Source organism: Barbus barbus (genome assembly GCF_936440315.1).
Source record: "Barbus barbus genome assembly, chromosome: 4".
Lineage (NCBI taxonomy): Eukaryota > Metazoa > Chordata > Actinopteri > Cypriniformes > Cyprinidae > Barbus > Barbus barbus.
Window position 1 is genome coordinate 9,292,011 of NC_136732.1, and position 72,089 is coordinate 9,364,099.

The window sequence follows — 72,089 nt, forward strand, 5'->3', positions numbered from 1 at the left end:
TCATTGTGTAAATCTGTAGTTCTGTGTTCAAAACATGTTATTTTAGTGTTGTTAATATTGACTGAATGTTATTTGTAATGATTTTTTGTTTGTATGCTTCTTAGTCAGTCCTCCAATAATCCTTATTTAGGCTGAGAATCCTTGGCTAATTTTAGGATGGAATATATTTAGAGCTTTTCTCAAATGGTTTGAACAGAGCTTCCATGAAGCCATCCTGATAGACTTCAGAGCGTTTCACTTTGTGACTTTACAAACTTGTGTTGTTTAATATAATGTATAGGTTGTCAAAAATATATCTAGGTAACCTAGAAATGTGCTTTTCTAAATGAACTAGTTTTATTGTAATTCAACAAAATATATATTTTTTAATTTTACCGAATCATTACTACATTACTGATTTGATTTACAAAGGCAAATGCATTACGAATTCAGTTCAGGTCTCATATAATCTGTCCAGTTTTCACATGCAGCTAAACTCAGAATCAGTAAAAAAAAAAAAGATTTTGAAAGTTGATGTGAAGTCAACTTTATGATGCTGTATACATGGCTTTGATTCATATTCATGTATAATTCCCCCATTGTTTAAGGTCTAACGTCACTGAAACACCACCACCATGGGTATAAGTGACATTATGGTAAGAAACTGTATATTGTATTAAAGCAATTTGAAACTGTTCAAAATTATATGAAAATTCTGTATTTTTCTGTAAAGATTCCATTAAGCAACTGAATTGCATTTGCATTGTTTTTTCTGTTTTAATGTGTTATTCAGAGACTGGATGTGACCTCAGTTTGGCTTGTGCTCTCAGTGGTGGTGGTCGCAGCTGGTGTCTTTTATCTCTACAGTCTGATTCTCAGGCATTTAGCCAAGACAACTGTGAGGAACAAAGTGGTGCTGATTACGGATTCGCTGTCAACACTTGGAAATGGTGCTGCTCAACTGGATCATTGCAGAACCTTTGCAATTCTGTAACCTAAAAATGAATATGCCTACTATAGATTGTAATTTAAGGAATTATAAAAGGGTAAATTAAACCTTTTAGAAATATGATCTTAAATTTAATTATTACAACTTGGCAGGATAAAAATATAGCACAAAGTAACTAAAGTGAGAGTTATGAGAGTGTCAGTAATTCTGTTTTTTAATCCTCTTTTGAAATATTTTCACAACCATTTCCTATAACTATCTTATATCAAATATATTTTCGGTACTTTTTAGTGTTTGAGCTGTTTTTTTCTTGTCGCTTCCTGAAGGGTGATGTCATAAATTTAAAGGGAATTTGCACAAGACTAACAGAATGGAATCTGATTTTAAAAATAATATATAGGATGCATTTCATTATCTCCATTACATCACATTGAGACACACATAGTAAGTGCAGGATAGGAACAGACTGGTTTTCTCTAAAATAGATGCCCTTGTGAGAATATGATGAACAATGGTGATATGTTTGCAGATGGATTGCATTTGTTGTTTAAACTAAGTTGTTTACATTGTGATCATTTTAGAGTGTGCAAAACTCTTCCATACTGGAGGAGCCAGACTGATCCTTTGTGGAAGTAACTGGGAAAAGTTGGAGACTCAAGCTGAGAGGCTGATGAGTGAATCGGATCCAACACTTGTGAGTGGAGTAACAATATGACTGGACATTCTTTGAAACATTTAGAAATGTATTTGTTAAGATTTTGGTTGTAATATGTGTTTCAATTCTGTGCCGCTTAGACATTTCCACCCAAACTAGTGGAGCTGGACTTCAGTGACATGGAGAGCGTTGCTGAGGTGATCTCTGAGATCCTGGAGTGTTACGGCTGTCTGGATGTTCTCATCTTCAATAGCAGCATGAAGGTGAAGGCTCCTGTACAGTGTCTGTCCCTCGAGATGGACAGGATCGTCATGGATGTGAACTACTTTGGGCCGATCACGCTGGTTAAGGGTAAAACACCAGAGTATTTCAATCACGACAATTCTCTGAATAGTTCTAGCATGTTCATTCACTGTAAAAAAAAAGAAACACCAATTTAAAATTTTAAGACAACCAGCTTCAGCAGTTTATACAACAAAAAGTTGAGAATCTCCTACAAAAATAAGTTGAGAGAACTCAAAAATCTGCAAAAGGCTGGTTGCCTTAAAAAGTCGGCTCAACTTTTTTTTCTTTTTTTTTTTACAGTGTTGTTATTTTTGTTTTGGTGGACTGGATTTGCCATGCTGCTGCTGCAGAGCAAGTATTGCTACTTCCAATAGATAAAAATACAGACACACTGCTGTGAGCATGTAAGATATGTTCATGAATAGTCCTTTAGCAGTTGTAGACAGGTGGACCTGGGGGAGGTGGAGGGTTTCAGAAGGACCAGCTTACAATGAACATTGAACCACACTATTTCTATCTCAGTGGCTGAAGATACGAAATGGGCCAATCAGCTTGTGCCATGTAGTAAATTATGTGATTTCTAGCCTGTGCCATCTGGAGTTTCATGACTGAAATATATATTTATCATCACAGGTGTTCTCCCATCACTGATCTCCAGAAGAACAGGTCACATTCTTCTAGTCAACAGCATTCAGGGGAAATTAACAGTGCCTTTCCGCGCCACCTGTGAGTGCCACCTGTGACTAGTTAAGTTTATGTTGCTGAATATAAAATGTTCATAACACTAATCAACAGTAATGAATATATCAAAATATCTTGAATATTTAGTGAAAGATGTTCTGTATTTCTCAGATGCTGCCTCCAAGCACGCCGTTCAGGCTTTCTTTGACTGTCTGCGGGCTGAGGTTCAGGAATATGGGATAACCATCAGCACCGTCAACCACACCTTCATAAAAACTCCCAATACAAACTCAGTGGATGAAATCACAGCAAAATCCAAGTGGACTGGTGAGTCAGCTACACTGATATGTACGGCTGGGTATCGTTCAAAAATTTTCAATATCGATACAGATACCTTGACTTCGATACCAGTTCCTGAACGATACCAATTTTATGAAATCAATTTTAACAAGATTACATTACCTAAAAAAAAAAACTTTGGTTTATTTTTCAGCTTATTGATGTTTATACAGACTCAATCTCTGGAGCCACTGCACAAAGGAACAAAATGTAACAACACAATAAATCAGTGCAAATAGTATTAATAAAGCTCAAATAGTCTTCAGTTTACACATCTGCTAGGCTGCATTTACACTAGTGCATGTTAGTTTTAAAACCTATAGCTCAGACAGAATCATAATTTCTATTCATTTTCCATAATTTACTGATGAACATTAGCAGCTTCCAGCGCTGTCTGCCTGTGTTGTTTCTTCCACGATCGCTGCTCTGACAGTAACATATTTAATTTCAGCAACATTACATGGTCAAAACACTTAATAGACGGCAATCAGAAGTTATTACAATCACTCAGTTGTGGTTTAAAGTGAGTTTTGAGTAAAAGCGGAATATAAATCTGATTTATTGTCTTATGTAGCACAATGCAACAGTGTGCATGAATGGTCACGTAACACGCGCTTTCAGTTATGTAATGAACAGACATCTGCATACACTAAAAATAAATGGTGCTATAAAGCACTAAAAGTGGTTCTTGGCTTGTAATCATAGGGGAACCACTTTTGGTGCTATATAGCACCATATCTTCAAAGGTGCTATACAGAACCTTTGTCAAATGGTGCCATGTAGAACCATTAGAGGTGCCATATTGCACTATATTTCTTCAACAAAAATGGTGCTAAACAGCACCAACAGAGGTTCTTTGGCTCGTAACGAATCTTTTAATGAGCTTAACAGGTTCTTTGTACGGCAGTGGTGCTATATAGCACCTTAAATACGCCAAAGAACTGCTGAAGAACCATACAGGAGCTTAACAGGTTCTGCATATGGTAGCGGTGCAATATAGCACCTCAGTCATGCCAAAGAACCGCTGAAGAACCACTGAAGCACCAAGATTTGGTGCTATACAGCACCAAAAGTGGCTCCCCTATGATTACAAGCCAAAGAACCACTTTTAGTGTAATATAGCACCATTTTTGTGTATGATTATGATCAGAACTCCACGCAGCGGTGTAGTGCCGAATTCTGTAAAGTAGTGCCTAAAAAGTATTGAACTCGATACCCAGCCCTACTGATATGATCATAATGCCTTTGCACATGGTTTGTAGCTCATAACATCTTATTTGTTTGTTCACTAAATTGCCCTAGACTTTCTGTTTGGACACTGGCTGGAAACTGCAGACTTCAAACCCAAGTCCCTTGGTGTGACCCCTAAAGAGATGGCTACTGAGCTCCTGAAGACGCTGAGCAGCAAGAAAGAGGAGATTTTGATGGCCCGCTCCATCCCTAAAGCAGCTCTTTATGTCAGATCTCTCTGCCCCAACCTGTTCTTCGCCATCATGGCAGCAGGAGTCAGAAACATTGCAGCTGTGGAGACGCCTGATGACTGAAGGACAATGGGTTTTTACTAGAGCTTATCTGCATTGTATTCAATTAAAGAATGTGTCTCTGTGCTGTAGTGCTCAAATTAGAAGAAAGTTATCAAGTCAGTGGATTTGCTGTGACTGCACTTGTTTGGTGAAAAAGTAACAAATAAACCTGAAATCAATATCTATCTATCTATGTTTATTATTTTATTTAGTAGTGCATTTAAAATTCATAGGTAATATTTAAAAAGGATGAAAGGCTGTAGTTCTGTGGTGTTGGTCAGATGAGACAGATTAATAAACAGCATTACAGCGTCCTCTGCTGTTACTGTTCCGCACTGTGTGGTGACGTCACATCCCAACAAACATGCCCGTTTGGTTCCACTCGGGCCCCACCCGGGCTCCATAGTGTCCACACCCAGCCCACAGTGTGGACATACCTGTGGGCATGTTATGGGCCCACTCTGCTTTGTGAGGGCCAGCCCACACTCAACCCACACTTTGGGCTGTCCCACTCGGCCCATACGTGGAACAGTGGCAGATGCTAAACTACAGTTAATCATATGTGTTATGAAAGGTTCAACCTCATGAACACACGTTAAGCAAAACAGTAGGTGCAGGATCAATCTGGCAGGATGTAGAATTTGACTTCACAATAAGATCTCTTATGGCAGCAGAAGTAGTGAGAGTAAAAGCAGAAAGAGAGTATGTTGAGTGAGTCGAGTCAGCTGACATCAAGTGAACATTTGAGTCAGTTGTATGAGGGGTGTCTTTGGAAATGGATTAAGTGATTGACTTCAATTTGTCAGAAAAGTAATGAGAAAAGTTATCACAAGCTCCTCAGAGCCAGATATAACATGTTGTGGAGGGTTAGTGAGTTTGTTGACATAGCAAACAGAGATTTGGGCCTGCACATGGAAATCTTAATAGTAGAAGAGATATGTGAGGATCTTGCAGCATTGAGGGCTGTACGGTAATTGAGCAATAGTAATAAATTAAGAGTAATACGTTTCAAATAATTTCATTTATTCATGGCCATGTAAAAAATGTAGAAAATACACAGTTCGAAAGCTTAGGATCAGTAAGATTTGTAAAAAAAAATGTCAAAAAAGTCTCTTATGCCCACCAAACATTTATTGATCAGAAATACAGGTAAAGCAGAAACAGTATGAAATATTACATATATTTAAAAAAAAAAACGTTTTTCTATGATGTTTAATTTGAATTTTCAGCAGCCATTACTCCATTCTTCTGTGTCATACAATCCAACAGAACTTATTAAAATATGCTGTTTGGCACAAGAAACATTTCTTATCTCGAAAACAGTTGTGCTGCTTCATTTGTGGAAACAGTGATATATTTGTTTTCATGATACTTTGTATAGAGTCTTTAAAAGAGCAGCATTGTTTAAAATATAATTTTTGTGCAACATTGTAAAAGCTTTTACTGCCGATTTTTTTTTTTGCTGAATTCAAGTCATTTCTTAAAAAAAACAAAAAAAACTTTCTGACCCCAAACTATTGAACAGTAGAATATATCGAATAGTTTTATAAAACAGAACAATGATCAATTATAACTACATCAGAACAGTAAATAGATGTTATAGATAAATCAATCCCCTAATGGGCACCAGTAGAGCTCTGCCTGATCTCTTATCTTCTGGTTCTTCTGCTCCTTCCACCGTCCAAAGTCTGGCAGCTTTTTGTTCCAGCATCTACACGAGAAAGAAAACAACAATTAAAATGTAAATATGTATATTAACCCCCCCACAAAAAAACAAAACTAGTGTTAACCCAAGAGCAAAGCTTATGCTTGTGTTTCCCCTGACTGGTATAGGGCAGTTCTACCTCAGGAAGTCTCCCAGGGCACCAATATTTTTTGTGGAACGTTTTTTAATGTTGAAAATAAATTTATGCTTTATTGATGGCAGAGATACACAGAGAGAGACAAAGACCGCGAATGAACTGCATGACTAAAGGAGACATTGAGAGAGCTGTGGTTGATTGAGATTGAGAGTGAGATGAAGGGAAAGACTAAAATAATTTATATAGAACATTTTCAAATTTCTGTTCTAAACACCTATATTGACTCGTTGTAGGCAAATGTAACGTATCCTATATGTGTGTCTTGTGTTCATTTTTTCCCACTTCAGCAACATTAGGCATTACTGAGACCATAATTAAAGATGCTGTTAACACAAGATTAAGTTATATTCTGGCAATATAACCACTTTTATAAACTTATGTTACGGTGTTTGTTCGGTTTGAGACTATGTCCCAAGAGGATGTCTGAGTCACAGATGAAAATGGCTCATTATTGTAATACAGTAAGTAAGAAGATCTGAAACAACAAGAGAGTGAGTAAATGATGACAGAACTTTCATTTTTGCAAAAACGGGCACTTTAAGAAATTACTAATGACTTTAACTCGATGCATGAATATGCAGTAAATAAATATGTACTTACATGACAAAAGATGCAGCAACCTGTTCCTGGTGGCTCTTTATCTGCAGCTGACACAAACCAAATGGAGAAAGAGGAAAAATCAATCAGCGAAATATTGCATATATCAATACAAATTAAAATGTGTTTTTGATTTGACACCTTTGAGAAGAGATGCAGGATGACTGCTTAGGTTGATCACTTACAACAGTGGTGTCCTGGAGGACCAGCATCCTGCAGAGTGTTTCTGCAGCCTGTCCACACGCCTGCCTGACAGTTTGTGGTAATCCTGAAGACCTTGATCAGCTGCTTCAGCAAGTACAGGATTGGGGCTGGAGCTAAACTCTCAATCAGGACTAGATGGCAATCAATACACTGTAAAAAAAAAAATCCGTAAAATTTTCGGTAAAAAACTGGCAGCTGTGGTTGCCGGAATTCTACCATAAAAATACGGTAACAACATTTTAGGTTTTACGGTTTTAACTTAAATTTACAGTTAAATACCGTAATTTCATTAACTGATATAATGTTAATATACCAACCTACTGAAGTACTGAAATCTGTTTTGTACCTTTGAAATACACTGATAACCACCAAATGCAGGTGGTGATGAGAAAGTCACATGATGAGCCAAAGCCCATCACAAGCCGTTTTTAAATAATAACATATATAAGGTGCACAGTGTCATTCACACAAGCACTAAACAAACACTCACTCATTAAAATGAAATATGCAATAAACATTAATTTAACAACATTAGATGTAACATAAAACCCTAATAAACATAACAGATAAGAAAAAACTAAGAAGAAACAGTTATTTCAAAGAAAAAACATCAAATTCAAACAAAATTTGAAATGCAACGCAGGGAATTCTGGGAATGTCAGTTTACGTTTTTTCCCTGTAAATTTTACAGGCACCAGGTTAACCATTTTTTTTTTTACTGTAGGATTTTCACAGTTTTTTACCGTTAAAATCGCGACAATGTTTTACAGTGTTCTCAAAAGAAGAGAGATTACAAACATAATTGTTTGGTTTCAAACTAAAGTTGAAAAAATTATTTAATATATATGCCCAGACAGCAAGCAGTGTTGGCCCGGATCCAGCCCACATCTGGCCCGTGTGAAATCCATGCAGGCCAGATGTGGGCCGGATCTGGGCCAGCACTATGTTGCTGTCTGGGTGGTATAACATCTGAGAATGGAAAAGGGAGAAAAAAGAAAAAAAAAATGCATCAGTCAAATATTACATAGGTAATGAACATGCTGATTTAATTATACAGTCAAGAGAAATCATAATTACATTAATTAGTAACCTTATTATTTCCTGGGCTGTACCTGAAAATGTGCATCTGCTCCCATCCTACCTGACAGAGTTTGAGAGGTGAACAGGTGAGGTGAAGAATGGCAGATAATTGGCAAATTCTGATGTGCAAAGCTTGTCGCATACTATCGCATACTATAGTACTACTATAGTACTGAGTTAAGGGTTTGAAATACTTATGCAATGTACTTATTTCAGTTTTTATTTTTTTATAAATTTACAAAGTTGTGACAGTTTTGTTTTTGTTTTGCCATTATGGTGTATGGAGTGCAGATTGATGTGGAAAACAGTCATTTAAAACAGTTTAATATAAGGCTGCAATATAAAACGTGAAAAAAAATAAAGGGGTTTGAATACTTTCGCAAGGCACTGTATAATGAATTATATATATATGTATTAGTCAATTATATATATATAAAAAATGTTTTTTTTGTTTTTTTTGTTTCCTATAAGGCCTCTAACACTAGCTTGCTCTATTCTTTTTCCATTTTATCTGTTTTCTTTTTATTTAGTATATAATAATAATAATAATAAAAAAACTTGCTATGTGTACTGCGTTAAACTAATTGAGACTTGTTATAGCACTTGCATATCATTACGCTTTTGTTGATTTTGATTGCCTACATTGTCCTCATTTGTAAGCTGCTTTGGATCAAAGCCTCTGCTAAATAACTAAATGTAAATGTAAACTAAATGTAAATGAGTTAATTGCAAGCATCCAGACTGCGATACATTTAACGTTACCGCCATCTCTCGTGTAAGTTACACGCACTCAGCATCAATCAGCCTTTGTTATTGTTTACGTCCTTGAAATGGTCTATAGAGCATTAAAATCATTAAAAAAATCTTATACATCACTAAATGTTTGGTATATTTTACCCTCTCACTCATAGGATAAGTAATCTTTTAAGCCTGATCCTTTACTGATCAGATCCATTAGCTAGAATGACAAACAAATATATCAAATAAGTTAATACATACTGTGCTGGTAATGTAGTTTTATATAATTATTTCACCAATGCTTACAGATCATTAAAATAATTTAAAAAATCCTTATAAATGTTTTGGTAACACGTACAATAAGGTCTCATTTGTTAACCTTAACTACAAATGTCCCTAGGAAAAATGGAAATAGGACAAAAAGGCCTCAAGCTGCCTCATCCCATGCATCTCATCTCAAAGAAACACCTCCAACCAGTATGTACTTAGAAGGAAACGATGTCACAAACACTTTAAGCGTGCAGAGGGCTGTGCCCCTAGAAAAACACATTCATTTCAAAACTCAGGATGGCCATCGTAGTGCCAATAATCAGCCAGGACTGATGGAATCAGTTTGACTTGTGGAAAAGTAATACAAGCATGTCCTCAGCCACGTATGAACTACAGCATCCTCTCCAAAAAACCCACACCCATACCAGCTCCACAATCTCACAAGTCCTTCATTGCAGATTGCAGTGGACAGGCTGCTAAAGAGACAGATCACTCATGGACAGGCTATGAATACTCTAAGCCTGCAGATGATGAACAGGTTAGTGTTTCTGCCATCTAGGTGTCTGACAGAGGGCAGGGGTGCCCCCTATTGCTCAAGTTCCCCTAGCCATCCTCAGTCACAACATATGACTCGGGCATACCCAGTATGCAGCCCAAAAGGCTATTGTAATTATGCCCCACACCAGTCATGGATGCTTTATCGTTCCCCCTCACCTGTTCCTAGGCTTAGAGAATGGCCAGATTATGTCACAAGGCCTCATTACCCATTCAAAGACTTTGTCCCTGATGGCTGTACACCTCCTATTCAGAGGACCTACACCCTCCATTCCTGACTTTACATCAGAGTCCCATGACAGTTCGCTCAGCTGAAGATATCTCTTGAGAATTTGCTGCCACACGATGCCACAAAATATCAACAAAACAACAGATTCTGATATTTGAGGCCCTTCTAATCACAGACTCCTGTAGTAACACTCATTATACCTATACTTACACCATGCAATCTCTGACTGAGCACTATGGACAGCACCACGACCTGGCATTACAGAGAATTGCAGAACTAATGGATAGCCCTAATATTCAGAGTGGAGATACCATTCAAGAGGTTTGCTCTCGACCATCTGGATGACAAAGGAACCACTTCAGGTTCACATGTAGCTAGACTCACATGTAGCTAGACTAGACTGCCTTCCATCCCAATAAGAGACTCAAGATAAGGGGTACATTCACTGCAGAGCATTTAGCCAAACATTCCTATCCAGTGCCAGCTACATGAGAAATTTAAACCTATTCATGGCTTCTCTCAGCAACCCCTGTTAATGCCGAGACACACCAAGCCAACTTCAAAGAACTAGCGGCGACAAAAGCCAGCGGTGTTGTCACCTTGCATCAGCAGCGTCTGGACCAAAAAGCTGTGCTTGAACACACTGCACAGACCACAGCCGACTGCAAACTAACACGTGTTCTGTGTTCTGTAACATAAGAACAGCCTTCTGTCTGTGCCACCTTCATTTACTTGTTTTAATCACTTCTGCTTTAATTCTCGGGCAATAACTTCCACAATTTTCTTTAGCATTTCAATCATATAATCTGTAGGAGCATTGATATGTTGTTGTTTCTTACTGGTCATTCGCTGTCACAAGGGTGCACTGGTGATCACTTCCATTTCCTTTATTTCATGTGGTGGATTGTTTGTTTGTAGAACTTTCTGTTGGCCCCGTTGCTTCAGTATGATCTGTATCATGTCTCCATATGTTTAATTAAAAAAAAATTTAAGCAAATGAAACTTTTGTAATAGTTCTCTTTGATGATGACCGACAGCGAACGAGTCACGGAGGTTTCCACTGTCTTGCTTTTATGTGGCGATTGGACGCCGCTTCATAATCAATTAGCATTGCATTATTATAGGAATATTTATATTTTCCTCGTATTTGACTAAGGGATCAACAGTAACAGACAAAACAATTGTTTGCATCCTGTCTCCTTTTTGGGTATGTCCACAAAACCTCATCAACATCACAAGTAATATTCTCTGTAGCTAAACAGCAGGGGAAGTAACGTCTGCAGTGCCGTATCCATCCCTGGCATGCTTCCTCGTCTATGTCACCACAGGCCTCCTCCATCGCTTGGAGAAGGGGTATGCATTGGTGGGGCTGGAGATTGTATACCTACCAACGCCACGCCGAAAACAACTCTTCTGTTGGGTTTAAAAATGGAGAATATGGTGGCATGTTAAGCATCAAACGTCGTGGATGGTCATCGGACCAATTATGGACCAGAGCAGTGTGGTGGAAACTTGCGTTGTCTCAGATGACAACAAACCTTGTCTGCTCTGGTCCATACCTATGGTCTGTGGGATCGAGGATATTATGCAGAGTATCAAGAAAAGTGATTAAGTGGGAAGAGTGAAGAGTGGCATGATGATGCCATGCTGTCCATAGATGTTGACAATGGCGCAGTGCCCTATAAGATTTCTTGCCCTGCATCTTGTTTTGCATTGGTTAAAGTCGACCTCATCAACAGATGAAATAATGATGCTCTGCAGCAGCTTCTAGCTCCATAACTCTCTGAAACAGACAAGACAAAACATTGTAAGACAGTACACACATAGAGTGGTCAATAAGGACACTGTAGCTCACTTGTACGTATTCATAAAGTTGTTTCAGAATTTCGTTCAAATGGTATTCTAGAGCTGCTTCGTACGAATCTGATTGTGTTTCAGGAGATTGCTGAGTGTGGATAAACTCACCCTCTTTATGTTAGTGAATGTTGTGTTGTCAGAGATGCTGTGTTGTTGTCATAAACGTGTATTGTTTGCTATGACCATATTTACTATGTGTTGTCCCTGCTCTGCTGTGAACATCCGTCTTGTTCCTCCGATGCAGGGTCGACTATCAATTCTGCAAAAACATTAAGTGAATGGTTAGGGTGCAAGGCTTCTTTCATTTTGGAATGAAAAGTTTAGTGCTCCCAGCAGGCACATAATGGCATAAGATGCCGATATTTGGTTAAATTTCAGTTGCGACGTCGGGTGACCAAAATTCAATGTCAATGTTAATTTGATGTCCAATTCATCTGACATTGTTTTTAGGTTGTGTAACCAAAATCCAACGTTTAGTTGACGTAAAATTGGCCTCAAATACTGACATCAGCCTGATTTTCATTCTCAACCAAAATACAATGTCTGTCTGGTGACAACCTGAAGTTATATTGACGCCCTGTGCCTGCTTGGGCTGTAAGTAAAGTAGTTTGTTACAGGGAGTACGTTTATTTACCTGTTCTCATTTCGAAAGGTCCAGATAAAACTGGCTACATTTCAGCGGCTTAAGTTAGCTTGGACCCTCTACCCAGCCTCCCTAAAACTCAAACCATGGGCAACAAAAGTCGCCTGGATCTCTTTTGTAATTGTTCTCCTCTGTCCTCTTCCTTGTTGTACTCCTCGTCCCGCTCTTACTCTCACTCCTCTTCCTCTAACTCTCTCTCCAAAATTGGCCTCCATTGTTGTCCAAGCACCTATAGTGCTCAGGCTACAATTTCTAAATGAACAAATTAGCTATAAGTATTTTCACACATAAGCACTTGGTGTAGGTCATCAGTAAATTGTCATGAGTCCGGGTCCTGCGCTTCTCCCTCTCACCACAAGAGGTCACCATCTCCCGGACGCCATTCCCCTAAACTACACACACCTGTCACATTATTACACCCTCAGCTGTTCCCCATTGCCACAGACTATATAGTCTCCTCTCTCACCACTCAGCCTGGTTGCATCAAGTGTATTTGTAATTCTAGTGTTTGCTCTGGTCTGGGATACATGCACTGTGTTGCCGTATCCCATCCCATCCCGTTACTGCTTAGTTTTTTTTGCCGTGTTGGCTTTTTGTTTCTGATTAAAAGGATCCTTACCTGCATTTGGACCCAGACTCTGTCACTTCCATGGCGTTCCTGAAGCGGTCCGTGACATAAATGAGTGAGCTGTTTTGAATGTAAGCGTTTTCTCAATGAAACACAAGAGCTCGTATTTTTGAATGTGTCTAATGTAGGGATTGTTTACAGTTTTGCAAAGTTTGTTTTACAACAGCAAACTGAATTTAAAGCATGTAATGTGCCTCAAGTACCACTTTTAGTGTCTAAACACTTAAAAAAAAAACTAGGCCGACTAGGTTTTGTAAACCATTAAAGAATGTGTCACTGTGCTGTAGCCTAGTGCTCGGATTAGACCGGTCAAGTCAATATGTTTGCGGTGACTTTGAGTCTTGAAATAAACAAAGAAATAAACCTGAAATCTAGTTATTTTATTCCTAGTGTATTTAAAATGCATATGTAATATTTAAATGTGGTCATGTGTGGATCAAAGGCAGTAATTCATTGGTGTTGATCAGATGGTGTTGGTGAGAGGAATAAATATAATTTTGACCACTCTCTGCTGTTATTCTTCCGCATGGTTCGGTGACGTTACATCATGGGGCACTGCATACGGTCTCAACTTCATCTATCCGTTCACTCAAAGATATAACAATAACAGTCAGCGACTCTGCAGATACTGTGGATGTATGAACTTCTCGAATACAAATGGGATACACGATAGACCGAATCAGCTTCCTCAGTTCTTCATGTTCTGCTGTTTCCTGTAACTCAGTAATGAACTTCTTTGTCCCCCCCCTTTAGGCTGCTCTGGGTTTTGTTGAAGAAAAGTTGACCGCAAGGATCTCCTGTTGGTACATCAGAAAATATGTAGATGAAAACCCACACCTTGGATACCAGACTTGCATTGCAGATAAATAAAGGCAGGATTAAACAATATAGAAGATTTTTACATCTTGCCTCCTTTACAACCTGACTCCTTGTAGTCTTGTGACAGGATGCACAGAGTAGATGTCAGAGCCTACAAGTACAAAAGAGGTACAAACGATTGAACATAGGAATGACTTAATCCATGCAGTAATCCAGTCCTAACAGCATTGAAATATTAGATGGGCCAGATATTTGATTCTAAACTAGTAACTACTTTATTGCTTAGCAACACCCTAGCAACCACAGAAAATCATGTTACTATTGTCTTTTTTTCACTTAAAAGGCCCACTGAATGTAATTCATGGGTGTTATTCAGTGATTCCATGTGTCTTGGATATTAGGATAATTAAGTGAGACATTATTGAACTCACCGTTTTCATCTGAAACGCAACAAGGTTATTGTTTCAAATCACAATGTTCTACTTTTCAAAAAGCCATGAATAAAAAAGGACTTAAAAAAAAAGTGATTTCAGTTTAAATTCACGCATTATTGCATGAGTACATCAGGTGTCTCACATTGCTCTAATTCACTCTTGTCAATTTATCTGTCAGTTTAAAGAAGTGATTTGTTTTGCTTTAGAGATGAATAAATACTATGGTTGTTATTATTGGTAACTTTTATTAAGTAATTTACACCTACTGTAGCAAGGGCATAGCTTACTAAGTGTATGTATTGAACAATTGACATTCAAAAGTATAACAAAAGAGCAAGCAAAGGCATAGCACGTAGCCTGGATTCAAACGTCATCACGTACAGTACGTAGTGCGGCGCTGAGTGAAGCGGAAGTCACGTGACTTAAAGTGAAACCGAAAGCGATCGACGCGCTTCCGGATGCTTCGAAATCAACGATGTGTTCGCAGGTGACGGTAAGCTCGTTTAAACATTTCATGGGGCTGTTATATCAATAAGGATCTTTTGCGTCTAACTCAAACACGTTAAAGATTATTCTCGTTTATTCTCCTGATAGAGAAGAGAAGAGCAGCGCGGTTAGTTCCCAATTCTAGGCCTGAAGTGTTTTCTGTGCGAGTCTCCCCAATCCTAATCAAACACACCTAAAAGTTAAGCACTGCGGTTAATTAGTTTTATATTAGGAATTTTATATATTAATGTTAAACATACGTTTAACATTAAACGGCTAAAGGCCGTTATATTCTCCGTTTTTATCAAATAGGCCTAACGCCAAGCCAGCTTGGAAATCATGGCCTACACAAATAGAAATAAAGTACTCGAGCAAAGTACTGATACGCTAATAAAACAATACTCAAGTAAAAGTCTTAAGTATTCCTTTTAAATTTGAATCGAGTAAAAGTACAAAAGCATTTGGTTTTTAAAGCACATAAGTATTAAAAATAAAAAGTACTGAATTGTTTATTTTATAATTTGATATGTTATATTATATATAATTTGTGATCAATGTAGTTAGGTAATCACAGCGTGCCGACATACAGCCGTATCTCATGTCTACGAATGTGATATTCCGTTTATACAACAGTTTGACGGCACGAGTGTGTAAATGCATAAAAATGAACAACGGCGTGTCTTTAAAAGCCCTCTTCTATGTGAACTACTTCCTTCCACCACGGATGCAAAGCTAAAGTTAACAGCTGAGCCCAAGCCTACTTACTAATTCCAAAACGTCACTTTAGAAATAATAACAAAGGAACGTTGAGTTGCTTCATTAAAAGCTTATTGTATTGAACATGACTGAATGATAGTGATTACCTGCGTCTGATACAGCATTTTTCAGTTCAATCTCAAATTCACATTAAAACATTAGTTTGAATGTCCGATAGGCTCGTACTATCCTTTCCTCTGTTAAGGGTGATTTCTGAAGACTCCAACAGGGGCTGGCTACGGACTTAAGGGGCGAGTGGAGCTCCACTCAAGAGCTCTTGTTGATTTGGTTTTTTTCTGGTAACAATTCTAATAGTATAACTGTGATATATGCATGTAATATAATCTAATGTATGTGAAATGTAATTACGTTTTTTTGTCTTTAACCTACTGTAGGGATGTCACGATACCAAAAATCTAGTAGTCGGTACCGATACCACTAAAAGTACATGATACTTGATACCAAGTCATTACCACAGGATAAAAATAAGAATAATACTTAAACATTACAAAAACACAACATTAGTGGCACTTGGCCAAATAACACACACACAAGCACGCGCCTATACTCTGAATGCATGCATTAGTTTAAATTCACTGACATACATTAATATAACGTACGGGTGCTTGAATTCCTTGAAAATGCTTGAATTTTAACGTAGTGTTTTCAAGGTTTGAAAAATTCTTGGATTTTGGATAAAGTGTTTGAAAGTGCTTAAATGCAGTTGCAATGGTTTCATAATTAGTTTTCTTACTGAATAGTTAATAATTTTTTACATAGAGCCTGCACGTGTGATCTTTATAGACAGGCGTCCTCTGATGGAAGAGAGCGGGAGATAAATCATGCTGGGAGATTGCTGCTTCAGTCAGCGATGGCTTGAAAACGACAAATACAAATTATGGTTCAAACGAAAACTAAATACTTAAGTAGCCTGTTTTTTTTTCATGGATGAGTCTGCGCTTTCAAGCCATATACAAGGTAAACAAAAATACCCCTGCTCAGTTAAACTAAATCTTTTAAGATTAAAGTGAAATGTGAAAATGAATGAAAAGTGTTTATTGCGGCATACGCTTAGATCTGCTCACAATGCAGATTTCATTATGCACGTTTTTTCCCTCAGCATTGCAATTATAACAATTCGCACACGTTAGTGTTGAGCGCATGGATGCAATGGCCGTTCAGATGTGTTTAGATTAGTCACTGGTGAGGAAAAATCCACAAAACGCTACAGTTGTGTTCAGATCATGCGCTCACAATGCATTCTGCACTGTCTCGAATACTGTCATCATAAACAACAGTGCAAAAATGATGTAGCTTAAACAAGAAATTAATTTTGCTGTTTTGACGGTGAGATTCAGTGAGGTTTTGCTAGACTTGAAATCATCCGATTCAGTGATGGGGAATGTTTGTTGCTCATTTCTGTATGTTTTAATCCCAAATTTAATAACCATTTTGTTTTTCATGCTACTAAAAATGGAATGTCATGAATCTGACGTGTCGTTTCCCCCACACAAAAACGTAATCGACATTAATCATCGTTGTCACTTCAAATTTAACTAAAACTCTGATAACCTAACCTTTAACATAAACTCTGATTGTTTAGCTTGCAACAGCATGTGGTCCAAAGTATAGATGTGAGAAGAAAGAGGCATGGCTTTGAAGTCACGTAGTGATGTCTGGGTTAGCTACATACATCTGATTAATCTAATATAGGATCCATTGGGATAGTAAACTTTATTAACATGCTGAATGCGTTGCTCACCGGTGTTCAGTTTCATGCTCAAATGCAATGCCCGACATAGTTGTTTGAGACGGTCATATTGCTTTTAGATGTTTCTTTTTTGAAAATACTGATGTTATAATAATGCAGCAGTGCTTTTTTTTTTCATCACATTTGTTCAACAGTAGGCATGCTTCAATTAAAATTGTTTTCGTACTTCGTATGACTTCAAAAATAAGCAGGCAAATTCAGGAATCGCTTGATGAAAATATGGCACAAATCTGCCATAAACATTAATGCCATAAGTATTATAATGAGAACTTTATAGAATGTGAAATCTAAAGTCAATTCTCTCTGCTTTTCTTGTCCTTTTGTGTAGATACAAGTTGTAATGTTACGTCTATGTTATGTAAAGTCAGCTTCACTTCAGGCAGCTATTCCTTTTTAGATGCTTCTTTTTTTAATAACATTGCTGCATCATAATCATGATCTAACAGTGTTCTAATCATGTGTTCATGTTTTCATGTCACATTTTTATTTTTAACATTCATTTTCACAACAGTCTTCAGATTTTTGCATTATCTTTATTACGGCTACAACGTGAAGCAGAGATTTTTTTACTTAAAACGAGTAAGAATTCATTTCTTCCGCATCTCATACAACGTCTCTGTTGCTAATTCCAAAACATCATTTTAGACCCAGTAACGAGGCTTGAGCCGTTGATGGCAGACTGCAGTTAATATCTTAGTTATTAGGGTGAGAGTAAAAGAGAGAGGGAGAGCGTGTGAATTACCTCTGTTAGTCTGTGCATTTCTTAAAATTTTTCAGCAGCAGTGTCTCTACTAATAGTGAAATTTAAGTTCATTTTCTTCACGAACAGCACCATAGTTACCTCGCTTGTGATAAGTCATGTAGTTTTTAAGTTGATGTTACTGATAAATTCGTCAGAGTAGCACTAACAACATGTGTTATCTTGTGTGCAAACTATATGTGTGTCTGTGAGGGAGAGAGAGCGGAAGAGACAGAGTATGTGCTTTCCGTACATAATAAAACGTAATTTTGTGGCAAAAACATGAAAATGTTTTTATCCTATTGTTTACTATATTTATTTTTTTGGCCAGTGTCTTTGTGGGTTTTGGTTCTTTTGCTGTTAGGAGTCTAAGGACCTCTGAAATAACTGAAATCATTTGGCAAAGTGATATGGACATGTAATGCAGTCAGGACCTCCCTGGAACTACGATTGCCGAGTGTTTCCCTGAAAATAATTGCACACCTTAGAGCAGCCAATCAGGTTCAAGCATTAAACGGCCCCATAGTATAAATATTTATTAACATTGACTGTTTGGCATTAGGCCAATTAACACGGAAAGACAGGACGTGTCATGTAACACAAAAGCTACGAAAGACCAGTTATGTGAAGGGCCACGTTAGGCCGTGTTATGAGAAGGCCAGGAGTGTTAGATAATTTCATAGTCGGATTCTACCTAGAACTCGATAGGCTGTGTAATGACCATGTACACAGAAGCTTGATAGAGGAGGCTGAACCCCACGTTTGGCTGCATTCGTAGCAGCACCAGTCCAAATGAATGACCTCTGTAAAGATGAGGCGAGAGTTCTCTAAATCTCCAATCAGGTGAGTCTAAACCACTGCATTGTGATGGGATGGCCGTTAAGTTAGTAAAATGATAGAACGTAGTATTTAAGTTCTAACAGAAAACTCAGAAAGAACGTAAATACCGGTGCTGAAATGCATATAAATTTATATAAAAATTCTTGGGCTTGACTCCTGCAAAAGCTCGATAGACTCTGCAGACAGAACTCCATCTAACCATTCAAACCCAATGAGTGAACCGCTTAAAAGAAAAGAATCCAGATCGCATGACACAAGTTAAAGAAATGATAATAACAAATAATGAAGATTGATAAATAAATCTTGTAGAAAAATACCCTTGCGGAAGGATAAGAACACTTTTATTTGACAACAATGCCTTACTAGCTAATTGGACTTTAGCTAGCTATTGAACCCTTCAAAAGCATTGTTTAATGAAAATCCCTACAACAGGATAGCCTAATTGTATCACAACAATATAGCAGTACATCACAAACAGGTATGCTACTGACCAGGACATTAATGATCCACAGAGCACGAAAGTCTAAATTTTAACAAGAAATATATAGCCTCCAAAGTCCGGACACTGATTAAGAATATTCTATGTCTATTGACAGGACAAAAATAAAACGCAACAGAACTATAGAAAGGTCTTTATGTGCACAGGTTTACATTAACTGCTTATCAACTTAAGACACATTATAAGACACATGCCTTTGGTGTGAGAGACCCGGGTTCGAATCCACTGTGAGACACCAATGTGTCCCTGAGCAAGACACTTAACCCCTAGTTGCTCCAGAGGCGTGCGACCTCTGACATATATAGCAATTGTAAGTCGCTTTGGATAAAAGCGTCAGCTAAATGAATAAATGTAAATGTATATAGCATAATATAGCAGTAGAGCTAATACAGTGGCTGGAAATCTGTTTATCCATCGGTTCCTCGTGCTTCATCTTCATAGAGAATGTGGTTCATGGTTGCTCAGAGTGCTTTGGAAAGAAGCTGGAAATGGCGCGGTCACGATTTCCACGCATTTTTAGACGCTGGAAGCAGGGAAATCTATTTAGAGCGCCTTATTGTATTAATGAAAATATCGATGTTTGGCGCCAGATATCGATACTCGTAACGCATGGAGAAGGATCGCGATATATCGCCATATCGATTTATTGTCCCACCCCTAACGTCAACGACTGCAAAAATGAATTCAGTGCTTATATAGTGACGTGCCATTAGAGCCTTTCTAACAGAGCTTATGCTTAACTTCATTTTTCTGTTTCCACACACAGGCCTGAAATCAAGTTTCTTTTCTAGGAAGAAGAGAAGCAGAAGAGCAGCATGTAAAATGAGTGTGTATGCGGAGAGAAAGCAGGAGGCTCCTGTTGACACTCCAGCATCTCTAGGATTCAGCTGTGTGTCTATGAAGAGTAACAGATCTATGCTTGAGCCCCCTTATCTGAGTGACGTTGATGCTCAGAGAGCAGCATCTCCAGGATTCAGCTGTGTGTCTATGAAGAGTAACGGATACATGTTTGAGCCCCCTTATCTGAGTGACGTTGATGCTCAGAGAGCAGCATCTCCAGGATTCAGCTGTGTGTCTATGAAGAGTAACAGATCCATGTTTGAGCCCCCTTATCTGAGTGACGTTGATGCTCAGAGAGCAGCATCTCCAGGATTCAGCTGTGTGTCTATGAAGAGTAACAGATCCATGTTTGAGCCCCCTTATCTGAGTGACGTTGATGCTCAGAGAGCAGCATCTCCAGGATTCAGCTGTGTGTCTATGAAGAGTAACAGATCCATGTTTGAGCCCCCTTATCTGAGTGACGTTGATGCTCAGAGAGCAGCATCTCCAGGATTCAGCTGTGTGTCTATGAAGAGTAACAGATCCATGTTTGAGCCCCCTTATCTGAGTGACGTTGATGCTCAGAGAGCAGCATCTCCAGGATTCAGCTGTGTGTCTATGAAGAGTAACAGATCCATGTTTGAGCCCCCTTATCTGAGTTACGTTGATGCTCAGAGAGCAGCATCTCCAGGATTCAGCTGTGTGTCTATGAAGAGTAACAGATCCATGTTTTTGCCCCCTTATCTGAGTTACGTTGATGCTCAGAGAGCAGCATCTCCAGGATTCAGCTGTGTGTCTATGAAGAGTAACAGATCCATGTTTTTGCCCCCTTATCTGAGTTACGTTGATGCTCAGAGAGCAGCATCTCCAGGATTCAGCTGTGTGTCTATGAAGAGTAACAGATCCATGTTTTTGCCCCCTTATCTGAGTTACGTTGATGCTCAGAGAGCAGCATCTCCAGGATTCAGCTGTGTGTCTATGAAGAGTAACGGATACATGTTTGAGCCCCCTTATCTGAGTGACGTTGATGCTCAGAGAGCAGCATCTCCAGGATTCAGCTGTGTGTCTATGAAGAGTAACAGATCCATGTTTTTGCCCCCTTATCTGAGTTACGTTGATGCTCAGAGAGCAGCATCTCCAGGATTCAGCTGTGTGTCTATGAAGAGTAACAGATCCATGTTTGAGCCCCCTTATCTCAATGATGGACCTGCTGTTGCCTTTGACCCTGCGTGAGTATCACGAGAATGGATGTGATTTTTATTTTTTTATTTTAAATGATGATTTACTCACTGAGGTTCTTCTCTTTTAATATTTTAATAACAATAAAGATTCCTCAGTCATTTAACTAGTTGAGCTCCTGATACACTTGCATGATCACTGAAATGAAAACCATGCTAAGAAATTTATCAGTGGCATCAGCCCCAGGGCCATATGCAAAAATATTTGTATGGGCCCCCCCAAATGTTATAGGTTAATGTGGCCTCCAATGCTCCTTATTGTTGTCTTTTCTGCAGGTAAATAAAACAGCTGTGTATAAATGCTTAGAAATAATTTTAATGCTTTCAAGTCTATTCATTATTTGTAGTGAGCCAGCCACCCAGTAATCGCAATAAATGTGTTTTGTTACTTTTAATATAACACACATCTTAGCCTTTAAATTGTCAATTTCATTACGAAATGCAAACAATAAATGTGTTTTTACGCTCTTTAATGTGGCGTGAGATCACTGTATTCACCTGAAAAAATCATAACTTAATAAAACGAATGTCTCATGTAATCGATCAATCAGTGTTTAAAAAATCGTAAATAAAATAGCTTGTGAATAGTTTATAGCAATCATAGCATAACATTTACCTCAGAAACACCAACAATATAATTTTGATAACCTTGTTTTATTTTCATAATCAGTCAGTTAGCCACAGACATTTTTTTTTGAGTAGGTGGAATTTTCACATTAATTAACTTTATTCACTCAATATAACACAACTCGTAATTTTGACTTTATTCCAAAAATATTATGGCACTAAAATGCCACCATATATACTAAATTAATTGCAAACACACAGCACAAACACACAGTGGTCCAAAACGTCAAAAGACAGAAAATAAAGAAAAAACGGCTCACTTATTTTAGTTGTATTTAATTTAATTCTCTGGGACTTTCTTTTGGCAAATTCATCCACAATGTCCTTGGTGTAAAATTTAAGGCTTCATATTTTTTCAGTGGAAAGAATGGCAACTTTCGATAGTCTTTCAATAAAAGATCATTCAAATGAAAGAAAGAAAAAAGGTACAGGTGTCGCTAAAGCTATAGATGTGATACAGTTGTGATACAGGGCAAATTCCAAACTGAAGTGAGCATCCCTATGCCCTACTCCCTTCGAAGGGCAGTGCCCTTAATGTGTGTTCTTTTAAGGGTGTAGGGCATTACTGTCTGGAATAAGCGATTGGAATTCCCTTGGTGAAGGGAATGACTGACAAGATGTTACCTTGACAATGCAGGTTAAAGACAAATAAACAAATAAAGACAAATATAATTGGCTTATTCTACTTACGTTTGTATGTGAAGTCGAAAATCAACACTAACTTTGCTTTAAAACGCATTGCAAGATCTCCTATCCGAAGAGCACATGATCACAAACGGAAATCACTTCCGTGAAGTGACCATCGCATGTTCCCTTCGCTAACGGACTTCTGGAAGGGCCCTTTGTGAATGGATTCAGTTGTTCACTTTCGTTTAGAGTATCCCTACAAATGGAGTCCCCTTCCCGACGTGCCCTTTAGGGGCGCAAAAAAGTCAACCGTATTCTTGTGCTGTGTGAATATGGCCTATACCTTGAAGTGGAACCTGTTTGTTGAATGGTGCTCTTCTCACTGGGAAGACCCCCGGAGATGCCCGATCAGAGCTGTGCTTTCCTTCCTCCAGGAAGGGTTGGAGCGAAGGCTGTCTCCCTAAAATTGTATGTAGCCACAATTGCCGCACATCACGATCCTGTAGACGGTGAGTCTTTGGGGAAGCACGACCTGATCATCAGGTTCCTGCGAGGTGCGAAGAGACTAAATCCTCCTCGCCCTAACCCAGTACCCTCTTGGGATCTCCCTTTGGTGCTTACAGCATTGCAGAGGGCTCCCTTTGAGCCGTTGCAGTCTGCAGAGCTGAGAACTCTGTAGATAAAGACAGTGCTCTTTAAGTGATAGTTCAACCAAAAATGAAAATTATCATTTTATTTGGCCGTGACAATGCAGTGTTTGCACATAGTTAAAAAAAAAAAACTAAACATTACGCAGTTCTACGGCAGCAGTATAACAAACGCACACAAGAAATTATGTAAATTATATATGGCCATGAATTCATACCCTCATTTTAATTAAAAGGTCCCCCTCGGCGGGCCCCCAGTCAGCCTGGGCCCATATGCACGTGCATACCCAGACGCTACGCCCCTGCTTCTGCTAAAGGGGAAACAACAATAAGGCATGAGATCAGCGAAATAAAATGATAATAATAATAATAATTAAAAAAAGAAAAACTTAAACCACTCCCTATTGTAATGTATTATAAAAAAGAGCATTTGATAATAATAATTTGCAAACATTGCAATACATTATGGCTGTAAATTTCTTTGCTTTCAAACTTTAAACCATAAAGCTTTTATTTTGGCAGAAAACCCAGGAGAACCTAAAGATTGACTGCATCTGAAAGTGCATAAGAATATGTTCTTTGCCGTTTTAATAGCAGAAGTCAGTTTCAACACTCAGCAAGGAGTTCATAGGCTGCTCTGCTTACATCACATAAAGCAGCAATTAGGGCTGTGACGGTCTCCATGACAACCACGTCACCACCGCGATAGTTGATTGCCACCGGAGGTAATGCGTGTGACGTCACACACTCTATAACAAGCATAAAATACAAAGTTTTGTATGCAAGTGCAATAATAATTACAGTTGCAATAGAATTCGGTATTTATAGCATATACCATTTAGCTGTAAACCGTTTTATTTAGACTGTTGGTGCACAAAATTCACGAATTACCTCAAACACCATACATTTCATTTCCATTTCCTTAAGCATTTCCAGCGAAGACCCACTTGCTTGGTGGTAGATTAATGAGGCAAGAGTACCTGGCCACAGTTGCTTAAAATGCATTTGCGCAACAAGCACACCATCTGAACCATCAGTGCGTAACACCAATGAGGGCCTCCCTTAAACCGGACAGTATCAACATCTTTGTATTTCTGTCAAGGAATTTTAAATCTAACATTATATAAAAGCCAAGGTAGGCTTAAGCATTAGTGTTTACATTCTAATTGTTATCAGGCCAACGCAGATTAGCCAGCATGTGAATGAAGTTGTTACGAATTATTTAGGCTACTTTCTTATTTTATTTAACTGTATTATTTCTTTGATAGCCTAGTGTTTTGCAGGCTGCATGTTGCCGTGTTTATGGATGGTAGTGCTACAATAAACACGTATGTTTGTTAATAGATGTTTGAGCTGCGCCCGCATTTATTCATTTTTTTGTTTCAAAATTATATATATATGTATATATATGCATGTATGTATGTATATGTGTCAGCAATAAGCAATAAGGTACGAGAGGCCGTGCTGTATCATGAATAAATAATGGCTGAAGGGCGTTGTTAGGCATGACCGGGTGTGTCTCACTCATGCTTAAAAGTGAAGCTGCAGGCTCTTTGATCGCCCCCTGGTGGCTGGCTGCAGTACAGGTCATAAACCCCGCCCTCTCCATGTTAACGAATGGGACTTAAGTCAAAATAAAAGAATAAAATACACTTCCAATACAATTTTACGAAATATGGTTTTGGTCATTTAAGGTAGTTATCAGGCTGATATGTTTAATTGTTCGTTTTTGTGATAAGTTTGATTTTGATAACGACTCTGGCTCCAAATGACATCATTTACTTAAGATGGCAGCGGCCATACTGAGATGTATTCGCTTCACTTTTCTATAGTGGAAGGAGCGGAGACGCGTCGTCCATGTTTTTTTACTGTCTATGGGCATGACGCGAAGCGGAAAAACCACAAATTTATGTTTTTATGAGAAGTTCGTTAAATGCTGTCCTTCCGCTAAAAAAGTTCCTGACAGCAGCAGTAAACATGCCTCTCATCTGGAGCTTAAATAAAAATAGAGAGGTCTTATCATCTGCTGTCGTTTATTGTTTTAACACCATATATTATATTTTCTCATCAACATCTGCTTATATATCAGCATGAGGAAATGTCTGTTTTCTGTCTTTTAGTTTAAAACAGACCGATTCGCGGCACAGCGCGAGTTTGCAAGCGTCATTACAGTGTAAACTGATGGACATAAAAACATACAGAATCATACCTGAAACAGAAAACTAATAAATACAGTAGTATTCCCTCCTCACTTCGGAAACTGTAGGCTTCCACACAGACGTGCGCCGCACACACATCAACATATCTCTGCATGAGAAGCGTTAATTAGATGGGAAAGGGCGGGGTCTCAATATTAAAGACGAAAGATGCAACAGTTAATTCTGCCAAAATACATTATAAATGACACCGTATTGATGCTATATTAATGATTGTTTGTGTTGCTCAGTGATACACAGAACCATTGGGTGAAGCGGTCATAGCCGCGCTGAATCATGAATAAAACACAGCTGCTGACCAATCAGGATCGAGGAATGGAACTAACCGTTACGTCACATTCTTTTCACTCCGCGCTGCATTTCGGGAAGGCGCCGCCATATTAGCAGGATACGCTGTCCGTTTCCATGGTTACTTCTCATTCTTTATACGAATAACTGCTCATCTTTTGTTTTGTTTTTGCCTTTAAGTTAAACAATTATTCATTCTTCATTGTATGGTTTGCAGAGAAGATAAGCTAATTTATCGCACTGCATGATAATTTGATTTTTTTTTTCTCTCAGGTTTTGTAGAATTTCATAAACAATGTTGATCTGATTTACCGTGAAAACAGTGTCACCCGCTGAACACTTGCTGCTATTTTAACAGGTCTCTAAAACACCTCCCAGAAAGCATCCCTCAGTGCTTAAAGATCTCCAACGTGTGGCGTTTGGCTGCGTAAAAAAAGATAGTCCTACATTTAAAAAAACTTGTTGATATCACGTTCGAGTTCATGAGTTTGCCTAACAATGGTATGAGAGGAACACCGCTTTCACTCTCAACCAAACTAACATTACTAGCCATCAGAAGTTTTTGCTCTTATAAACACGAGACGCACATTAAAGAAGCGGCTGTGCGAGCGACACATTGAAAAAGCTGCGAGGCGCAGTGGTCAAAGATGTCTATCTAGCGCCATATTTAAAAGCAGAAGCGCTTTGTAAACAGCTCAAAATAATCACACCATCTCCATAAGAACTATATATGATTGCCAGAACAAATTTACCTGTAGTTTTGAAAAGTATTTTATTTTACCAGTTAAGATTGTGTGTGTGAAAGGGGCCTGACTCTTCCTCTGCATATTTGGTGAGTTTACGTTCATCTGGGAAAACTGTGCGTTATCGTTATCTCAATAGATTTGTAACGTAAGTCATTTATAAACCTGTGCCTTAAATCATTTATAAACCTTATAAATATTTCTAATAATGCGATTGATTGTACATCGCGATTTCAAAATAAAAGTTTCTGACTTTGCATGTGGCCAAGCATTAAAATGAAATGGATTTAAACGCCGTTGAATCACAGGAAACATCACCAGGCCATTGACGCCCTCTGCAGGTATTTTTTATAATACAGGCATTTTAAATGTATTTAACAGTGAAGCCATGTAATTAACAATAAAACCTTGTAATTACTTGGTTTTGATACTTTATTACCAATTATATATGCCTCACATTAGTTTATATATAAATATAGTCACATTAAAGCCTGTTTTTCAGCTCATAATTTTCCAAGTTTATGATACAGCTTTCTTTCTTCAGGTCAATCATATATTCATGAAAAAAAAATCAGTTTGAATAAGGAAAGCAGTAACTTTGCCATAGTATCCTTTCAAATGTTAAAGTTGCCACAGTCATTGCGTTATTTGCGTGTGCAACACTTTATTTGTACCATTTTGTTTTATTAGTTTATTTATCAGGTAGTTTTAAGGAAAATAATTTCCAAATGTTGTTGGTTTGTTTGTTTATTTGCCAAATATAACCCTGTGTATGTGTCCACCCCTGCAACCCCAACCCTCGGAAAAAAGTTCAGGCTCAGGATTTTTTTTTTTCTCTCCCTTTCTCTGTTATCTTGTAACAAAGACACTAACAGACGCACAGTTTCACCCTCAGTTTTAGGCCTAAAACACTTACTAGGCCAGGTGTCTTTCATAAAAAAAAAAAGAGAGATAAGATGTATTTTTCTCACTGTCCGAGTGTTAGACAACAATCTTTTTTTTTTTCTAGTGCTGAAGTGTAGCGTGTGTGGAAGAGTGAATCCTTTACTGTGAAAGCAGGGTTGAGCCTGGTCAGTATCTGGATGGGAGACCTCCTGGGAAAACTAGGTTGCAGCTGGAAGCGGTGTTAGTGAGGCCAGCAGGGGTCTGTGTGGGTCCTAACGCCCCAGTATAGTGATGTGGACACTGTAAAAAAGCACCTTCCTTCGGATGAGACGTTAAACCGAGGTCCTGACTCTCTGCGGTCATTAAAAATTCCAGGAAGTCCTTCAAAAAAGAGTAGGGGTGTAACCTGTATCCTGGCCAAATTCACCCATTGGCCTCTGACCATCACGGCCCCCTAATCATCCCCATACACTGTTGGCTGCATCACTCCGTCTCCTCTCCACCAATAAGCTGGTGTGTGTTGGGCGTTCTGGCGCAATATGGCTGCCGTCGCATCATCCAGGTGGATGCTGCACACTGGTGGTGGATGAGATTTCCCCCTTCCTTGTAAAGCGCTTCGAGTACCTAGAAAAGCACTATATAAATTAAACTAATTATTATTAATATTATCAAAGGTCACTCACATGATGATGTAGATTAGGCATGGGCCCGTATGAGATTGTCATGGTATGATAACCTTAAGCAAATATATCAGAGTTTCACTGTATCACAGTATTTTGGTTACAGCTCCAAAATGAGTTATTTTTAAATGTCAGGGTAAAAAAAAAAAAAAAAAACAGAAAGAAAGAGAGAGAACTTTTTTCACTTTACACCATATATTTTATTTTTAAGCAACATACAGAATATTTGAAACTAGTATTTGTTTCTTTTTTCTTTGATCTGTTTCTCATTTTGGGCTGTCCTGCAGGCGTTGATTTGCTGCTAGAGTTACTGCTGCCCTACAAAGAAGGAAAAAAAAGACTGACATGTTAATTTAGCCTAAATCTGTAATTACAGTTATTTAATATTAGTTCATTTAATTACAGTACTCTTGCAAAAAGGTTTGTGAAATGATGCTACATAAAACATGCCTGAACGAAAAACAAGTAAAGCAGACGGTCTAAAGGAGAACACCGATTCACTCTCTGACAGGAGACGCTAATGAAACAGCAGCGATAGCAGCATTTCTTGGTTACCACGGTAAAACAAAGCAGCACTGTGCTTATACACTTCTTCAATATTCATTATGCAGAGATGAGATGAAAGAAAATGCCATCTAAACTTTTCTGAGGACAGTCACTTCCCCTCAGAAACACATTCATAAACCCCCAAATCAATAATTAGGCATAAATCCAATATTTAGCGCATCACAAACAGTGAGCTTGCTCTGCCTGCTGCAGTATTTTTCACGTTGTGCCCAACTTCAGCATCTCTGGACTCTCTGAACGGCCATATACAGACTTCATAATATTTCCACATGAATGAGATCTTGACATTTTGGAAAATAATTGCAATGCAGTTTGTCCAGAACAGAGATGGGCTGAAAAAAAAAGTTCATGTTGTAACAGAACAAAAAAATGTGCTTGTGCGACCAACTGAGAAAGTTAGTCGCAAAAGAGCCACCAGTGGGAAGAATGAGTCTGGAGCCCTGTCTTACCGGTGCAGAAACAGATTCAGTGTTCCTCAAAATGAATAAAAACAGTGGCATGCAAACTCAGAATATGCTGCAAACCTGCAGTAATTAAATATTTTAAATATACTTTATGTATTTAACCAGTGTCTTCACTGCTGACCTTCGATGATCCAATTCAACCATACTAATAAGCAAAAATGACTTTAGATAAACATAACATTTGGTTTTCATTTTTTTGAATGCTTAAGATTGTTGGCTTTCAACTGTACAGACGTGCATTTACATTTTCTTCAGTCTGAGGCTTATTCATTTTACTTTTGGTGTAAAAGGGTGTTTACATCTGCCAAAAATATAACTTTATATATTAAAACAAACAAGCAAGCCCTGTCCAGATTTAATAAGTAACGCAAAAGTAACGTAACCTAGGTTACGTTACTTTTATGAACTAGTCTTTTTGGACTTTTTTGTATTATGTTTTAAATTGTCAAATAAAACAAACAAACAAACAAAACTAATTACCTTCCATAAAACTAAGTAATGTAATTAGATACTTTTTATGGAGTAATACAATATTGTAATGCATTACTTGTAAAAGTATCTTTCCCCAACACAGCATCACAGAGCGTCTGGAACAGAAAGCACAGCACTTGCGTGGAGAAAGTACTTAATCCCAGTCTGAAAGACTCATTTTCATGTTTTTCCTAGTTTTCAGCCATGGGTTAACAAGACCTGTTCACACCAGTTTGGATGTAAATTTATTGGAGCAGACGGATAATTTGCAGAAAAACAATATTTCTCTCTTTTTATTTCTCTTTATATTTCTCAGTACCATCAGCAAGAAGAGAAAGAGAGCAGCTTCTCCACTGCAGTCCCCTGATCTCAGTGATGGAGCGTGGACATTTGATCCTGTGTGAGTATATTAGATTAGATTCAACTTTATTGTCATTGCACATGTAAGGTACAGGGCAACGAAATGCAGTTAGCATCTAACCAGAAGTGCAATAAGCAGAGGTACAGGATATACAGTGTCTACAATAGTTACATATGTACAGAATATACAGATAAGGCAGTAGTACTATGGACATAATTTACAAATTTTTAAATACTATCAGTATGATATACAGATGGGTGATATGAACATACTATACAGATGGATTGTACAGTAAATGTATGTACACTATGAGCAAAAACTATGAATATAATTACAAATGGATATGAATAAGCTATACATTAAGATATATAAATACTAGTGCAATGAACATTGAAAGTGCATAGAAATAAAAATTTCCAGTGCATAGTATTCAGTGTGTGGATGTTTTTTTTTGTTTTTGTTTTTTAACCGATTTTAATGATGGGGAGGGGTGAAGAGTTTGTGGTGGTGTGTGAGGGGGGTATCATTGGGCAGAGTTTAGTAGGGAAACAGCTGTAGGGAAAAAGCTGTTCCTGAGTCTGCTTGTCCTTGATCGGAGGCTCCTGAAGCGCCTCCCAGAGGGCAGTAATTTAAACAGTCTATGGTCAGGGTGAGAGGAGTCCTTAAGAATGCCGCGAGCTCGACGTAAACAGCGTTTTCTCTGGACGTCCTCAATGGCAGGAAGTGGTGTCCCTGTGATGCGTTGGGCGGTTTTCACCACCCTCTGCAGTGCCTTGCGGTCAGCAACTGCAAGCTGGAGACACGTTCAACAACCATCCCGTTAATGTGGATGGGGTCATGCGTTCCACTTTTCTTCTTCCTGAAGTCCACAATAAGTTCCTTTGTCTTGCTGGTGTTGAGGAGCAGGCTATTGTCAGCGCACCATGCAGCCAGGTGCTGTACCTCCTCCCTGTAGGCAGTCTCATCGTTGTCTCTGATGAGGCCAATCACTGTGGTGTCGTCAGCAAACTTGATGATGGAGTTGGATCCATGCACAGGCCTGCAGTCATGGGTGTAGAGGGAGTAGAGGAATGGGCTCAGCACACAGCCCTGTGGTACGCCGGTGTTGAGTGTGATGGTGGTGGAGCAGGTGTGGCCTGACCTAACATGCTGAGGTCTGTTGGTCAGAAAGTCCATAATCCAGCTACAGAGGGAGGTGTTAACACCCAAGTCTCCAAGTTTAGTGATCAGCTTGGAGGGAATGACGGTGTTGAATGCTGAGCTGAAATCAACAAACAAAATCCGTGCATAAGTGTTGTTATTATCCAGGTGTGTGAGTACCGAGTGCAGTACTGTGCATACTGCATCCTCAGTGCTCCTATTGCTACGGTAGGCAAATTGGTGTGGGTCCAGTGTGGGTGGGAGGCAGTTCTTGAGGTGTGCCAGGACCAGTCGCTCAAAGCACTTCATTACAATGGGTGTGAGTGCTACGGGGCGGTAGTCATTCAGGCACGTCGGGGAGGAGTGTTTCGGCACTGGCACAATGGATGTGGCCTTAAGGCATGTTGGCACAGTTGCTTGGGTGAGGGACAGGTTGAAAATGTCTGTGAAGACCTCTGCGAGCTGCTCTGCACATATCCTGAGCACATGTCCAGGAATGCCGTCAGGGCCAGCGGCCTTGCATGCATTGATCCGGCTCAATGCTGTGCAGACATCTGTGGAGGTGAGTTTGAGGGTCTGATGGTCTCCTGAGAGTGTGGTCTTGGTGGCTGTCTCCTTGTTGTTATTCTCAAAGCGAGCATAAAAGTCATTTAGCTCATCAAGGAAGGAGACGTCTGTGACCGTTGGAGTGGAGTTGCATGGCTTGTAGTCACTGATGACCTGGATGCCCTGCCACATGCGCCGGGGGTCAGAGTTGGAAAAATGCTCCTCTACCTTTAGCTTGTAGCAGTGCTTGGCCTTCTTGATGCCCCTCTTCAGGTTAGCCCTGGATATGCTGTAGGCCTGAGCGTCATATGATCTGAAAGCAGTGTTGCGGGCTTTCAGCAAGAGCCGCACTTCCTTGTTCATCCATGGCTTCTGATTAGGGTACGTTGTGATCTGTTTCTCTGTTGTAACACTGTCAATGGAGGTATTGATGTAATCCAGTACAGAGGTGGTATAGATGTCAATGTCCGTGTGAGAGCCACTGGCAGCCTGGGAAGCAAACATACTCCAGTCCGTTTGTTGAAATTTGTCCTGAAGTACAGACTCTGCTCCCATTGGCCACACTTTGATGGTCTTCACTGATGGCTTCACACGGTTGATGAGGGGTGAATACTTGGGGGTGAGACATATTCATGTAGAGTGAGACATTAAACACAAGAACACAGTGTACACATAATTAACAAGAGAGAAACGGTTGCATTTTTTATTTCTGCAATAAAGTTCTTTAGACAGAAAAAAATGAATGGAAATTGTTCTCTTTTTTTTAATAGCATACTAAAAAAATGAAAATCATGATATAAAGAAAACTGAAAAGAAAGTTAATAGGCTTAATGCATATACTTTGTTAAAAAGTGCTATTGTGTGCTTTATGTACGGTATATTCCCTTTTTGTCTAATTATGCAAAAATTAAGGGGCAAAGTGGGATTTCTGCATCAGTGTAATATTGACAGTAATAAGAAGAATCTGTTGGCCACAAAAGATTCATTATAATTAAAATGAACTTATCATCGGCGCCAGTGACCTTGTGGCAGCGCACTGACATACAGAATAGCACCGTTGCGCTTTGAGTCCCGGCTCGCAGACCTTTCCCGATCCCGACCCCCTCTCTCTCTCCACTTTGCTTCCTGTCTGAAATATTGTCCTGTCCTAATATGGCAAAAATGCCAAAATAAATCTTTCAAATGAGCCTATCAGTCGAACACTTTCTAAATGTGGTTGTTGTATGATTTTAAATAAGACCATTTGGTATAGAGACATTGAAATATTTTCTTTGTTTTGATAAAGGCCTTTTCTGTTTGTTTTTGTCTGTTCTTAATATCTTTTCAGTGGTGGGAGCGCTGACCAGAACAGATATGAGACCTTTCAGACCTTCACATCTTCTTACTATCAGAACCACATCAGTCATCATGATTCTCACCAACCAGTGCATGGTGATCTGCAGAGAGTCAAAGACCAGCACAAAACCAGCATGAAGAACAAGTATGAGAGCTTATGTGAGGGAATCAAACTACAAGAGAATCAAACCCTCCTGAACCAGATTTACACACAGCTGTACATCATAGAGGGAGAGAGTGAAGGGGTGAATGAAGAACATGAGGTGCTACAGATGGAGAAAAGTTACAGGACACTCCAAGACACTCCAATCAACTGCAATGACATCTTTAATCCTTTATCTGAACCAGGATATGAGGAGATGAGAAGAGAGAAGAAAGACAAAATAAAGACTGTTCTTACTAAAGGCATCGCTGGAATCGGAAAAACTGTCTCCGTGCAGAAGTTCATTCTGGACTGGGCCGAGGGAAAAGCCAATCAGGATGTAGATTTCATGTTTGTGCTTCCATATCGAGAGCTGAACTTGATTAAAGATCATCAGTACAGTCTTCACAGACTTCTGCTTGACTTTCATCCTGAACTTCAACATCTGGACTCAAAGATTTATGATGAATGTAAAGTTGTGTTCATCTTTGATGGTCTGGATGAAAGCAGAATTACACTGATGTTTTCAGACAGTCAGAAGGTTTCTGATGTGACTGAGATTTCATCAGTGGGTCTGTTGATGTCAAACCTCCTGAGACGAGATCTGCTTCCATCTGCTCTCATCTGGATCACCACCAGACCAGCAGCAGCCAATCAGATCCCCTCCAACTACATCAACCGTGTGACAGAAATTCAGGGATTCAATGACCCTCAGAAGGAGGAATATTTCAGGAAGAGAATCAGTGACGAGCATCAAGCCAGCAGAATAATCTCAAACATCAGAAGAGCAAGAAGCCTCCACATCATGTGCCACATACCCGTCTTCTGCTGGATCTCAGCCACTGTGCTTCAAAACATCCTGAAACAAGATCTCAGTGCAGAAATCCCTCAAACGCTGACTGAAATGTACATCTACTTCCTGCTCATTCAAACAAATATGAGGAACCAGAAATATGAGGAGAGATATCCAGAGAAACTCCTGCAGTCCAGCAGAGAAGTGATTGTTAAACTTGCTGAACTGGCTTTCAATCAGCTGATGAAGGGCAATGTGATGTTTTATGAGGAGGACCTGAGAGAGAGCGGCATAGACGTCACTGATGCCTCAGTGTATTCTGGGATTTGCACTGAGATCTTTAGAGAGGAATCTGTGATTTATCACAGGAAGGTTTACAGCTTTGTACATCTGAGCTTTCAGGAGTTTTTTGCAGCACTGTATGTGTTTTTCTGCTATTTACACAAAAACAGTGAGGTTATGAAAATGTTCCTGACAGAAATGTCCAGAACTCAGTGTGAGGATGTTACTCTGGATGTGTTTCTGAAGGGAGCAATGAATAAAGCCTTGAGCAGTAAAAATGGACACCTGGATCTTTTCCTTCGGTTTCTTCATGGCATCTCACTGGAGTGCAATCAGAGACTCTTACAGGATGTACTGATACACACAGAGAACAACCCAGAGAGCATCAAGAAAATGATCCAAAACCTCAAACGAGGTCAAAAAACTGATGTCAGTCCTGAAAGATGGATGAATCTGTCACACTGCTTGATTGAGATGAAGGATAATTCTGTTGTTAAAGAAATGCAGGCATTTTTAAACTCTAAAACAAAAAGAAAAAAATTATCTCTTGCACAATGCTCAACTTTGGCAAACATAATCCTGATGTCAGAGGAGGCGCTGGATGAGTTTGACCTTAAACAGTACAACATCACATCATCAAAAGAGGGCAGAAGGAGACTGTTACCTGCTGTGAGGAACTGCAGAAAAGCTGTGTGAGTGTGAACATCATATTGTAATACAAACATAATTTGAAAGAGGTTGTGATAGAGGTTTGATGAGTATTTTCTGGGTTTGTGTTCACAAGCATAAAACAATCATTTGCAGTTATGGCTCTGCTGGTCAATGTGACTATTGGCCCACTGTGGGGGTACAGCAAAACAAATATGAATATTAGGACACAAATGTTTTACATGTGTTACAGTGTTTTGTTTACAAAATAAATAATTGATTTGCAGCCAATTGTTATATCACGACCATGGAAACATTTGAATTCTTGCTGAATGGGAGAGATTTCTGAGGGCATCAAATTTTATTAAGCCATATGCAGCTTTGTGTTCTGGTTTGAGGGCTGGTCATTCAGATTTTTGCTAATTTAACAGTATCCCATGAGTTATTCCACTAAATAAGGAATCTCTTGTTTCTTTTTCCAAATACTCACTGTCTCATTTGCACATCCTTTATTTGGAGAAAAACACTTTAGACCAGTGTAGAGTTTGTCTTATTAATTTTAGTTAACCCTTGTACATCAATTTTAAAAAGTTACACATAGGTCCTTAAGGACAAAAATGTCTATGTCAGAAAACTGTAATCAAAATACTATATTTATATTTGTCTCCACTTTCACCTTTTTGTTGTTGTTGTTGAATGAAAAATTCATTAATTTTCAGGTTGTTAACACTGATAGAATACAATAAACTGCTTCAGTTAGAGACTAAACGAAGTGCTGTCGAAGCACATATAAACAGTATATACGTTTGGCTTTTGTGCCACGTTTTAGCTTGTAACTAAACATATGAAAACCATAGTAGATTGCATATATTTATTTAGAGCCGGTGGTCTTGATTAAAATGAGCCCAATCACAATGTAAGAGAGCTCGAGATAATCCTCGCAGAGTGACAGGACATGCAGCTTTGCTAAAGCTATAGGTTTTCCAGGATCTTACTTTTTTATGATGATGACACTAGGGTTGGAACAATAGATGATGGCATCGTCTGACAGCCGTTGGCTAACAGACATTACAATGTTGAGCTGGCAACTTTTTAGCTCCCCCCACCCCTCCTCCCGCACCCCGCCGAATCCGAATACTGTGTTTGGAAAGGAAAAGATGTGCACTATTGAACCCCTAAAGGGAATAAGTACGAGATGGCAGGAAACAATATATTTCAGTACTTTCTCTCGCAATTATATAATTGGGTAATTATACTGTATATATATATTGCGGGCATCAGGAGTCGCTATTAATATGTGGGGCATTGAAATCACTTTTGAAAGCACACTCGTTGATGCAGCTAAATTTTCAAAACGTTTTCATTGATATATTTTACTGTTTCTGTTGTCAGACAACTGGATAAATATGAAATAGTGACTAAAACGCGACCCGTTAAGACTACTTAACCAGCTTTCCCTTAAAAGATGTTAGTCTGCACAAACATCCTGATTTATAATCAAGCTGTCGTCCGAAAAAAAAAAAAAAAAAGCTACACATAAGATAAAGACAATAGCTGTGCTGTAATTTCAGCTATACTTGCATGTAAAATTAGAGAAGCAACATAATATCTGTGTTTTAACGATAACATTCAATCAGCATAACATCACAATGTAAAGCTGGCATACTTTTCAAATTTTTAATGCTCTAATCAACATGGGCATGGATAAATATGGATGCTTTATGCAATATGTGTTTATTATTAGTGAAACCATAGTTAACATAGAGCATGAAGAGTAGACATGTTTCGTAGGTCATAGATGTTTTTCAAAGAACTTGTTCATGTCTATTAGACACATGGAAGAAAAATAACAGAAATACCAGGTTCCTATTACTTCTCTTTCTTTTCACTGAGCAATTTTACTTACACAAACCTGTTTACATTTTCGCACGACAGGGCAGCTCACTTCTAAACATGCAGAATGTACATTTATTATTTATTATTAGATTTGTTTGCCTCTCTGTGCCCACATACTGAACTTTTATGCAGCTAAATTCTCAATAAAACTGTTTTCATTGATATATTTTACTGTTTCTGTTGTCAGGAAACGGGATAAATATGAAATACTGAAACGTGACCCATTAAGACTACATAACCAGCTTTTCCTTAAAAGATGTTAGTCTGCACAAAAATCCTGATTTATAATCGAGCTGTCGTCCGATAAAATAAAATAAGCTACACATAAGATAAAGACAATAGCTGTGCTGTGTAATTTCAGCTATACTTGCATGTAAAATTAGAGAAGCAACATAATATCTGTGTTTTAACGGAAAGTGAAGCTCCTCTCAGCCGCTTGTTGAACAGGTCTTGATTTACCATGTGTCATAGAATAGGAGCACATATCTGAAAGCATGTTGGAAGATCACTGACCACTCATCACTCATTGACCAGAATCTTTAATTAATTAAATTATCTTTTCTGACCATTGGGAGAAATTACGAAGATATGAAACAAGAGGTGGGCTCTGTTCAGCTTGTGTCCCACAGCCCTCTTAAAGTGCACAGTGGCATATATGGTGAAACATTTATCTTTGCTGGGTGTTGGATCATGAATGAAGATACAGGGAGTCTGGGGTGGATATGAAGTGTCTTTTATTAATGTCGCTTACTAGTGTCAGCTGAGAAGTGGCCAAGAACATAGAAATCACAACTACATATATGTTCCTCTCTGCCTGCTCAAGCATTGGCATATGTCCCAATTCCCAGGTGCACCATGTACTTGTTTTTCAGTTCAACAGAAACATAGATTGTAGTTCAGCCTTGCATATAAAACTATGACTGTATGTTATACAGTATGAGAACAGTATAGACTGGAAATATTTCAATCATATATGTTCCCACAGGAGAAATATAATCAAGTCAATAGAACTGGTTTATGTAATTAGTTCTATTAGGAAAACATTTTATTGAAAATATTTATAATGACACTTAGCTAATAAGACTATCCACAATAAAGTTCTGTATATAAAAAAAATTATTGAAGCATCATACACACAATGTTCATAAAATATTAGTCACATCTATTTTATTGACTGTACTTTCCTGAGGAGAGAAGACCAGTCAGGGAATGATCAAGAATTAATTTATGGTGAAGTTCTTATGTCATGGAAGTCTTGCAATCTTATGGAAACACCAGCATATTAGCATGTCTTTTAACCAAAGTTTTCCCCTCTTTTCAGTTTAACAGCCTGTAATCTCGCTGATCAGCATTGTGAAATTGTGGCTTTAGCTCTACAATCATCAAACTCCCCACTGAGAGAGCTGGACTTGAGTAGAAACCATCTGCTGGATTCAGGAGTAAAACTGCTCTCTGTTGGATTGATGAGTCCAAACTGTCAACTCAACGTACTGAGGTTTGGCTTTCACATTGATTTGTCCAATATGCTCATTTTCAAGTACAGTTCCCTGTCTAGGGTTTTTTTTTTTTTTTAAATGAGAAAAATGAATTATTACACTTATAAGTGTATATACACATTATAAGTGTCCCACTTTACCAGTATCGCCTGAAAGAATTTGAATCGGAATTTGAATTGTAAAAATTAATCGATAAAGGAGTCATATGATGTTGCTAAAAATAACATTATTTTGTGTATTTGGTGTAATTCAATGTGTACGTGGTTCAAAAAACACATTATTTTTCACATACTGTACATTATTGTTGCTCCTCTATGCCCCGCCTTTCTAAAACGTGTTGATTTTTACAAAGCTCATCGTTCTGAGAAGTGAAGTGTCCTCTGATTGGCCAGCTACCCAGTGCGTTGTGATTGACCTAATACCTCAAGCGTGAGACAGAACTATTACGCCCCTCACTGTATTGTGATGGCATTTCCCGGCAAGACGAGACATCCAGTGGGGACATAATTACTGATTATAATAACTCATAGAGTCTTTTGCATCATGCCGCGTAAACATTACCATGTCTGTATTTGTGATCGGAGATATGACAAACAACAAGCACTACTCTACACTGCTCAAAACTCTCGTTTGAATCATCAGTAGCAGAAACGTACTTACAGGCTGTGAGTCAGAGGCGCCAGACTGTCCTTGCAAAGTTGGAATTGCCCTAATTTATAGAAACAGCCTTTGTGCAAGCCTGCAAGCAAGGCTACTCTCCTGCCAGGTTCAGGAAATAGTCCACACACGCTAATATTTGGGTTGAACTGTTCTGGAACAGTGTTGTAAATGCAACTTAAACACTGATTTCTAGTTGTGTCCTCTTTTGGAAGCACAAAGTAGATTTGCTTTCACAACAAAACACAGTGTCTCCAAGGCATGGCGCTGGCGTCAGCAACAACACCACAGCGAGAATAAAAAAGTGTTTGAACGAGCCGTTTTAGGTGGCCGTGGCTTAACTTTTATAAAGTATATCTCTTTGGTTTTGAGACTTTAGTCTTTTGCAACTTCAGGGATCTTATCTTTGCACAAACAGCTTGTAAGACTCCAAAGAGAAAGGAAAACCGCATCATATGACCCCTTTAAGCGAATCATTTGGGAGTTGTTGAGCAAATAAGGTAAAAATAAAGGCATATTATAAGACAATGAAAGTGTTTTTTGACCTTGCATGCATGTCAACCTGTTGTTGCGGACTCCCAAAACCAAAATATGAACCTTTCAAAACCCATAATGGGGCACATGAATTTATAAATCTAATTCAATTCTAAAACATTCAGATGAAAATTGCAAAAAATAAATGAATAAAAATAAAACAAAATACTATAATAACTCTGTTTAAAGGGGTCATTGGATGCCCATTTTACACAAGTTGATATGATTCTTTAGGGTCTTAATGAAAGGTTTTTAACGTACTGTGGTTAAAATTTCTCAATGGTAGTGTAAAAAAACACCTCCTTTACCCTGACAAAATCAGCTCTGTCTTCATCATGCTGATCTAGTCCATGTTTCTTTAAATCCTAGGGAACTCTGCTAACTCCACCCCTCTCTTCCGTGGTATGACGAGCAGACCATAGATATGTGTAGGTTTCCTATTCGACCGCACCAGATATGTTGAGGCATGAGCCATCTCGCATTCACCATAATAATCAATGAATATTCAAAGATATACAAGCATATAACTTGCTGTTGTAGACGCACACAGTCAATGCGCTCAAAGATTCGCAGACCGATCCAAAAATGGTGCATGGCTTACGTATTGCGGCCCATAGAAACAGTCGATAATGAGGAATCTAGGTATATATATATCTATGTAGCATACTAAACTTCAGCTGCAAAACTGGCTAACTAGCACATTATTAGGAAAGATTCATAAAAACCCTTATACTCACTTCTTCTGTAGATAAATGTAGCATACTAAACTTCAGCTGCAAAACTGGCTAACTAGCACATTATTAGGAAAGATTCATAAAAACCCTTATACTCACTTCTTCTGTAGATAAATGTAGCATACTAAACTTCAGCTGCAAAACTGGCTAACTAGCACATTATTAGGAAAGATTCATAAAAACCCTTATACTCACTTCTTCTGTAGATAAAGCTGGATCACGAATGATTCGCGCGAGCATAGATGCATTTAGGCAGGTCGGGGATCGGCGCATTCCCTTCAAAGTGAAAATTACGTTAATCCTCTGCCTTCAGCGGCTGAGATGTTGGGAGTAACTGACGACTGCTATATTCATTATTACATCCAACAACTAAAAACTTAAATCGCTTAATCGGAGACATCTTTTCTTCCCCTGCACCAGAGGCAGAGAGCTCTCAGCTCACTCAAGGCGGGTCTAAGGTAAGACGGCCTTGTCAATCAACTATCATGAGAGCGGTCTGTACAGAACTACGTCATTCTGACAGGAACCTCAGAACAGCCTGATTTGAGAAAGGGGATTTTAAGATAGGGATTTAAAAATCCACCCAGTGTTTTGTTTTTTTTATCATTATAGGATGGACACACACTTCCAACACACATTTTTGTTCAAACAACTTGTAAAGTGAATTTTGCATCCGATGACCCCTTTAAGTTTATAACTATCAAGGCTTAAAAAAGTCTCAAGACAGTTTTGTTATAGGTTTGCATATAGACTGTCTGTGTAGATTCATAATTAAAACATCCAGATGTTAAAACATTCAAAAAATGTATTTTTTTTATTAAAATCAATGGACTAAGATCAACAAGACATTTCGGTGCCTATTCAAACACATTCATCAGTTGTAAAAAAACAAAACGAGTCAACACGCAATGTAGGTTAAATTTGGGTTAAATCATGCAGCATTATTCAACTAGATTAACCAACAATCACACAACAAGCTTTAACTTCGTATTACCAAGCTCTTTGTCTTAAAGGGGTCATATGATGCAATTTCAAGTTTTCCTTTCTCTTTGGAGTCTTACAAGCTGTTCGTGCATAGATAAGATCCCTATAGTTGCAAAGACTAAAGTCTCAAAACCAAAGAGATATTCTTTATAAAAGTTAAGACTCGACCACGCCCCCCTAAAACGGCTCATTCAAACACACCCCCACATGTATACATCACGGTGTGGGGAGATTGGCAAAACACCGCACCAAACGTACATGCAAAGAAAGGGGGCATAATTTTTATTCTCGCTGTAGTATTGTTGCTGCCGCTGGCTCCATATCCTGGAGACACTGTGTGTTTTGTTGTGAAAGCGACTTTGTTTTTTGTTTCCTTTTGTACTTTGTTTGAGTTTCCAAAAGAGAACACAACTAGAAATCAGTGGTTAAGTTATATTTGCAACACTGTTTCAGAACAGTTCAACGCAAATATTCGAGTGTGTGCAGAACATTTTACGGAGGACTATTTCCTTATCCCGGGAGAGAGTAGCCTACAATGTGAACACTATGAATGGCCGTGAACACTAAATATGGAAACGTAGGCTACTTACAGGCTGTGAGTCAGAAGCACCAGGCTACCCCACTTTATAAAAGATTTGCTACTGACTATTCAAACGTGAGTTTTGAGCAGTGTAGAGTAGTGCTTGTTTGGCGTTTCTACGATCACAAATGCAGACATGGTGTTATGTTTACGTGGTGCAATGCGTAAAAAGACTGAATGAGTCATTATAATCAGTCATTATGTCCTCATTGAATGCAACAAATGCCTCGTTTATAGCGGGTTTTATTGTTTTAGTCTCGTCACGCCGGGAGGCCGGGAAATGGCATCACAAGTTCACAATATGGGAAGGGGCGTAACATTTCCATCAGACGCTTGAGGTATTTGGCCAATCACAACGCACTGGATAGCTGGCCAATTAGAGCACACTTCACTTCTCAGAGCAATGATCTTTGTAAAAATCGACGTGTTTTACAAAGGTGGGGCATAGAGGAGCAACAATAATGTACAGTATGTGGAAAATAATGTGTTTTTTGAACCCCGAAATGCGTAACACATTGCATTACACCAAATAATGTTCTTTTTAGCAACATCATATGACCCCTTCAAAACAGTGAAAAGAATCGCGATATGGCTAGATTCAACTTTGAAAGGCTACATTGAATAAATAAGAGCACTGCATGTTCTAAAGTCCAAATGTGGTGCGGGTGTTTTTATATTAATGGATCTCTAAAGGGAACCTACTGTCTTCAGAAAAGTTTTGATGCCATTTTCATTTCATCTTACTTATAATGCATAAGCATTTATGAGCACAGCACGGCTATGTGTACAGGCATTAACAGGGAAACCGCTAAATTGCTGCCATTTCAAAAAACCCACCTAGTGGCAGAGAATGAATTTACATTTTTAATAAGCCTTCACCTGTTTATGTTCAGATCAATGTGAAAATGAACCCATTGTTTTATGCAGCAAACACACACAGTTGTAAAAGTGAAAAGCTAATGTGCCCTCTAAAAATCTAAACAATTAATACAAATATTTATGTTTTAAATTAATATAATAATGTATGTTTAACTCATCCCATCTCTAAAAAAAAATCTCATCCCCTTTCTTAAAGGCTGAAATGTTTATAATTTTATAAGACTCTTTGTTTTTGTGAGAACCTGTATCTGAACTGTAATATCAATTTTACGGTATAATGTTACCACAGACCACTGGTTCTCAGTTCCAGTCCTAGGGACCCACTGCTCTGCACATTTTGTATGTCTTCCTTATTTAACACACATTATTCATATTATATCAGCTCGTTAGGAGGGAGATCCATGATCTGATCCAAGGATATTATCAGATAAGGGAGCAGTTGGTCCCCTGGACTGGAATTGAGAACCACTGCCATAGACATTGCCCTAACCCACTCATATGGTGCTCATTTTACTTGTGCAGGTCTTAAAAGGGGTCATAAAAAGCATTACATTTATTTAAAAATTATAATTTTTGTTTATAGCAAAATAATAAAGTTTATAAAGGGTATCTACAGAATCTGCAGATACCCTGTAAATAGTGAAATAAAATTCCTTTATTGATATGTTTATATTTGTGTTTATTGATATTTGTTTATAAATGTTGTGATTGACATTTTAACTCGTATCTGATTTTCTGTCTTTTTTTTTTATTTGGACCAGTTCAATTTATGTCGGGCTATCAAAATCTGAAGAGTGCTTGCCCAAAGGGCTACCAGGGATTTAGAAATGTTGTGATTCCTGAATCGGCAGGGACACTTTACCTCAATAGTTCATATCATAATATAATATTGTTGATCATTTCTGATAATCTGTTGACCGCACTAGGGGTCGACCGATATGTGTTTTTCAGGGCCGATGCCGATACCGATTATTGAGACCAAGTAGATCGATAACCGATATATTGAACCGATATATATGTCTGGTGTAAAAATGAAAATGAATGTCAAAATTAAGAATAACAAGGGCTCTGACAAAAACGGCCTTCCCTAGTGTTGGTTGCACTTCTTACTCTTGTCTTCCTCCATGCATCCATCTACAATAAGGGTAATATATAAAGAGAGAGTTAAAAGTGGGGCCACTGTATGCTTCATGATTAAGCCTATGAATACTAAATACCAAAGCTAAACAGCTTGGGAAAATGTAAGTATTTGGCTTCAATAATTTACATGTTAGAAATGTATGTGTAATAGCATAACCTCTCATAATTCTTCATTAATTATTTTCGGTTGACTAAATCATAACCTACAAGAGGTGACTATTCAATTCATCATCTAATGCACATCAGTTGATTAATTTAAAAAGCGCAATGTATATAATACGTGTAAATAATTTAATTGTCTTCATAGCTCCATTGTAGAAGTTGCGAAGAAGACCGCAACTATTTTAATGAAACTATAACACTAATAGCCTGTTATAGGCTCACTTGGTACAATAGCCTATTGAAATGTCCAATTTCCGTCATCCTAATCTTGGCCTATGTGACAGTAACTTAGTCTTGGCCTATGTGACAGTATCGTAGTTTTGGCCTATGTCACAGTATCTTAGTCTTGGCCTATGTGACAGTAATTTCCATTAGTTTTCATTTACAGAGCAGTGCAAATGAAGGCATAAAACATTAATTTAATGTATCTTTTAATCAAATGAGAGTTGAACTCTATTTTTTGGCAAACAAATGGGTTTAGTATTAAAATTAAAACATGTAAGAAATAGCGTATTGTGTGATTGTTCTTTTAAACAAAAGTTGTAATAATTGTAGTAGCATTAGTAAATAAACCGAACTTTTATTTTGACGGGTTGCCGTCAGGACCTCTTAAGTTTCTGTAGCCTATTTATGATATGACGATCGTTTTACTCAAACGAAACAGTCAAATGCTCATGAAGTAACTCTCAGAGCAGTTCTGGGGATGATGTTCATGTATTTATGTCCTCATTTAGTGACATGGCAGATGTCTGTGCCTTTCACATATACAGAGACACGCCGAACATGCATAATTCATATTTAAATAGTCTTTTAGCAGCTTAATGTTTACAGATAGTCCATATCATGAGTCGATTTAAGTGTACTGACCTACTTTTGATTAATTCATCCAAACTTTGACTAATTCCGTGACTCCGCGTTATACAGTAAATTCCATTTATATGACTGGATTCCGCGATTCCCCCTGCGTTTCCCCCATCTCGGAAACCATAAATTGATAATATTGAGGTTTTTACAACTTCAGTGTAGTGGATTGTAATTTATTGCAACTTGAGCAACGTCTGCTGCTGCCTTTGAGAGATAACTGATGCGTGAAGCAGCACCAGTTAGCAAGCGCTTTCGGTGTGAGAGCGCCTTTAGTCTTCCACGTTGATTGGTCGGACTCCTGACTCTCAACAAATCAGATGCGCGGTGGACGGAGACTGCTCTAGGCCACAGAGTGGTGAGTTCCGACAGGCTGCATCAGAGCCAAATAGCCCGTTTCATAATTAAATAATTTTATCGGCACATCGGTTTTAAAAACGACCGATGCCGATTATTATAAAAATGCTTAATATCGGTGCCAATAATCGGCCAGGTCGATAATCGGTCGACCCCTAGACCGCACTGCTCAAACATTATCAGACCATATAAAACTATTTGAATGCGTGGATTTAACCAAATCAATTAAAAGTTAATGTTAAACTTTAAAATATATTGCAATATCTAGAACCTATAATAAAAATACATTTTGACACATCGAGACATTGATCCTGAAACAGACACTTTGCCTAAACCTGCTCTCAGTTTGAAACGCTCATCAGCCATCAGACACTCTTCGTATGAAAGAACAGCAATTCACCGGAAATTAATAGCCAAAAATGGTATTTTCGGTTTTCAGACAAAAAGAAAAACAGCTGAAAATACATGGCTTACCGCACTTCCCAGCAATGTTCAGCACACAGGTTTCACTCTCCCTCTAGCTGTTGTCACTGCGCGGTGTGCTCTCTATGAATGTGCGTTCTGCTGAGCTGCTCATGGCCCATGCGAATGCTCCACTCATACTCACCGGAAAAGTAAAGTCCGCTCAAATATCATGCCAACAAGAAATTTTTATGTAGTTTACTTGTTCCTGTTTCCAATAGCACTACTGTGCCGTAACATGGTGTAGTACAGCTGTACTGGGCAACACTGGTAAAATGACGCTACCCTCTCGTGATGCTCACATGCTCTGATAATAATAGCTTTGTAGGACTATACATTATTTGGATAATTAGTCATTAAGTTATATCGGTTTCTGTTGCATAGAACTGAATGAAAATAATACATTTATTAGTGCTGTCAAACTATTAATCGCAATTAATTGCATCCAAAATAAAAGTTTTTGTTTACATAATGTGTATATTGTGTATATTTATTATGTGTATATATAAGGTAAAAATATGAACTTAACTAAGTAACTAATAGACATTCATCATTCTTGGTGTATTCCTGGAGTGAAGCATAGCACAATGGTAACCTCACAAAACAACAGAAACCCTTCAGATTCCAACAGATCATTTAACACTAACAGATCATGCAAGATCTCAGCAGAGGATGATTAAACACCACAAAAACAGCACGACCAGCTTCACTCATTACTAACCAGGGGTGTGTCTGCCAAAAGCAACTATGGTTGCAAGTTAATGAATTCCAACAATGCGTGGTTGTGAAAACACATTGTGGCTTAGGATGATCATCAAATTGTAAAGGCTTCAATTTAATTATATAAATATTTAGTCTGACATGCTGCTTGTTTCAGACTGAATCTTGAAACTGTGTTCTTGTATATGTTTTCAGTTTCCCAGAGAGTAGCTTGGTTCAGAGTAAATGCTACTCCTCATTAACTCCATCTTTGCAAGAGCTTCAGGCTCACTTATGATGTGCATTTGAAAACGTAACATGCCACAACCATTATCAAATGATGAATGTCACAGATTTGGCCTACAGCGTCACCCGTTGATTGTATTGATTGTTATTTTATTGTATATCTCTTCATAACATGAAGACTTTCTGTTGTTGTAGATTATCTCGTTGTTTGGTAACAGAGGAAGGTTGTGCTGCTCTGGCTTCAGCTCTGAGTTCAAACCCCTCACACCTGAGAGAGCTGGACCTGAGCTACAATCACCCAGGAGAATCAGGAGTGAAGCTGCTCTCTGATACACTCAAACATCTGGACAAACTCAAGTAAGTTGAGCAGAATGTACGTTAAACATAATCCTGTCTGATGTTCATATGTTTTTAATTACTGCACTTTCCTGCTGTAAGACTAACCAAAGTCACATTTTTCAGTCTAACAGGCTGTAATCTCACTGATCAGCATTGTGAAGTTGTGGCTTCAGCTCTACAATCATCAAACTCCCTCCTGAGAGAGATTGACCTGAGTCACAATGATCTTCAGGATACAGGAATAAAGCTGCTGTGTGCTGGACTGAGGAGTTCAAACTGTCAACTCAACATACTGAGGTATTTAATGGGGTTTTTAACTCAGTGCATTCCTGAGTACATACAGTGCCCTCCACAAATATTGTCACCCTTGGTATATATGAGCAAAGGCCGCTCTGGAAATAAATCTGCACTGTGTATCCTTCTCATCTTTCATTAAAAAAATTAACACATCTAAATTTTCTTTGAAGTAAAACAATGGAAAGTGTGGGGAAATGTCATTAACTATTGCTTTAACTAAAAATGGTTTATAATAAACTTTACTTTGAAAAACTGTACTTTACACTTTCTGGTCGGAGGCCAGTAATTGAAGACCACTAAGCGCTTTTTAACTCGCTCATGAGTTTTGCACAGAGAATCTCATATAACAGCTTCATCATTTCATTCAAATCATTTAGAGAGCCTTATAACAATGACTGTTCACAGATTTGCCACATTGGTTGCCAGTTGAAGAACCCTGTTGGCTATATATTGTATATATTTTCATTATTTTAACAACTGGACTGTTGTTGTAGATTATCTGGCTGTATGGTGACAGCAGAAGGTTGTGCTGCTCTGGCATCAGCTCTGAGTTCAAACCCCTCACACCTGAGAGAGCTGGACCTGAGCTACAATCACCCAGGAGATTCAGGAGTGAAGCTGCTCTCTGATACACTCAAACATCTGGACAAACTCAAGTAAGTTAAGCAGTAACAATCATCCCCTCTCGTCTGTGATTGTGAGAGAATCTGTCTTTTTTTTTTTGTCATGCTTCTTTGGTTCTCACGAAAAAGAAAGAAGCCCAGCTTCGTTTAAAATAACATCCATCCAGACAGAACTAAATTATAGACGCAACACTTTTGTTTTTGCCCCCATGAGCTGAATTCAAAGATCTAAGACTTTTTCTATGTACACAAAAGGCCTATTTCTCTCAAACATTTTTTACAAATCTGTCTAAATCTGTGTTAGTGAGCACTTCTCCTTTGCCGAGATAATCCATCCACCTCACAGGTGTGGCATATCAAGATGCTGATTAGACAGATGTGCATTAGGCTGGCCACAATTGCAGCTTTACAATAACTTAAGTCCCCCCCCCAATCCTAACCGCAGCTGCACATAGAGACGTAGAGAGAGGAGGACTATTAACTGTTATTAATTTGCATACTGTCATTTGTAAATATGTAAGGGAAAACCCTTGGCTAGGTGTGCATTATTTTAATGCACAACTTGGATAAAGTGCATTAAAACTAGATAAGGCACATCTAGCCATGATCCAATTTATACCATAAAAGAGAGAGAAACTCTTTGGGCCTCATTTATGAAATGAACATGCAACAGAAAAAAGGCGTACAGTCGTTTCTACACAAAACTTGGTATTTATCAATATGGACGTGAGCGGTGGGTACGATCAAATCTCACGTCAGGTCAAGTTTTTGAGTTATCTGAACTCGTATGCAGCATAGTAAATATGGTGGACTAGCAACAACAGACCATGAGGATTCACACATTGTCGTATCACACACCGGCAGTGCTTCTGTGAACAGAGAAAAACAGAAATTCTATAAAAGAATAAAATGAATACAACTACACACAATGTATTTCTCTTAACAAAAGGGAAAAAAGCTGTGCGACAAGTATAGGCTACGCTCGTTTTTGTGACTCTAATGTATTTTCTTTATATCTTCATTTTATTAAACCCATCTTATCACACAGGCGCCTCACGCACAAACACACACAACATTATTTCTAGCGTTGCTTGACATTTCAGCCATTCATCATCAAACTAAAATGCAGTCAAACAAACAAAATCAAACAAAACAAGTTACAGTGTTTATTTTAAAAGGCCCGCTCTAAAATCAGCGTGCAGCACCCAAACAAACACTTTTGAGGATGTGAAGGACTTTACATGGATATTGGAACATGAGTGCCTTGTTTAGGCTACACAATGAATAATAGTTTAGCAACCAAATCTTATAAATATGGCAAAAATGGAAACGTTCAATGAGAGAGTCTCATGGGCCCAATGCAGTTTCAGTTTTGCTTGACGTTTGTGTGCTGTTTATAATAAATGCCACTAGCCTATAGCTTGATTTTTTTTTCTTTTTTTATATTAGTTTAATTTATAATTTTACAGCTGCTAAGTCATTCTTGTTCTGTAATGCCAATAAATGTACAGGATTTGTTGTGGAGTGAAATTGGCTAAATAATGTTTGTTTGTAAAGGTTTCCTTATATTTATCAGTACTTCATATACATATAAACTAATACATATAAATTAATGTAATTGTTTGCAGTTACAAGGTTAACGGGTGTTTTTGGATTAAGATCAGTTTTCGTTAGATTGATAAATGAGGCCCTTTGTGTCTGTGTGTGTGTGTGAGAGAGAGAGAACTCTGTCAGTGCAGCATCTCTCATAATAATGAAGCTATGAATTCAAAGTCATAGTTCACCCAAAAATGAACAGAAAATTAGCTGTTAATTTACTCACACTCGGGGCCATCCGAAACATATGACTGTTCTTCAGTAGAGAATCAGAAGAGGATTTTTAGCTTTCAAGAGCCCAACTAAAGTAAACACTTACCACCATGGCAGTGACTTAAAAATGTTGACTCCTTGCTTCTGTGATTCTTGTTAACATCAGGTGTCTTCACTAATGATCAATCATCATTCAATTAATCACTAATTATCTCATCAACACTGCTTCAGTGTTAATTTTTACAAACAAACAAACTTATTTCTATGCAGAATGAAAAAAATATCGCATTACATATAAAAGACCTATAAATGATTCTTTATAATTAATAATAATAATAATAACTAGATGAGTAAAGTTCGCAGATGAACTTTGAAGTTGGCTCGAGAAAGCCTTGTCTGAAAGTTTGAAATGGCTTTGAAAAACTTAGTTTAATTTTGATTGAAACTGAAGTTTGGGACAGAGTGGGAACACGTTTCTAGCATTAATTAGCATGTTGCTAACATGATTTAACATTTATTAACATGAATTAACATGTTACTAGCATGATTAGCATGTTACTAGCATGTTGTTACTATTATTAGCAAGTTACTAGCATGTTAGCATGATTAGTGTTATTATGTTGTTTATCATTAATAGCAAGTTACTAGAATGTTACTAGCATGATTAGCATGTCACTAGCATGTTGTTACTATTATTAGCAAGTTACTAGCATGTTGCTAGCATGATTTAGCATATATCTACAATGTTGCTAGCAAGTTTCTAGCATGATTCGCATGTTACTAGTGTGTTGTTAGCATGATTAACAAGTTAATAACATGTTAACATGATTAGTGTGTTATGTTGTTTATCATTAATAGCAAATTACTAGCATGTTACTACCATGGCTAGAAAGTTACTAGCATGATTAGCATGTTACTAGCATGTTACTAGCATGTTGTTAGCATGATTAACAAGTTAATAACATGTTAACATGATTAGTGTGTTATGTTGTTTATCATTAATAGCAAATTACTAGCATGTTACTACCATGGCTAGAAAGTTACTAGCATGATTAGCATGTTACTAGCATGTTTCTAGCATGTTACTAGCATGTTGTTAGCATGATTAGCAAGTTATTAGCATGTTGCTAGTATGATTAGCAAGTTATTAGCATGTTGCTAGAATGATTAGCATGCTATTACATAGATGATAAATATTAGAGTGGAATCTTAAATGAGTTTGAATGGGTTATACATATTATACAGAAGGGAAGCTTGAATCTCAAAGGATTCTGGGAGTTTAAGTTTGAATTTGGAGTTTGAAGAGTCTTTGTGTGATTTATAAGAGACGAGCAGAAACACCCCAATGTTTTTTTTCTTAAACCCATTTAATCTTAATCCTTCTGTACCATATTTGCACAACAAACATTAATGCAGCTGGTGTGTGTGTCTGTGTCTGTGTGTGTGTGTGTGTGTGTGTGTGTGTGTGTGTGTGTGTTTTCTAGTGTGGATCATGGAGGAGAGTTCATGATCACAACAGGACCTCAAAAATGTAAGTCACACACAGACACACACACACACACACACACACACACACACACACACACACACACACACACAGAGCTTAGTTGTTAGTAGTTTAGTGTGTAATGTGTGTGTGTTGTGTTCAGATGGCTGTGATCTCACTCTGGATCCAAACACAGCAGACACTGGACTCGTTCTGTCTGAGGAGAACAGGAAGGTGACGAGAGTGACAGAGAGACAGTCATATCCTGATCATCCCGACAGATTTGATGATGTGTCTCAGGTTCTGTGTTCAGAGAGACTGACTGGACGCTGTTACTGGGAGACTGAGTGGAGCGGAGATGTTTATATATCAGTGTCTTATAAAGGAATCAAGAGGAAAGGAGGGAGTGATGACTGTAGGTTTGGATGGAATGATCAGTCCTGGAGTCTGATCTGCTCTGATCACAGATTCACTGCTCGACACAATAATAACTCCACTTATATCTCAGCTGCTGGTGTCTCCTGTAAGAGAATAGCAGTGTTTCTGGACGAGTCGAGCGGCTCTCTGTCCTTCTACAGAGTCTCTGACAAACACACACTCACACACTTACACACATTCACACACACATTCACTCAACCTCTACACGCTGGATTTAGACTTTATTATACAAACTCTTCAGTGTCTCTGTGTCACATTAAACATTAAACACGTGACTTTAAAATATTGTAGCGGAGCCTGCGTGACGTTTTTCAGGCGACCATTATTTTAGAATGTTTAGTTTATTGTTTCCATGGAGACGCGTCATGCTCGTCACGTGGATAGCGCTGTATGACACATGGATCGCTTTTATTTCCTTTTTTGATTATTAATATTCACAAACGTACTCGCTCTATTATGAAATATCTGATATTCTGTATAAGTAAATGTATTTGTTAGTTTAACCGTGTTAGTTGATCTGTAGCGGGTGAAGGGCGCCGCCATGTTTGTTCTCTGAATCCGAGCTGTGGGATTAACAACACGTGACTTCATCCTCTCCTCCAGAAACACCTTAAAGTCAGTCTCCGGTTAAACTGTACACTTTAAATCTGTATATGATATCAATAAAACATCTGGTCAGATTATATTTGTAAGGGTCATTATTGCTGCTTCAGAGACATCAGCGTGTATTTTACAAACTATGTATGGTTTTACTAGTACTTGTGTATTTTAATGTCTGAAACCTAAAATAAGCATTATATGGTATGTGTTAAAGAGTTAAACAAACACACACACACACACACATTAGTACACACAGTCTGTAATGATGTGAAAGTGTGTTTTAATCTGAACTCCAGAGAATCTCAGGAATCTTCAGGAAGTTGAATCTCATCAGTTTCCTGTTTCAGATCATCAGGAGATGTTTCAGAGACACTTCTTTCAGTCACACAATAATCACACACTAACAGACAAATATACTAGTGTTTGAGTGAAATAATGCCATATTTACACTCTACATAATATTAAAAGAGTGTTTATGTATTTGAACTTTAGACTGTATTTGAGTGTATTTTGACTCCTGAAGCACAAACATTATTAACCCTCTGAGCCTCTTCATATTTCAGTCAATTTTCATTAGTTATTTTTACCATTAAAATGAATTAATATATTTTTGTTCAATAATATTTTCTGATTATTATTAGGAATTCTGAGGAGATTTTATGATACTATGCAATATTTATACTATTTTTATGAACTATTTTTACCATTAAAATTAATTAAACTGAGGAACTTCATTTTTGGGTCACACTTGATTCTTGAAATGAAAGGTTTTACTTTTTATCCAGGAAAATCATAATATACTTTTGTTTAATAATATTTTCTAATTATTATTTACAATTTTGAGGAGATTTTATGATACTATGCAATATTTATGCAGTTTTTATTAGTTATTTTTACCATTAAAATTAATTAAACTGAGAATTCATTTTTGGGTCACACTTGGTTCTTGAAATTAAAGTTTTTTGCTTTTTTCAGGAAAATCATAATAATAGACTTTTGTTCAATAATATTTTCTTATTATTTACAATTCTGAAGAGATTTTATGATACTATGCAATATTTATAAAAATATGTATGAACTATTTTAACATTAAAGTTAATTAAACTGAGAAACTTCATTTTTGGGTCACACTTGGTTCTTGAAATTAAAGTTTTAGATTTTTTCAGTAAAATCATTAAACTATACTTTTGTTCAACAATATTTTCTTATTATTATTTACAATTCTGAGGAGATTTTATGATACTATGCAATATTTATACTATTTTTATGAACTATTTTTACCATTAAAATTAATTAAACTGAGAAACTTCATTTTTGGGTCACACTTGGTTCTTGAAATTAAAGTTTTTACTTTTTTTTTTTTCAGTAAAATTATTCAACTATACTTTTGTTCAATAATATTTTCTTAATATTATTTACAATTGTCAGGAGATTTTATGATACTATGCAATATTTATAAAAATATGTATGAACTATTTTAACATTAAAATGAATTAAACTGAGAAACTGCATTTTTGGGTCACACTTGGTTCTTGAAATGAAAGTTTTTGCTTTTTTTCCAGGAAAATCATAATATATTTTTGTTTAATAATATTTTCTTATTATTATTTACAATTTCCAGGAGATTTTACGATACTATGCAATATTTATACAATTTTTATGAACTATTTTTACCATTAAAATTAATTAAACTGAAACAGTGTTAATTTCGTTGACGAAGACGACAACGAAAAATATTCGTCAAGGAACCTTTTTTCTGTGACTAAGACCAGACGTTGACGAGCTAAAACTAATATCTGATGATAAAAACTATGACGAAATTTATGCGCATCTTCATTAACAAGAGGAGACGGGACTAAAATGTTATTTGAGGACTAAGGTTACCAGACATTCAAAATACATCCTATAGGCCAGGCTAAGTTAACTGTCTTGTCTTTCAAAATGTGCTCTCCGTCATTGGATAAGGTGCGTTTGCAAATCTAGTCTCAGTATGGCAGCCGCAGTGGACGGATAGGCTACCAAAACGCGAACTATAGCGATCTGAAACAATGGCCTCAGCAACCGAAGGGTTAGGGAGTGGGTGACCAGACGTCCCGTTTTTCCCGGGAGTCACAATTCATTGTCGATTAACTTAAAGTCAGTGAAGGTGCGATAGGCGGAAACGCGCTGATAGAAGTGCTCTCTCTCGCGCACGCTCCACTTCTTCAGTTCTCATACAGCGCGCGATCAGTTCTCAGCGCTCAAATACACACACAGCAGTCCACATGTCTCTCATGTAGAGTATCTCACGGAAATACAGTCCGTTATGGTTTAAGTGAGCTTAAACAGGTGGTTAAAACTGAATGTATGTCAGTAGGCTATTATGCATACCTTCCGTCTTAAATGGACAGCATTCCTAATTATTATCTGTCATAAATGTTAACCAACAAAAGATGTTAAATAAATGTATACTTGTTAAGTAAACCTACTGCATCTGAAAAATTAGTTTAATTTATATTTCTACCAAAAAATGAAAATGTATTCCAGTTTTTCCAAATTCAATCCTTGATTCAAATTTCTCATAACTAAGCTTAATTGATTTGGTCTAATAATATACTTTTGTTCAATAATATTTTCTTCTTATTATTTACAATCTTGAGGAGATTTTATGATACTATGCAATATTTATGCAGTTTTTATTAGTTATTTTAACATTAAAATTAATTAAACTGAGGAACTTCATTTTTGGGTCACACTTGGTTCTTGAAATTAAAGTTTTTGCTTTTTTCAGGAAAATCATAATATACTTTTGTTCAATAATATTTTCTTATTATTATTTACAATTCTGAGGAGATTTTATGATACTATGCAATATTTATGCAGTTTTTATTAGTTATTTTTACCATTAAAATTAATTAAACTGAGAAACTTCATTTTTGGGTCACACTTGGTTCTTCAAATGAAAGTTTTTACTTTTTTCCAGAAAAATCATAATAATATACTTTTGTTAAATAATATGTTTTGATTATTATTTACAATTTTCAGGAGATTTTATGATACTATGCAATATTTATGCAGTTTTCATTAGTGATTTTTACCATTAAAGGTAATTAAACTGAGGAACTTCATTTTTGGGTCACACTTGGTTCTTGAAATGAACATTTTTTTTGCTTTTTTCATTAAAATCATAATAATATACTTTTGTTCAATAATATGTTTTGATTATTATTTACAATTTGGAGGAGATTTTATGATTCTATGCAATATTTATGCAGTTTTCATTAGTTATTTTTACCATTAAAGTTAATTAAACTGAGAAACTTCATTTTTGGGTCACACTTGGTTCTTGAAATGAAAGTTTTTTCTTTTTTCAGAAAAATCATAATATACTTTTGTTCAATAATATTTTCTTATTATTATTTACAATTTTCAGGAGATTTTATGATACTGTGCATTATTTATACAATTTTTATGAACTAGTAATACAAAAAAACTTCCAAGAAATCACCCCCTACACCAGGGATGGGCAACTTCGGTCCTGGAGGGCCACTGTCCTGCAGAGTTTAGCTCCAACCCTAATCAAACACACCTGAACCAGCTAATCAAGTTCTTTAAGATCACTAGAAAGCTACAAGCAGGTGTGTTTGATTAGAGTTGGAGCTAAACTCTGCAGGACAGTGGCCCTCGAGGACCGAAGTTGCCCATCCCTGCCCTACACCAACGCCTGTTTCTCCTGTTGTCATCCCACAACAGCTGATTGTTCCCATCTGCATTGGTGGGTGGTCTGGAAAGGCCACTGTGGACACGGGGGCCAGCTACACCATGATCCATGAGAGTTTGTGGAAAAATCTCTTACCACAAGAGAACCTCCAACTTTGGTCTCTTGGTCCGCTGTTTTTGGCTAATGGCGAAGCAGAGGTGCCTCTAGGATGGCTGCAGTTACCAGTCCACATTCACAACAAAACTTTCACTTTACCTGTCACTGTCCTTTCCCCTAAAGCACTCACCTATGCTGTAGTTCTGGGAGTGGATTTCATCTTCTTCAGTGGCCTAAAAAATAATGTAATCAACAGGAAATATTCATTTAAGTCCTCCCCACATGACGATCATCCATTTCAACCTGGCAATGCAAGTGTACCAGATATCAGCCCTCAACGTCAAAAGATGGGACCACATGCAAAGACTTTTAACCAAAGCCTTTCATTGATAAATTCAATCCCTCCACCACAACCTGTATGCTGATAATCACCACTTGTCAATACAGATGCACAATGTTTAATTGACAGTGCTGTAAGTGAAGCACACTTACCTCCTGCTGAAAAAAACAGACTGAGGAGAATCCTGGAGTCCAACACTCAGGTCTGCACCCTTCAACCAGGTCGTACTGATGTCCTGCAACACATTATTTACACACAACATCAAGTGCCCATCAAGCAACGGCCATACCACATGTCCCCTGCCAAACAAGCAGTGGTACAAGAACAACTTGTGGAGATGTTGAATGCAGGAATTGTGGAACCCTCACATTCTGGCTGGGCCTCCCTGTCGTCCTTGTTCCCAAAAAAGATGGCAGCCTTTTTTTTGCGTAGACTATCGTAAGCTTAATACCATCACAGAGAATGATGCTTACCCACTTCCCAACATCACTGAGATCCTTGAATCTCTGCCTGGAGCGGCCATCTTTTCAACCATCGTCCTCAACAGTGGCTGCTGGCAGGTGGCTATGGACACCCGGAGTAAACCAAAGACTGCATTCATCACTCCATAAGGGCTCTTCCACTTTAATGTTATGCCCTTTGGATGAAAAAAATGCACCTGCAACATTCCAGCGGTTAATGGGAACAGTACTGGGAGAATTACGAATAAATATTTGCTTTGTCTACATCGATGATATTATCATATAGTCACCTTCTGTAGCTCAGCTCTTCAAGGACCTCCAAACTGTTCTCAATCGACTGCAGGAAGCTGGATTGACCATAAACCTTTAAAAGAGCAAGTTCTGCCTTAAAGAAATTGCATTCCTGGGACATGTTGTTAGTATCAATGGCATCACAGCAGACTCATCCAAAGTTGAGGCCATCAGATCTTATAGTCGGGGAGCCAAAGTCTCAAAATTGGGTTGTACCTGACATGGTCTGTCATACTTTTTATTTGTGTTTTTTCTGTTAATTTTGACCCTATGAACGAATAATTGGAGGGTCTGCTCTGCCGGAAATATTGCGAAAAAAAATTGCGACCATTTTAGTGTATGCACCCTTTATTTTTTTATTAGAAAAATGTGAAAAATTATTTTTTTCCTCAAATCCTCAGTGGGTTTGGTAGGCTGTCAATAAATGCATTCCAGGTACACCGAACACATATTCTGACAACATCCACTGAAAAAATAACTCTTAAAACACATTTCTACATGATTTTGCATTAATTTAATGCCAAAAAATTAGGTGTTTTCTCACTTTTTTCCAATATTTTCATCTTTACTTCACTGGCAATCAACTATTCCCCCAAGTTATGACATCAGTCAATATGTCATTCTTTTCACCAAACAGTATACTCATTCCACAGAAAAAATCATAAAAATCCAACCAAAATCAATGGATCTGTGATGATTTCACTAATAGTTGATCAGCAGGCTCAGAACCTCAATAGAACTTTAGGCTACTCTCAAAATTCTGTAAAACATGCTGGATATTTAACATCATGGCACACTTACGCACACACACATGAGCTTAGTAATTTTAATGAGTTTGTCTGGAACAACTAACCAACGGTAACCAATGGTTACCAACGGACTTCGAAGCTGCTCATCATTGTCTGTGGACAGTGACTTCAGTGAATACCGGTAGGTCTGCCCCAGCGTTTTGGGAAAAGAATGGTAATATGGATATTGTAATAGTAATTAACTGAAAGGACCACGCCAGTTTTCAAACAAGTATATTTCTGATGATTCCTCATCCCAAATGTATCCCTGTAGTAGCAGCATTCATTCTCTACTTAGCTAGCTTTAGCCGTTTTAGCTCATTTCTGTGGTTCCTTTAAACGACCATAACTCCTCACAGGAATGGGGTAGAGAATTACTTTTTTTTTTTATAATGCTCAGAACAGTGTTAATTTCATTGACACTGTGATTGTCGTCATTATTTTCATCAACATTTTTTTGTCATTGACGAAACGGTCACTAAATTGTCCTCATAGTTGTCGTCATTTAAAGCTGTTTTTTGTTTAGTTATCGTCTCGTTTTCGTCTGTGAAAACTTTTTATCTCACTGCAGTTAAATCTGTATCTGTATTGCATGTTCAAGCTTTAAAAGTGATTCATATTAACAGGTTAATTAATAAATGTTTTCTCTGGGAGTATATAATGGGTTTGGACATTTTTGAGAAATTCTAAATTAATGCATTACAATTTACCCAAACCCATTCAATTTTACATTTAGTCGACTAAAATCTTATTGTATTTCGTTGACTAAAACTAGACTAAAACAATTCAGATGACTAAAATATTACTAAAACTAAAATGGCATTTTAGTCAAAAGACTATGACTAAAACTAAATAAAAATTTGTTTTGTGAAAATTAACACTGGATCAGAATCGTATACTTTACAAGGGGTATGTGTCCTATATGTCCATTTAGCTTCGACCGGAAGTTGAGAAATTGCGAAAATTTCAAATGGACTTGCTAGGTAAAGAAATAGATATGAGAATAAATGCTGTTTCAGGGATACGTTTGGAGTGAGGAATCATTAGAAATACACTTATATGAAGGTTGGTGTTGTCCTTGAAGTGTTTTTCATGTCAGACAGATAGTAAGCCACTAAGGGCTGCACTAAACGTTAATACTGAACAATACAAATGTTCTGTAAGATGTAAACACACTATATATTATGCATCCTTTTTTTGTATATAGTACTGTACAGTATATAGAGTGAGTGATTTGTCAAAAGCTAGTTAGCTAGTAGTGTCAAACATCTAGATTTCTTTCACCTGAATGCACAATATTTCCCATTTGCAGATTTTGTTCTGATCTTATTGGGTTTGCTGTGGAGGAAAAGTTAGCGAGAAGAGAAGGCAGCAGAGGATTGGAAAGGACAGTAAAGCCGGGCTCACACTGTGCGATTTTTAATAGTCTTTTGCGATTGTTGCTTGTCACACTGTACGAACATGATCCCCATGTCAGACTGTAGGATCACAGTTGTCTTAATGTCAGACTGTACGTCAGTCAAGACGCGATAAAAACGGACGTAGGCTACTCAAGAAGACTTGTCCGGAGTTTTACGTCATCAATACGTGACCCGCGTTCTCTCGCTATAATGGTAGCCAGCAAACAACAGCAACGTGTAGCGTTAGTTTTATTAATTACATGCCTTGATGTTAAAAAAAAAAAAAAAAAGACGACGTGTGGAGCAAGTCATGGCTGGGCAAAAGAGGACTTTATGGACTTCCAGTTCTACAGAGCGAACTTAAGGTAATTTTGTTATTCGAGTTTAAACATCCTGCCCCTTAATAAATAAACTAAGTAAACTTTACTTTGGACATATATTGTTTTTACAAATAACGAAGTTTAAGTTTGAAGTTGTCTCGCTTATTGCGTCATCAAGTATAGTGTTCCTATTGGTTCTTGGTTTGACGGTCGTCGTAGGAGATGTCACACTGCAGGAAAGTGTCTGAAATCTTCTGACACTGCCAGAATTTCATCGGAGGAAAAAATTGATCGCAATGGCATTAATCGGCTGTCGGTGAACATGTCAAACCAGCGATCTAGACAACCGATTTTAGCCTAGGATTAAAGGAATCTTTTAGGATTTTAAAAATTTGTCTCAGATGACCAAATCGTGGCCAAAATCGCACAGTGTGAGCCGGGCTTAAAGAGGAGAGGAGAGTGGAGGATTGAACAGAAGAGAAGAGAGGAATGAGTAGAAAAGAGTGAAGAGAACAGTGGTGGACTGAACAAGAGAGAAGAATAGTGAAGGAAAAAAAGAGGAGTGAATTGACCAGGAAAGAAGAGTGGACTGGAGTGGAGTGGAGAGGTATGGAGAGGAGTTGATTGAATCGGAGAGAAGAAGAGGGAAGAGGAGAATAGTGGAGAGGAGTAGAAGAGGAGAAGAGTGGAGAGGAGAGGAGAGAATAGTGGAGAGAAGCGGAGAGGATTGGAGAGGAGAATAGAGCGTGAAGAGTACAGGAGTGGATTGAACAAGAGAGAAGAGTGGAGACGAGTGGATGGAATAGGAGAGAATAGGAGTTTAACACGCTCAAAACTGTGGAGATGATTGTGGACTTCAGGAAAAACCCCCCTGCTCTCCCCCCACTCACCATCATGAACAGCACTGTGACTGCAGTGGAGTCATTCAGATTCCTGGGCATCACCATCTCTCAGGACCTGAAGTGGGACATTCACATTGACTCCATTGTCAGGAAGGCCCAGCAGAGGTTGTACTTTCTACGCCAGCTGAGGAAGTTCAACCTGCCACAGGACTTACTGAAACAGTTCTACTCCGCCATCATTGAATCCATCCTCTGCACCTCAATAACTGTCTGGTTCAGCTCAGCGACCAAATCTGACCTCAGAAGACTACTGAGGGTAGTCCGGACTGCTGAGCGAATCATTGGTACAACCCTCCCCACTCTCCAAGAACTGTACTCATCCAGAGTGAGCAAAAGGACTGGTAAAATCACTCTGGACCCCTCACACCCAGCACACTCCCTCTTTGAACTGTTACCGTCTGGTCGACGCTACAGAGCTCTGAGCACCAGAACGACCAGACACAGGAACAGTTTCTCCTGATTATCCCACCTCGCAGGGACCTGCACCTAGTTAATTAAGTTATGTTAAATTATTTTGTTCCGTTGAAGTTGTAATAGTTGTCATCTGAGTCAATAAAATAATGAAAGTCATTTTGCTGTATTAGATTTCTTGTGTGACACATTTCCATTGGGAGAACAGGGTTATGTTGAAATAAAAAAAAATGCCTAGGCCATGATGCTTAATTAGATTAGATTAGATTCAATTTTATTGTCATTGCACATGTAAGGTACAGGGCAACGAAATGCAGTTAGCATCTAACCAGAAGTGCAATAAGCAGAAGTACAGGATATACAGTGGCTACAATATGTTACATATGTACAGAATATACAGATAAGGCAGTAATACTATGGATATAATTTACAAGTTTTTAAATACTATCAGTATGATATACGGATGGGTGATATGAACATACTATACAGATGGATTGTGCAGTAAATGTACACTATGAGCAAAAACTATGAACATAATTACAAATGGATATGAATAAGCTATAAATTAAGATATATAAACACTAGTGCAATGAACATTGAAAGTGCATAGAAATAAAAATGTACAGTACATAGTACTCAGTGTGTAGATTGGTTGTTTTTTTTGTTTTGTTTTTTTGATGGGGAGGGGTGAAGAGTTTGTAGTGGTGTATCATTGGGCAGAGTTTAGTAGGGAAACAGCTGTAGGGAAAAAGCTGTTCCTGAGTCTGCTTGTCCTTGTTCGGAGGCTCCTGAAGCGCCTCCCAGAGGGCAGTAAGTTAAACAGTCTATGGTCAGGGTGAGAGGAGTCCTTAAGAATGCCGCGAGCTCGACGTAAACAGCGTTTTCTCTGGACGTCCTCAATGGCAGGGAGTGGTGTCCCTGTGATGCGTTGGGCGGTTTTCACCACCCTCTGTAGTGCCTTGCGGTCAGCAGCTGAGCAGTTCCCATACCAGACTGTGATGCAGTTGGTCAGGATGCTTTCAATTGCACATCGGTAGAAGTTCCGCTGGATGATTGGAGACAGGTGGTTCTTCTTCAGTGTCCTAAGGAAGAAGAGGCATTGGTGAGCCTTATTGACTAGGCTGGATGTGTTGGTGGTCCAGGTCAGGTCCTCCGAGATGTGGATTCCCAGGAACTTGAAGCTGGAGACACGTTCAACAACCATCCCGTTAATGTGGATGGGGTCATGCGTTCCACTTTTCTTCTTCCTGAAGTCCACAATAAGTTCCTTTGTCTTGCTGGTGTTGAGGAGCAGGCTATTGTCAGCACACCATGCAGCCAGGTGCTGTACCTCCCTCCCTGTAGGCAGTCTCATCGTTGTCTCTGATGAGGCCAATCACTGTGGTGTCGTCAGCAAACTTGATGGAGTTGGATCCATGCACAGGCCTGCAGTCATGGGTGTAGAGGGAGTAGAGAAATGGGCTCAGCACACAGCCCTGTGGTACGCCGGTGTTGAGTGTGATGGTGGTGGAGCAGGTGAGGCCTGACCTAACATGCTGAGGTCTGTTGGTCAGAAAGTCCATAATCCAGCTGCAAAGGGAGGTGTTAACACCCAAGTCTCCAAGTTTAGTGGTCAGCTTGGAGGGAATGACGGTGTTGAATGCTGAGCTGAAATCAGCAAACAATATCCGTGCATATGTGTTGTTGTTTTCCAGGTGTGTGAGTACCGAGTGCAGTACTGTGCCTACTGCATCCTCAGTGCTTCTATTGCTTCTATAGGCAAATTGGTGTGGGTCCAGTGTGGGTGGGAGGCAGTTCTTGAGGTGTGCCAGGACCAGTCGCTCAAAGCACTTCATAACAATGGGTGTGAGTGCTACGGGGCGGTAGTCATTCAGGCACGTTGGGGAGGAGTGTTTCGGCACTGGCACAATGGATGTGGACTTAAAGCATGTTGGCACCGTTGCTTGGGTGAGTGACAGGTTGAAAATGTCTGTGAAGACCCCTGCGAGCTGCTCTGCACATGTCCTGAGCACACGTCCAGGAATCCCGTCGGGGCCGGCAGCCTTGTATGCGTTTATCCGGCTCAATGCTGTGCAGACATCTGTGGAGGTGAGTTTGAGGGTCTGATGGTCTCCTGAGAGTGTGATCTTGGTGGCTGTCTCCTTGTTGTTGTTGTCAAAGCGAGCATAAAAGTCATTTAGCTCATCAAGGAAGGAGACGTCTGTGACCGTTGGAGTGGAGTTGCATGGCTTGTAGTCACTGATGACCTGGATGCCCTGCCACATGCGCCGGGGGTCAGAGTTGGAAAAATGCTCCTCTACCTTTAGCTTGTAGCAGTGCTTGGCCTTCTTGATGCCCCTCTTCAGGTTAGCCCTGGATATGCTGTAGGCCTGAGCGTCATATGATCTGAAAGCAGTGTTGCGGGCTTTCAGCAAGAGCCGCACTTCCTTGTTCATCCATGGCTTCTGATTAGGGTACGTTGTGATCTGTTTCTCTGTTGTGACACTGTCAATGGAGGTATTGATGTAGTCCAGTACAGAGGTGGTATAGATGTCAATGTCCGTGTGAGAGCCACTGGCAGCCTGAGAAGCAAATATACTCCAGTCCGTGTGTTGAAACTTGTCCTGAAGTACAGACTCTGCTCCCATTGGCCACACTTTGATGGTCTTCACTGATGGCTTCACACGGTTGATGAGGGGTGAATACTTGGGGGTGAGAAACAAAGAAAGGTGATCAGACTGTCCGAGGTTGGGGAGGGGAGTCGCGATGTAAGCTCCAGCGATGTTTGTGTAAACATGATCCAAAAGTTTTTGCTCCTCTAGTGTGGCAGGAGACATGCTGATGGAATTTGGGGAGCACTGTCTTTAAGTTTGAGTGATTAAAATCACCCGCAACAATAAATACAGCTTCCGGGTGTACAGTCTGTTGTTTACTAATGGCCGCATGCAGTTCGTTCATAGCAAGCTTGGCATTAGCATCCGGGGGAATATAGGCTGCAGTTATGATGGTGAAAGTGAACTCCCGCGGCAGATAGAAAGGTCTACACTTAACCATGAGAAACTCTAGGTTAGGTGAGCAGTGTTTTCCAACAATGTCAGAGTTCGTACACCAAGCTTTGTTTACATAAATGCACAATCCTCCGCCTCTGGTCTTGCCGGAGTCATCTGCCGTTCTATCTGCTCGGAGCGTGTAACGTCCGGCTAGATCAATAGCATTATTGGGTATGTCGCTATGTAGCCATGTTTCAGTGAAAACCATGACATTGCAGTCCAAAAGTTTCTTACTATGGGTGATGCAAAGTCGTATCTCATCCATTTTGTTCACCAATGACCGCACATTAGCGAGGAAAATGCTGGGTAAAGAGAGCCGGTGCGGTGTTAGCTTTAGCTTAGCTCTTAGTCCTCCACGCTTCCCCCGCCTTTGTTTTCTTGGACTAGCTGGATGGTATCACCTCTTTGTCCCAAATTTCTCCAAGATCGCTGAACCATCAATGCACTGAAAAAGAAGGGACATACTTTTCACTGGTCACGCCAATGCCAGGAAGCTTTTGAGCAATTGAAGGCACATCTCACATCACCTCCTATCCTTGGCCATCCAAATCTCCAACTTCCGTTCATCGTGTATACCGATGCCAGTGATACCGGACTCGGTACTGTCTTAACACAACGGAAAGCTCAGGGACTGGAGAAAGTCATTGCATATGCAACCCTCACCCTTAACAAAGCTGAATCAAACTACTCTGCTACAGAGAAAGAGTGCCTAGCAGTCATATGGGCACTTGAGAAATGGCAACATTACCTGGAGCACAAGATGTTCACCGTAGTCACAAACCATTCTGCACTACAGTGGGTCTTAAGTTCCCTAAAAACCACCAGCCGTCTCATTAGCTAGGCCCTACGATTGCAAAGGTTTGATTTTGTCATTGAATACCGAAAAGGAAAACTCAATGTAGTACCTGATGCTTTGTCTAGGATTTCCAGCTTACCTTGTTGCAGCTTGTACTCCAGCCAGAAGGAGGATGTTGAGCTTCCAGTCTCTGTTGTGTCAATTTGGGATGAACAACATAAAGATCCTGAGATCATACATTTTTTAAAGCATTGGCAGAGAACAACAACAACAGTGATCTGAAAGACAAATATGAGGTTGTGGAGGACAAACTATCACAAGACCCACCTGTCAAATGGCCAAGTTCACTACAGAGTGTACCTGCCTAGCAGTCTCATCCCAGCTGTCCTTCATCACTACCATTCCCATCCTTTAAGAGGCCATGTAGGTATCTACAAAACCTACAAGCAACTACAAAATGTTGTTTTCTGGCCAGGAATGTGGCCGGATGTCAAACATTATGTTAAGCACTGTGTAAAGTGTCAAACACTTAAAAGTGAAAATCAGAAACCGGCTGGTAAGCTACAACCCATTACCATCTCACAACCCAACAAAATGGTAGGTGTCGGCATCATGGGGCCACTGCCCCGAAGTACAAACCAAAATGAGTACCTGCTTGTTTTTGTAGATTACTTCACTCGCTGGGTTGAGTTGTTCCCCATGCGTAAATTCACTGCCCAGAATGTTGCCTCTATCTTCAGGAAAGAAATCCTGACTCGATGGGGTGTACCAGATTTAATTCTCTCAGATAGGGGAGTCCAGTTTGTCTCATCTGTCTTCAGAGAGTGAAAATTAGAGTATTACTCCTAAATTAACTACCGCATACCATCCACAAACTAACCTAACTGAACGAGTGAATCGTACTCTCAAAAGTATGATGGCGGCATACGTGGACGATAACCACAAGAAATGGGACCAGTTCTTACCTGTATTCCGGTTTGCTTTAAATTCAGCCGTACAAGAGACCACTGGACTGTCCCCAGCAGAGCTACAGCTTGGCAGGAAACTCCAAGGTCCAATGGACAAAATGCTCCATGGGACTAATTTAACACCAGACACTGCTTCCTACGATGTGGCTCATCATCTTCATCACTTACAATCCCAAGCCAAAGAAAACAGTAAGAAAACCAAATTGAGACAACTAAGAAATTACAACAAAAAGAGGAGAGATTTAACATTCAAAAGCAAGGATTGTGTATAGTTGCGTAACTTCCCACAGTCTAGTGCACAACATAACTTTAGTGCAAAACTAGCACTGAAGTGGAAGGGACCTTACCGTATTCTGAAACAGCTGGGTCCTCTGAACTATGAAATAGCCCTGGAAGACACTGGATAATTTAAAATTGTGTTTTCCAACAGCTGAAGAATTGGAGTCCCAGGAAAAACAAAAACTCCTTAACTTATTTCAAGAAACCTCTGATGATGATGATGAATAATTCCTAGGTTTCTAAATCCATGTGCTCTTGTTGTTTCCTTTCAGGGGGGAAGAGTGTGGCAATGCAGAAAATCCGTGCCACAGAAATCATTTTACTTTCACTTTGCATGATTGGGGTGGTGTGTTTCCATTAACGGCAGAAGGAAGGAGGATATAAGGAAGCGTGTCGTACCATCATCAGTAAGGTTTGCAGTAGTGTGAGTGAGGGGATTACATTGTGGGGGATTATTCCTGTGAGCGATGTCTAGTGCGTCGCGGAGTTTCACTTGACTTTCAAGCGTTTCACATCACAATCGTCTGCTTTTAGTAAAACTGTTCTGAAGACAAGTGATGGCTGTTCATCCACCTGTCCTGGTGTCTGACAAAACCCGCAACACTCTCCAGTTTGCTTTATGACTGCAAACTTGGTCAGTACCTCTAAGCCGCCAATACACACACACATTCATTCACTACTTACTACACACGCACGCACTCGCACAACAGTCACTTTCGCACATTCGATGTGCTTATTGTATTCACATAGTGTTTAATGGTTATTTTTGAATTAGCGTGATGCAATTTTTGACGCAATCAAAAAGTTGAACCGAAGTGCTTAAAATTAGTTATTAGATTAACAAATGGTCACAGACCCCCCCACCCAATACACATACTGGTGCTGGTGTGTCTGTCAACGACTCCAGGCCCCTGGTTTCATGGCAACCCATCTGATAACACTTGTTTTATTGCTCAATGGAATGCGGGTAGAGCAACACTTCCTCTTAGGAAAGACACATTACGTCTTCTCTAATTAATTAATAGAAAAACCTTTCTTTGAATGAACACACATATCTTCAGGTCATTGTGTATATTATTACTATCTTGTATATGTTTTTGTGTATTGTACACCATTTTATGCATGCTTATGATAGATCAATAGTTAATATCACTCTAGCTGCATCATGTTTAGTCTCTATCAATTCGTCTTTGGATGATCTAATTGAGAGTGAATATTACATGTTGATACCTATGCAACATATTAGTGTCTTAAGAATCTTTAGACGTTTGTGGATTGACCCAGTTGAATTACCTATGCAAATTACCATGTCCAGAGACAAATAATCGTAAAACTTTCCCTCCAAAAATCCAGGACTCCATTGGGTATTTGACACCCCAGAGGTGTGACCTCTATAGCAGATAAAACTCCCACTTTTGTTAGATCCTAAGAGGATGTGAGCTAGAACTTTTTCTGGACCCTCTAAGTTTTTGTGCCAGGCCTTGCGGCCTTGTCTTTCCATTCAACCAAGCTCCTTGGACCTCAGCAGATCTCTTTCTTAGCTCTTTTTCCATTCAATACTTGGAAGAACATTTCTACCTTCAGAACATCTTTTTAATTCATCACTCTTTAAACGGGAAGAACGTGATCGGGAGTCCAAAACTGTGAAACCATTAAGACTTTCATCTGAGACTGTATTCTGGACACTCGACCCGACCAAAGGCAGTGCAAGTATAACATTTAACTAAATGAAACAGAGGTTTAGTATAAGTTATAGACCCCATTACAAATGGTGCTGATGGTTTTACTCAGGTGGTTAAATTTCTTTCTCCATAACTGCATTCTCTGGTTTTCCTGATGGTTTCATCCATCAACGCTCATTAGCCTTTCCCATGTATGAGTGATTGTATGTTTGTTTGTTAGTTTGTTTGTTTGTTTGTTAGACTAGTCTGCGTTAGTGTTTAGTTAATAAAAGTTGTGTGCACAAATTACATGAGTTTCTGATTCTACCTTGCATTCTACCAGAGTTTTATCTGGGGAAGTCGTGGCCTAATGGTTAGAGAGTCGGACTCGTAATCCAAAGGTTGCGGGTTCGAGTCTCAGGCCGGCAGGGATTGTAGGTGGGGGGAGTGAATGTCCAGCGCTCTCTCCACCCTCAATACCACGACTGAGGTGCCCTTGAGCAAGGCACCGAACCCCCAACTGCTCCCCGGGCGCCGCAGCATAAATGGCTGCCCACTGCTCCGGGTGTGTGTTCACGGTGTGTGTGTGTGTTCACTGCTGTGTGTGTGCACGATGGATGGGTTAAATGCAGAGCACGAATTCCGAGTATGGGTCACCATACTCGGCAGTATATCACTTCACTTTCACTTCACTTCACTTTCATATTAAATGTCCCTTTACGGTTTTGACCCTTGCTACAATGCTCTAATGCATTAATAGGAAAGTATTTTCTGTGGCCAAGGAAATATCCTTTCTTAGCGTTGATAATGTTCGCTGGACGGACAGATCAGCTGATGGCAATTTAATTCTGTGACAGTTATTACTGTCAGCTGATATAAATAATTGTAATTAATCATAATTAATTGTAATTATTTATATACAATTCCCTTTTGAGCTATATAAATTGTTACAATCCCCTGGTTTCACAGACAAGGCTTAAGCTAGTCCCAGACTAAAATGCATGTTTGAGCTGTCTCAACTGAAATATCTTGCTCTGACATACAGTATCTTAAAATATCTCAGTGTCATTGTTCTGTGTCAAGATGCACACCTTAATGTTTTCTAAGGCATTTTTGAAAAGGTTGCTTAAATATCTTAATTTAACTAAAGCCTAGTCCTGGCTTAAGCTAAGCCCCGTTTGTGAAACCGGGCCAATGAGTAAAATAAAGCCTGTGGTAAACCTGTGAGCCTGTTACAGGCATGAACTGCTTCCTAAACCAACAGTCCACAGAATCCTTATATTACAAATTTCTGTTCAAATATACAAGTTGTTTTATTATTACTCTTTAGGGGGCCTTTGTTGGTCAGGATACCTTGAAATGGGGAATTCTGTTGTGCACAGGTCGAGGGAAACTGTCCAGGTTTTTCACTTCAATGTAGTTCCATACTTTATGGCGTATGTCCCATTTAGTATCCCCTAAATGTTAAAACAACAAATCACCAGTTAAAGACAAATCAAGTAAATTACACAGCAAAATAAATAAAAACAAGAAACAAAAAACCTTGATTCATTTTTATGACTGACTCCATTATGCGGAAAAGTTCACAGTTCTTTCCACATTAATAAAATAATGAACAGATCTTTATAAGGTTATTTTTCTTTCAACATTTACGGTACAGGAGATGCATCAGTGGCGCATTGCTGCCCTCCTCAATCCATCTGATGAACTCTGCTTAATGGATTATGGCTATCCGTTTTGATTATTTAATTTCCTAATTTGAATGGAATAACAAGAAGTGAAAAGACGGCTCATTTATTCGTTTAGTTTAACAAAGGGAAAATGAGATTTCAGCTCGATTTCTTGTTTTTTTACAAATAGGGTGACCTGATTTCTCATGGTTCAATACTGAACATGGGGGTGTTGATATTTGAACACGATATGAGAAATTTTATTTCATGATATCTAAATAAAAAAAATAACTATGCACGCGTGTGTGTACAGTGCCCTCCACTAATATTGACACCCTTGGTAAATATGAGCAAAGGCGGCTGTGAAAATAAATCTGCTTTGTTGATCTTTTTGATCCTTCATTAAAAAAAAAATCACAAAAATTTTAACCTATCATTGAAGTAAAACAATTGAAAGTGGGGAGAAAATCTCATGATGAAATGTTTTTCTCCAATGCATGCTGGCCACAATTATTGGCACCCCTAGAAATTCTTACGAGTAAAATATCTTTGAAGTATATTCCTGTTCATGTTTACATTTTTTAGCACACCAGGGTGACTAAGAGCATGAAATTGTCCAGCCATGACTTCCTGTTCCACAGGATTATAAATATGAGGAACACAAAGGCCAAGTTCTCTTAATCATCCATCACAAGGAGTAAAACCTAAGAATATAGTTCTGATGTGTAGAACAAGATTGTTGAGCTTCACAAAATAGAAAGTGGCTGTAAGAAAAGAGTTAAAGCATTGAAAATCCCCATTTCCACCATAAAGGTAATGATTAAGAGGTTCTTCCTATCAACTAAAGATGTTACAAATCTGCCTGGAAGAGGACGTGTGTCTATATCGTCCTAATGTACGGTGAGAAGGAGAGTTTGAGTGGCCAAAGACTCTCCAAGGACCACAGCTGGAGAATTACAGAGATTAGTTGAGTCTTGGGGTCAGAAAGCCTAAAAATATCAGACAGCCCCTACATCACCACATGTTGTTTGGGAGAGTTTCAAGAAAAATTCTCCTCACTCATCCAAAAACAAACTCCAGCATATTCAGTTATCAGACACAACTAGAACTTCAAATAGCACTGGCTTGTATGGTCACATACCCCATGCCCACAGTTAAATATACTGCATCTAATGTTGTGGGCCTGTTTTTTCTGTCAGAGGTCCTGCTCATCTTCTTCAGATACATGGCATCATGGATTCTATCAAATACCAACAGATAAAAAATCTATAAGGTAAATTAATATGATATGATTATTTACCCATCTATTTTTAATAAGCTGTGGTAAGAGCACACTAGGGATGTGCATCTCCATAACTGAGGCCGATGCGATACACATCTCGATCTCGAAGCATAGCCAACGATACGATACACTGAAGATACTGTGGCGAGAGGAGCCAACGACAGACACAGTGGGCGTGGCGTCAAGCCTCGGAGAGGTTTTTATTAAACAATATATTAAAATAAAGTGTCCAAAGGGGGAAAAGTGTCCAAAATAAACAGGGATCTGGTGTCCTCGTCGTGCTGCGGGGCTGTGCAGGAGGGCAGTGTTCAGGAGGGAAGGGTCCAGGGAAGGGGCGGAGTCCGGTGGCCGCACGCGCTCCCCTCTCGGGGCCGGGAGCGAGTGGCGGCGGCGTCTCTTGCACGGCTTCGTCCATCTTCGGGCATCCCGGTGCTTCTGGGGGATTCGGCGGCCCGGCATCCTGGCCCGTCAGCCGCCTAACGGGTGCGGCAGTCCTCCTCGACGCTCCCTTCCTGGACCCACGAGGACACCAGCGTGCATGCACGGGGGAGAGACCGGTCCCCCGAGGAGAGGCGCGCTCGGCGTTTAAACGGCGGCGGTGATGAGGCTCTACTCACGTCAGGTGCGCCTCATCACACGCCGCCAGCCCTGGCTGTTTCAGCGCCCCTCCTCTCTCACACACCCACTCCTGTCGGGAGCCTGGTGAAGGGCGGCGAATACAGGACGGGGTGGTGATGATGGACAGGGGGGAGGCAGCCGACTCGTCACAATACATATGAAGCAGTTCACGAGTTCACACTTACATATAATAATAACGGAGCAAGTTTATGCGTATTTGGCGTGCTGTCCAGGGGGAGGGCTCCGAGCTCGGTAATCATTCCCGAGCCCGGGGTACTCCCCTCGACCGGGGAGAGGGTACGAGCTCGGCATTTAGCCCGGACCCAAAGTGCTCCCCCCCTGAGTGCTCCTCCCCGTGCTGGGGTAGGAACCGGCTGTGGTGAGGAGTCGGGGTGGTGGAGGGATGTCGGAAGACGAGAGATAATGACGGTAAGACTGCTTGGTTATTTATAGGGATACTCTCTCGTGCTGATTGGATAGGTGGTGTGATTGCTGATGATGAATTGGCCGTGTTAATTATCTGCGCGTGCTCCTCCCGAAATTTGTTAATAAAACATCACTTAGTGATGCGATGCGATTCACCCCTATTATGATGAAGTGCGATTTGATTCGATTCAACACAATTCAATGCAGTGTGATGCAATGGAAAAAATATGACCACTTTTAGTTCTTTGGTTCAGACACACAGGAAATCATAAATTAACTTAACCATTAACCATAAAGCAAATTTAACATAGATCATCCTCAGTCACTGTGGCAACTGATGCTGGGAAACTAACCTGGTGCAGGGTAGGCTAACTGTCAGGCTAAGCTGAGCTCCTCTAACACTGACCAATAAAAATGCAATGATATCACCACTGA

The 72,089-nt window shown here is 38.9% G+C and overlaps 2 protein-coding genes across 4 annotated transcripts; both read left to right on the forward strand.

Moving 5' to 3' along the window:
- Positions 1 to 587: 587 nt before the first annotated feature.
- dhrs7ca (dehydrogenase/reductase (SDR family) member 7Ca) lies at positions 588 to 4,432 on the forward strand (the record flags this gene model as incomplete). The annotated part of the gene is made up of 7 exons (XM_079405283.1): positions 588 to 635; positions 773 to 929; positions 1,510 to 1,622; positions 1,724 to 1,934; positions 2,502 to 2,594; positions 2,721 to 2,876; positions 4,224 to 4,432. Exons 1-7 carry the CDS (start codon positions 615 to 617, stop codon positions 4,430 to 4,432), a joined length of 960 nt encoding a protein of 319 aa, XP_079261409.1. The 5' UTR covers positions 588 to 614.
- Positions 4,433 to 14,742: 10,310 nt separating this feature from the next.
- LOC306868867 (NACHT, LRR and PYD domains-containing protein 12-like) lies at positions 14,743 to 52,297 on the forward strand. 3 transcript variants are annotated; one of them, XM_079415301.1, is made up of 11 exons: positions 14,743 to 14,820; positions 20,185 to 20,918; positions 21,370 to 21,466; positions 30,007 to 30,090; positions 33,065 to 34,981; positions 38,155 to 38,328; positions 46,820 to 46,981; positions 47,087 to 47,260; positions 47,755 to 47,916; positions 51,177 to 51,223; positions 51,342 to 52,297. In XM_079415301.1, exons 3-11 carry the CDS (start codon positions 21,396 to 21,398, stop codon positions 51,881 to 51,883), a joined length of 3,333 nt encoding a protein of 1,110 aa, XP_079271427.1. In that variant the 5' UTR covers positions 14,743 to 14,820; positions 20,185 to 20,918; positions 21,370 to 21,395; the 3' UTR covers positions 51,884 to 52,297. The 3 variants fall into 3 exon arrangements, with proteins under 3 accessions (XP_079271427.1, XP_079271428.1, XP_079271426.1); XM_079415302.1 differs by having other exon boundaries at positions 14,757 to 14,820; positions 20,185 to 20,937; positions 21,386 to 21,466; XM_079415300.1 differs by lacking the exons at positions 14,743 to 14,820; positions 20,185 to 20,918 and having other exon boundaries at positions 21,092 to 21,466.
- The last annotated feature ends 19,792 nt before the right edge of the window (positions 52,298 to 72,089 follow it).

What these genes read in the sequence shown, in the direction of transcription:
- LOC306868867 (XM_079415300.1), top strand. Translation starts at nt 21,126, where the DNA reads ATGAAGAGTAACAGATCCATGTTTTTGCCCCCTTATCTGAGTTACGTT. An exon ending in AGGAACTGCAGAAAAGCTGT is followed by an intron (nt 34,982 to 38,154) that starts GTGAGTGTGAAC and finishes CCCTCTTTTCAG; the next exon opens with TTTAACAGCCTGTAATCTCG. An exon ending in TGTCAACTCAACGTACTGAG is followed by an intron (nt 38,329 to 46,819) that starts GTTTGGCTTTCA and finishes CTGTTGTTGTAG; the next exon opens with ATTATCTCGTTGTTTGGTAA.